At 40.8% G+C, this 72,089-nt stretch overlaps 2 protein-coding genes across 2 annotated transcripts; one reads left to right on the top strand and one right to left on the bottom strand.

The window, feature by feature from the left end:
• Positions 1 to 43,911: 43,911 nt before the first annotated feature.
• Positions 43,912 to 44,799, bottom strand: LOC116997922 (keratin-associated protein 10-5-like). Its single transcript, XM_033063203.1, has one exon. The coding sequence runs from the start codon at positions 44,797 to 44,799 to the stop codon at positions 43,912 to 43,914; it is 888 nt and encodes a 295-aa protein (XP_032919094.1).
• Positions 44,800 to 45,394: 595 nt separating this feature from the next.
• On the top strand, positions 45,395 to 56,779 carry KCNV1 (potassium voltage-gated channel modifier subfamily V member 1). The gene is made up of 3 exons (XM_033081289.1): positions 45,395 to 46,032; positions 47,769 to 48,295; positions 55,924 to 56,779. The coding sequence occupies exons 1-3, from the start codon at positions 45,551 to 45,553 to the stop codon at positions 56,433 to 56,435; spliced, it is 1,521 nt and encodes a 506-aa protein (XP_032937180.1). The 5' UTR covers positions 45,395 to 45,550; the 3' UTR covers positions 56,436 to 56,779.
• The last annotated feature ends 15,310 nt before the right edge of the window (positions 56,780 to 72,089 follow it).

Below are 72,089 nucleotides of genomic sequence, written 5' to 3'. Positions count from 1 at the left end.
TTACAATACAGCTGTAATGACCAGAGTGTCCTGCAGGGCATCCCTGATAAATAAAACCTTTCTGTAACTTAAGCTATGAAAAGTCCAGGTTCCATTGGTGTCAGGAAAATGTAAAGATAGAAAATGCTTTATTTTAGATTTGAGTCAGAAACAGAAACTCACGGTGAAAGAGCCCTATCAAGCATGACGGGGTAAACTCAAAAATTTTAAACTGATAATAAGAAAGCTGGAAAAATTCTCCAGGGGAACCCAATTTATTCTCATAGACGTGACAGATTTAGGCTGAAGAGTTCTTTTAATGAAGGATACTTACTTAGAAAATGGAAATCACTTCATTCCCATGGCAGGGAAGAGTAGAATAAAAACTGCTTTCAGAAATGAAGGGGGACAAGCAAGTACAAGAAAATAGACCAGCCTAGAGTTATTTAAGAACACAGAAGATGTTGCAATACTCTTCAGAAGCTAGCTCTTTCTAAAATTAGAGAGTTTAAGTTTCCTTCTAAATTATTTAAGAAATAAGTGAGTTATCTCACCATGCTGCAAAAACAAGAACTATCGCTGAGAGAAAAACAAAAGCACTCTTAATAAGTTTCAATTTCACAAGAAAATAGTCCTAAAAGCCAGAATGGTTAGCTTTGAAAACTCTTTTCCATTTAACCACCTTACATTCAGGTTTTTCCAACCAGAGGAAAAAAGAGAAGCAATTCCTGTCTTAGTTCAAGAGAATTTATCTTTGATGTTAGGCTCACAATGTTTATCATTCAACTAAGTCCCCATGTTTCAAAGTGGAAGTTGCACTGCAACCACTGGAAATAGAAAGACTGAACAATGAAAACAACTATCACTGCAAAGTGCTTTGAGCTATTCCAGTGCAAGCTGGTTATTATTTGATATTACTTCATTGCCTACAGTAGCACACTCTGTGCACTCAGTTTTCCCAGCTTCCTTATTGCTGCCTAGAGTGCAGAAATGCACACTGGTAATTAGCAGTATATTGATAGCCCTAAGGATACAAAAAAGTATTAAATAGAATACACATGAAATAACATAAATTTGTGCCATTTCCTTAACAAAATGAACCGAATTAAATGTATTCTAAAGCTTACCTCTAACAGTGAATTTTTAAATGTTTTTAAATAGCAGAGAGGTATAAAACACAGGTTCAACTGAGTGATTTTTTTTTTTAATCCAGGTTTTAATACACATGTATTGAGCATTTTGAGGTGTATGTATTTTGTTTCCTATAAGTTTCTTCACTGAACTCTGTATAAAAATATGAGGCCTTGCAACAGACAGCTGCACATAATACAGTGATGCAACAGTCTCTGCCCCCTCCAAGAGGAGGTACCTGGGCATTCCCATCTGCCCCAGCTTTATATAAATCCATTGAACTCTATGTTTTTAGGGAATCCTCACCACCAAGAAGATCAGAAGAAGAGGATCAACAGAACACCATCAGGATCCACAGAGTAGTGATATTTTCTTCTTAATCTGTCTCTCTCCCTCTCTTTGTCCCCTTCCCCCACTTTTCAATTTCTTTCTCTCTCTGTCTCTCATACTTATATTTGCTCTTAAATAAAATCCATACTACTGACTTTGGCGTATGGGCTTGTTTTCACCTTGATTCAGGCAGAGGCTTCTGTCTGATAATTTTAATTTTCATAACACGTCTTTATAGTAATATCAGCAACAAACTTATCTCCCTAAAGCTATTTTCTACTTCTTATCCAAACATTCTAAAGAGTCATTACCTGTGACAGGACTGACAGCCCAGGGTCAGCCTGCTCCTCTGTGCTACAAAATCTCAAACCAGGTTTACCTCTAATGCTGAGTCATCTTGACCTGGTTCTGGAGGAATTTAGTGAAAGAAACCATCCATGCTTTTTTAGCATCAGTGTACTTGGCAGTAATATCAGGTGTTTAAGATTCAAGAAAGATCATATTTTCCTAGCTTTAGGCATTCAGCATGTGCATTAAATAAAATGCAAATATAACTGTGCAATTCATGAGGAACAGAAGATTAGCTCAAGAGTATTTCTATCTTTAAGTCCTTGCTAAAAGGCTAAATTTCAACACCTACAACAAATAATCAAGTGCTTAAAATATTCTCTAGATTCCTTTATGATTTTAAGCAGCAAATCAGTTTCAAGAAAATTCTGAATATTACCAGAATATTTAAAAGGCTGTATATTTTAAAAATGCATGAAGGTGCTTCTCTCAGTTATCTCTTTACCTAAATACTGGGTTAATAAACCATTGAAGGTGAGAACAACGAGGCAATTCTATGTGTTTCCACCAGGTTCTCAGGTTGAGACACAGGGGTATTGGGGTAGTGGATGTTTCTTTGGGAATCCAAGCACATTTCTCACCTTATGGACCACATGTATCCTGGACATCTTCTCTCGTTCTCGTGCTGCTCCACTTTTTGTTGGTCTTCCACACATCTTGTCCTCTAACATCATGTCTCTCCACCCACAGTCTCACAGCTTTTTTTCCTCCAGTCGCTAAAATTAGAGCCTCAGTATCTGTTTGTCTCACAGTCACTGATGTCCCTCTCAATCTATAGCGCTATTGACGATGGTCTTTGTTTAGTACATAGTTTTTGGGCTGTTAATCCATAAACCTGGACAGACACGACTATTATTCCATAAACCCAGATATATCTGCACTTACTATAACCCAAATCCATCTGTCCCTACATCCAATATATTTGTTAAGTTAAAAAATTTATATAGAAGGTTTGCATCACACAATTAAATCTTCTCCCAAAATAATTTCTGTCAAGCGCCAAACAAAACCTTTGCCAACCTTCTCATGGTAAACTCAATGTAAAAAAGAATCATTAAAGTTTTTTAATATCTAAGATAAAGCCATGGTAATAATGAAAGTCTTTAGTTATGACTAATCTTACAGTGGACTTAGAAACCCAAACCATATACTGGAATTTTTTCCTCATTGTTCTACAGAAATACTAATGGGAAAAAATGCAATATGAGTACCTTGCAAGAAGGACAACTCCTCATGATGAATAACCTGCTTAATAACTTCCTCTCATCTCCCCAACACCCAGTCCCAGTACAATAGCATAGAGATGCAGAAAAACCAGGCTCAGCGACATTTCAAGAAATCACTCAAAACCAGGAGCAGACTGATTATTAAGATAACTGCTTCTTTTGTCTCTGGCGATCATAAAAAAGTTACTCATCTTTGTTTTATTAACAAAATCACAGAATCACAGAAGAAGCTGAGCTGGAAGGGATCCATGATGATCCTGAAGTCCAGCTCCTGGCCCTGCACAGGGCCATCCCCAAGAATCCCACCATGTGTTCATGACTATTGTCCAAACACTTCTTGAATTCTGTCAGTCTGGTGCTGTGACCACTTCCCTGGGGAGCTGTTCCAGTGCCCAGCCACCCTCTGGGTGAAGAACCTTTTCCTGATATCCACCCTAAACCTCCCCTGACACAGCTTCAGGCCATTCCTTCGGGTTCTGTCACGACAGAGCAGGGATCAGTGCCTGACCCTCCTCTTCCCCTCATGAAGAAGCTGTAACTGCAGTGATGTCTCTCCTGTTTCCTCTTCTCCAGGCTGAACAGACCAAGTGACCTCAGCCTCTCCTCTAAAAGCTTCCCCTCAAGGCCCTTCAGCATCTTTGTTGCCCTCCTTTAGGTTCTCCCTAATAATTTAACATATTTTTTATATTGTGTCACCCAAAAGTGTCCCCAGCACTCAAGGTGAGGCTTCCCCAGCTCAGAGCAGAGCAGGACAATCCCCTCCCTTGCCTGGCTGGTGCTTGATGCCTCCTCAAGACAGGGTTGGCCCTCCTGGCTGCCAGGGCACTGCTGACTCACATTCAACTGATCATCATCCAGACCCCCAGTCCCTTTCCGTGGCATTGCTTTCCAGTATCACATTCTCCAACCTGTCCAGAGTTGCCTCATCCCAGGTGCAGAATCCAGCACTGTCTCCCTTGTTGAACGTCATATGGCTGGTGATTGCCCAGTACTCTGATTTGTTGAGGTGTCTCTGCTTTATGCATTTAAATATTATCATTTCATTCCTTCAGGATTTCTCTTGCTTAGATTAAACCCCTTCAAATGCTTCAAGATTTATTCACAAGTCTTACTTTAGCTGGTGATTTTATCTTATTTGAAGTATTTCAGCCTGTTGAAATTGTTTCTCAGAAATTAAAGCTTGGTACACAGAAAATAGACACAATAATTCTGTGATATTTTACTGGTTATCCTACCTCTTACACATCAGCTATCCTATCAGGACTTACCAGAAGAGCAACCACAGTAATTTCACGACCATAAGGTGCACCGGACTATAAGGTTTACCCCGCGGGAGTCGGCAAATTTCGCAACTTTGTAGATCATATAAGGTGCACTGGACTATAAGGCGCACTTTTTTTTTGCTGCGAAGATCCACGCCGCGTGCAAAAAAGTAACAAATTAGTAATGGAATCCCACGATTGTGGAGTTTACTGGCAGGTGCTCAATTTGCAAACATTTTTCACAGATTGGCGTAGCCTTTAAACTCAGCCCCAAGTGCCCTCCCCATGCGTGGGGCCCGGCACTCCCGCCCGCCCCCGACTGGCGAGGTGGGGCTCGGGGCGACCGCGGCTTGCAGCTACTGCAGTTTGGGGTGGCCATGGCTCACACCTCAGGGTTGCTGCGGTTCAGGGTGGCCTGGGACCATCTGTGGCTCGGGGCAGTGTGGCGCTGCCCGCTCCCTCTCTCCCTCTGCAGTTGCCGCTGGCCGGGGGCTGGGTGGTCCCTCCCAGCCTGCGCGGTCGCTGGGGGCTGGGACCGGGGGCTGGGCGGTGCCACCCAGCCCACGTGGCCACCGCTGGCCGGGGGCTGCCCGATCTCTCTCTCCCTGTGCAGCCACCGCTGGCCAGGGGCTGGGTGTTCCCTCTCTCCCTGTGTGGCCGCCGCTGGCCAGGCGCTGGCTGCTCCTGCCCCCCTTCGCGGCACAGCTCGCCCTTTTTTTTTACAGGGAGGAGCTGCGCTGAGTGCAACAAAGTAACGAATTATTGGCAGTTTGCGAACAGCTGGAGGTGGAAGATAAAAATTAAGTATGACAGAACATTATATCCAAATATGTATGTCTTCTCTCTGACAGTCTGTGACTACTTGCAATTTTCCTTATGGACCTCACAAGTCCCATGACCATTATCTTCTTCGAGGTTTTATGACGTGTATTAGAGTATGCAGAAGACTAGTTGTGTGGACAGGAATCCCAACATGAGTTAAAAGAATGAAAAAAAGCAAGGAAACAAATCCAAAAAAGTTTGTTTCCCAGTAGCTTCTTGGGGAAAATAAACAGAAGCAGGAGTTCAGCAATGATGAGAAAAGAGCGGTCAGAGCAACAAGCTGGGTGCAGATGTCCAACCACTGCCAATCCTCTTTTAAATATTACTGCTGCTTATCTGAGCTATGAGCTCCGTATTTACAGACTCAACAGAAATAAATAGGATCCTTTTGAATACTTAAGCTGTGTAACACCAGACATAAATGGGACACGCAGGTTTCTCAATAGTGTGTGTAGAATGCAGAGGTTGTTGTCCAAAATTTCAAAACATATGTACATTTCAGAGCACCACTTTACATACAATTAACAGAATGTTTCTGTGCACATAAATAATGAGTAGATGAAGTTCAGTTGTGCATCATGAAGACTTCAGCCAGTTTGCATCTCTATAAACTTGATCCTGTATTGGGGAAGAAAATTTATTATTTTAAACAAAGCTGTGTTTCTCATTGCCAAGGTACTCACTAACTTCAGAAGTTCCTTGAAAGCAAGATCCAAGTACCATGAGATTGATTGTTCATAATTTCTTCTGAGAAACAAATTTTACCTTATGTTACTTTACTATCACTTGGGGTGAAGTTTGCATTTTTACAGAATGACAGGCTTCTCTAACTTCACACAAAAAATACAGAAGTTATCAGTACTCACTGAAATTATTATGAATTCTACAGGAAAAAAGAAAAAGGCTTTGTTAAACCCTGTGCATGAGTGTAATAGGCAAGACACAAGTGGCTTGTGATATGCAGTAAGCCATGCAACCAGCTACCATTTGTTTGACACTCTTTTAGACACCTTAACTTTCATGTTAAGATACTCTAATATACAGCTTTCTCTTTAATCCCATTGAGTATCATCTCACAATTGTGCATACAGAAGAATAAATTAATCTCTTAAATTCCACTGTCATCCACTTGCTATGTAGTTATTATAAATTGCATTAATATAAAATTGCAGAGGTAAAAATTGCAGAGAGGTGAACTATTAAGGGAATAAATGGTGGAATGAAGAGGGAATGAAAGGATAATACCAATTGTATTCTATCAATTCTATATTTCATTCTGAAATTGCTATATTTGGTGAATCATGATAACTTAGAGGCACAGAGTTTTACAGAAAAGTATAGATCAACATTACATTTTTTCTCTTTTATTCCTAAATAGGAATATTTCCTTTCTGAACTGATGAAGAAAGTGCATTCAAAATCAATGTTATCCTGACAAGAACTATAGAGAACATCGATATCTAAAGGTATTTTATCAGTACACATTGAAAACATCAAAAAATATCTTATGAGACTACTTCCCAGACTATTTAATGAAGAACACCACTGTTTAGACCGCTTCATGTAGCCAAAGAAGTTACTTTCCATCCCAAATGGTGTATGCTTGTTTCACTCAAAATGCAAAGATATGTTAGTTATGATCCCTTCAGGCTGCTGCTTTGGCGACTGAATCTGAAATTATTTGTATCATGTTCTTGGTAACAGTTAGGTTTATTGAAAGGAACAGAGTAGCAGGGAGTCTATTTAATTATGGTTAGCATCAAACCAGGCCTAGTCTTTGTTGTTAGGGTAAAAGGTACCCACAAAATAACAACAACGACAATAATATCAACAACAACAACAACAAGATAATAGTACTGAGATTTCCTGGTACATATGCAGTGAATTTTGGCTAAGGAGAAGAAAGACGTGGTTCTGTGCTTTTCACATTCTAGGAATACAGAGACAAAAAGGCATTGTTTGTGATGAAAAGTGCCTCATCAAAACAAAGCAAAGAACTTCCTTCTTTTTTCACCAAAAAGTTATCGTGGATTTGATTCACCCTTACTGAACTCCATTTCTACTTATTGCAGTGTGATTTGCATAAGAACTCCAGTGTATAGGTACACAGAAAATCATCTCATTTGAGTTCATCTGATGTGCTTCCCTCAACACAACAGCTCAGCTCTTTCCCTTTTATAGATTTAACATCCCAGCTGTGCTGAGGTGTGTAGGGACGGGGAATCCAGAAGGCTTTTTCTGATGATCACCCTGCCAAAGCAGGACTGAACCTGGTTTATCTGGAGATCGTGTCTCCTACTGCATCCATGGATCTCAGTGCAGCATACTATGCAATCCACCGATGATAAACAAAAGACAAATGGGCACCTATAAGACATAGGGAACAAAAGACCATGATAATTGTATACAACAGTGAGAATTTCAGTAGAAGAATGAAAGACCCTTCTACAAATCCTCTGGTTCACCCCTCCACTTTGAGGCAGAAGCAGTTGAATGTCTGTAATGCTGAGTGGGCACTTGTCTGATCTATTCTTCAAGTGCATCAGTATGACAATTGTGCAGATAGCTCAAATCTTGGTGTTCCACCAAATGTACTGGTAGAAAATTTGTCTCATGTTGAACCTTATTGCTACAGAGCTGACCAAACCTCCTTATCCCTCCACAGCAGACAAGCACACATGGAAAACATAGTACAGTAATTTCACGAATACAAGCTGCAGCAATTTGACAAAAATTTTGGTGGAAACCCGGAAGTGCGGCTAATAGTCGGGGGTGGCTAATATGTGAATAATTTTCTGACATTTACAACCCCAGATGTGCCAGTCAGGGCGCCGAGCCAAGCACCTGCCAGTAAAAGCCGGCATTTCGCAATTGTTACAGTGTTACCGTGTTGCCCTGGCTCCCTGCAGGCAGCACGGGGGGCGGAAAGAGAGGCAGGAGAGCTCTCTTTCCTCCTCTGCTGCAGCCCAGGGGAGGACGGGGGAGGGCTGCGCCGCCATTGCCGCGGCTCGGGGAGCCGACAGAGGCCCTGCACCGCCATTGCCACGGGTCGGGGGGGGGGGGGGGGGCGCGCCGCCATTGCCGCAGCTCCGGGAGCCGACGGGAGCCCCGTGCAGCCATTGCCGCGGCTCGGGGAGGAGGTGGGGTGCTTTGTCCGCGCCCGCCGCCGGCACCACGGGCGCGGGAAAGCTCCGTCCCCGCCCGCCGCCGCTGCCGTAGGAGTGGGGGAAGCTCCGTCCCTGCCTGCCACCGCGGGACAGCGCCGACCCGGGGTGACCGAGCCCAGGGGCAGCGGCGGGTGGCCCCGAGCGGCAGCACCGGGCTGGGTCACCTGGCCCCGTCGGCAGCCCCTAGCGGGCCGAGCCTGCACAGCCTTAGCTCAGTCAGTAAACCCCGCCCTCCCGCGGTTCTGTTACTAACTGCACGCGGGTCCTCGCTGCGAACGACAGAGCGGCTTATATTCGGGTGCGGCTTATTCATGGACAAAAACTGAAATATTTGCCAACACCCAGAGATGCGGCTTATACTCAGTGCGGCTTGTATTCGTGAATTTACTGTATTCCCATATTCTTTGTCTGTTTCCAAGTTTTTGGCAAAAGCTCTCAACCTTCTCAGGACTAAAAAATTGCAATTCTTCTGAGTCCTTTTTCATTCTGAATGTTTTCTATGAGATCACTTTCCTATAGGTAGGCCTCATAGGTTCACAGATGCACAAGGCCCAAAAATGTTTAAGAATTCCACCTGATGGCTTACCAGTGTTGAGTAGAGAAGTGTTTAATTGCCATCCCTTATAGGATGTACTTTATTTACTTGAGTTTGCTTCATATTTTGATGTTTTGGCAATAGCTTGAAATAATTGATTTGTCATCTTGTGTTTGCTTGCACACAAGCAGTCCATCAAATATCATCCTACAACTGGTTTCTATATTGACACAAAATTTTATTCTTCACATCTTCTAGTTCTCCAGCATAAGAATAAAATAATTTCTTCGTGTTATGTTTAAAACAAGTGATTTTCAGAGGAAATTCACAAGACTTTCACAATGCAGCTTCTATTAAAGACTCAATTTTAATTGGAGCTTTAGACATGGAGAAACTTCTGCAATTTTGGTTTTTTTTTACCAAGGGTGAACTTTACTTAGCGGGTCATTTCCTTAGTTACTCTAGGTATATATTTATATATTTTACCAACATTTTTATCCATATAGCTCTATCTGTAGAGATACTGTATTCTAAATAACTGCCCTAATATGTATGTATATATGTATATGCCCTAATGTATATGTAACTGGATCAATATATCTGTACTTCTTATCAATGACCTTGATCTTTGAAACTAGCATAAAAAATAGGTTTTTACTGAAATAACTGCTACCACATTATCAGTGTTCTAGTTAACTACAGTGTGAGGGTAGAAAGAAATGGATCATGGTACAGACATGGTATGCTTAAGGGCATACTGTTCTGATCATAAGTGGTATGAGTTAAGATATTTCTGCCCCAGCTACTTGCTGCTGCACAATCCTATGCTCCTATCTCCTGAAATTCATAGTACATCTGTGTGTGTGGCTGTTTGTACCTTTCTCTCAAAAATACTGTACTGAGAAAAGGCATATCAAGTAACCAGAAGTTCATCACTTTGTACAACTCCTCCATCCTCATTGACACCTGCTACTGTTCAACCTTGATGTATATTTATGCTGCATAGCAGAACATGGTGCAAGGATTCATCAGCAAGCAATGAATGCCTTGCTTCAAATCAGAAATTCATCAGACATTCTCAGAGTGGTTCTGAGCCCAAGTTAATAACCCTGCTAAGACATGAACAGGAGATTAAGGAGAAGTCAAGTCATGATGACAGACCTCAATGAGCAATACTTTGTGATGGAAAAGCAGCAAGAAGCTGGAGGCAATTATTTCCTAACCTGATTCAACTCTAGAAAGAGCAGTTCATCTGGTACAATTTTCTACACCTTTGGAAAACACTGTAAAACATTTGGTGTATCTAGGAATAAAAAACTCTGTTATTTTCTCAGGACCTTATAATCTCTTTGTTATCTGCCTTAGTTATATCTTACTTGTTCAATAAATTTTGAAAAAGGCAGAAGCATAATGATCTCAATCCATACCAAGAGATGGAAAAATATCTGGCAGTATTTGCCCAGGGAAACAATACTAGATCCTGGTGTTATGAGACACAATTAAATGTAAAATTCCTTTACAATAAAAATACTACTTAATTTATAAACACATAAAATGGACTTGAAGATGATGGATTTTACACATATTCGTAAGAATTTAGTGCTATTCTTATAAAAACAAGTACAAATGGTTTGTTCTCTCAAGGATGTTTTTTTTCTTTCCCTTTCTCCATTAATCGCAGCAAATTTCAAGGTCATATGTAAAGTTACTGCACAGCAATATGCACCAATATAGTAAATGCCCATGAATGAGTACTTACATATCCATTTCTATTTATCTGCAAGGCAGTTATTCAATCTTTGATTGAAATTAATTTTTCAAACAATTGGATAGTGTCCAAGAAATTTTTTAAATTATTAATTTTAATCATGTTACTTTCAAGGCTCTCTATCTTTAAAATAGAGAGTATATCAGTGAAATTTAACCCCATGTGATTTAAAACTAACTTAAACTGTTTCAGTAAACAATATTCACTAGGTAATGAACTGGAGAACTAGTGAATTGCACCACTGAGGTTTTAAAAGATGAGAAATAAAAATATTTTTTTAATTATGTGGCTTAGGAATTGACTAGTGTATCTCAGAATACAGTGGGAAATCACTGTCAAATATTATTTTCCTACATACATTTTCAATTTGATGGATGTAGGCCCAGTGGTCCATGATCTAGAATAAAATTCAAATTTATTTAAGAATTTTCATAGGACATTAAAGATATTTATACTCAGAAGCATGAAATGCCATCAAGAATCAGCCGCTCACATCCTAGAAGCAACCTATCTGGATTCTCATTACTGCTCCTTAAGTAAATGCCTTGCGTGTCTGAAGAGATTTCCAAATTGGGCATAGGGATACTGTGACAGTGGCTGTTTAGCTTCTGATTTTGAAGCATGTAATTTGAGGATGGCTGAGAAATCTTTGTAACACGCTTTACAAGGACAGGAAGTGATAGGAAAAAAGGGAATGGCTTTAAACTGAATAAGGGTAAGTTTAGATTAGATTTCAGGAAGAAATTCTTTGCTCTGAGGGTGGTGAGGCACCAGAAAAGGCTCCCAGAGAAGCTGTGGATGCCCCATCCACTGGCAGTATTCAGTGCCAGGCTGGATGGAGCTCTGGGCAGCCTGGTCTAGTGGAAGGTGTCCCTGCCCATGGCAGATGAGTTGGAACCAGATGATCACTGAGGTCCCTTCCAACCCAAACCATTCTATGACTCTAATGAGGATAAGTATGACTGAGGAACTAAGAGTAGCAAATAATGACTGGTCACACTGTGTGGTCAGAATATCTTTTTGGGGATTGTCCCTTTGAGTTCCTTTGATGCAACAAAGCTCAAAATTATACAAGGAATTACTAAAGAGGAGATACTGAAAAGAGTTGCTAGCTTTAACATCATGTGTACTTTGCAGGGAATAAGTGAGCTAATATGTTTTGGTGTCTTGCAGAAGTAAAAAAAAAAACCTCTAATTGAATCTTTGAATATGAACCCAGGAGTACAACTGATAAAGGGAAGGAGACAAGTTTCATGTTGAGAAAGACTGGCAATCATTTATGAAGCTATAGGACGGTTCTGTTCACCACATTTCATCAATAATAGAGTGGAAAAAAATGAGATAGGTATAAAAATGAAGTCATAATAAAGCAGAAAATGCATTATTTGCATTTAAACCACGTGATTTAGTTTATTTATTCTGTTTTATTTTAGCAAATGAGCAATTTTTAGAAAAAAAATAATTCATTCAAAAAGTTTTTTTGATCCAGTTGAGAAGTTCTTAACTGAAGAACAAGAAATTTGAGTTAAAATTTCCTTTTACATTTACAGGTGAAATAAATGTTTCAGCTCACTATTTTTGGTTCCTGGAAACTGACGACAAGATCCTTTCCAAAAGCTATTCTTCAACTACAAACATGCCATTGGTCTCAAAAATACAGTAAGATAAGAAATTTCTATGTTAGGTGACATATAAAGAAAAAAACTAGAATAACGTTTTCTTCTTTTAAGACGTATTAATGAATGAAAAACTCTTGGTGATTAAGCTAGGAAACATCATAATTGCATTAGAATGCATTCACTTATGCCTTATTCTGATTAATTCCAATACTGTGAGAAAATAACCACTATGAACTCCTAGAGACAGCTGCTGTTCAGGCATACTCCCCAAGATGCTGCTTAGTGTGAGACATTTCTGGCTATTCCTGCCATCCTCACCCAGTGCTGTGGTCTTCAGCACCACCTACACAACCTCTGTGGGCATTTGGAGAATGGGGCAGGGAGCTGCAGCATCTCCTGTGTGTATCCTCTTGATTCCCACAACATTCCAAACATCACAGAAAATGCTTCTTCTAGCTGTTACCAGTTCTTTCATGAGTTTGGAAGCTCATTTTTTGGAAAGGTAGTTTGCAACCAGATGTCCTCCTATTGGAGAATGTCTTTGTCCTTAGGATATATTATGGGCAAAGAGTGAGAAGAGCTTTTCTCTGGGGAGTGGGATGGTGCCACATGTGCTTCCATCCTGGTAATCTGCCAAGAAGGCAAGAAGCAGAATGCTCCTCAGAGCCTGGGCTGCATAAGAAGGGGTGGATAAAAGCAGAGCAAGAGGTGAGGTGCTTAGAGGGAGGGAAAGAAAGCTGAGTTGAGGCACCTGGTTTACAGCTGGAGAGCAGTGCTGAGGGAGGGGCAGTGATGATCACTAAGTAATCTCTCCTTTTCCTGCAGGGGATCCTACATCCTCACTCCCAGTTCCACAGAAAAGAACACAGACTGGAGCAATATTAGGTGCTGGGAACTGGAGGATGGGGGAGTCACAATATAGGAAGGGAAAAGAAAAACTCATCTAAGAAAATTTACAGTGTGTAAGTTATCCAGCAATGAGTCCTTGACATGCTAACTGCCATCACCAACAACGTTTTGGTAAATATATATTAAATTTTATGTATAAATTTATAAAGAGTCATTAGGTTAGCTACCTGCCTCAGCCTGGGTCCACATTAGCTACATACTGTGGCAAAAGACTGGCTGGACATGCATGCTCTTGTAGTATATCCATGAGGTTTCAGAAAAATCCCTCCTGGTAATATAAAGCACTTTTATTTTCATTGTATGCATAAAGCTACCTAAGTGCAGTAAGAAAATCTGTTTGTTACCATCGAGTCCACTCTTAGAGCAGCATGGGAGAATCCAGCAAAATTTTATATGTGATGTGAGAACAGTATAGATCTGTGGTTTTCTTAGAGTTACATGGATGGCCCAATGGAGAAACTGATTACACATCAGCTTCCTACAGAAAAAAAGACCAAGAATTGTGGTTTTAAGTGACTAAAATTGAGTATGTATTAATTATAATCTTCCTATTAAATTACTTCTTTTTTACAAATAACACCTAGAGTATCTGTAGATCTTCTGTTGACTCCTCCAAGATAAATATTCCACATATAAGTGTAATATTAATCTAGACAGTATCTGGGAGATTTCAAGATAGTAGACCATTGCAATAACTTACTCAGTATTGATATTTTAAGTGTTTCCACATTTTAAAATAAGAGTACTTAAAGTTAATATTTTCAATTATCCAATAAAAGTGCAATAAAATACATATCTTTCATATTTTTGGCATTAATTTTGGTATAGGAGTTACTTGAAATGAAATATACTTTTCCAGGCTGTTACTAAGACTGGTGTTGATATATTTCTTATTCTTTTAAATCCTAATATAAAATCCAGTTGGGGAGATTGCAATTTAACATAATACTTTCCCTGTCATCTGAGCATATTTTCCTGTTTCTTGTAACACTTTCCAGTTTCTTTTCATACATTAATTTCCAGTTTCTTTTTCTCTGATGAGAAAACAAGACATTCACACCCTGGAAGTAAAGAAATTTTTGTAGTTAATCCAGTTTTGAAAAAAAAGGTATTTAGGCTATTAAATTATGCTCACCCATTCTGTGGTCCAATACAGGAACCTGGGTTATGCCAACACAGCGCTCCATAGGTCCAACATGCAGCCTAGAGTGAGGAACTGATTTGGCTTTAAAAAGTGGAAAAGTGGTATTCTTCTTTTCCTGACAGATGCCTGTAATTCATACCTGTTTCCCACTGCAGCACCTCAGGGTGTGGTACTGGAGATAGTGCAAGGAAAGGACGGGAAGGAGCAGTGGTTCTGGAGCCTATATCTCTGGCCTACAATGTGTAAAATAACGGCAGCAACGCTTCAACAAATTCCTCTAAGGAAATAAAATTGTGCTGCAGTTCTTTGCTCTGACCTGCATATTATTTGGTCTTGAATTTGGTGTCATCCTTTTTTACTGATGATCTGTAGTTTTAATGTGCATTTATCTTTCCGCTGTGCCTGGTAAAAAGAGACTCTGTCTTCAAGTTATCTTCCTTTTCCTGTTCTAGTCTTCCCCCTCTTCACACTAGCCAGCATTTGCATCTGTGAAGGCATGCAGTTAATCTGTTCAAGCACTGGTCTTCTGAAAAATAAGCAAGTATCATGTTGCATTAGTATTAAATATGTTGTCAGAGAGAGAAAATAAATAGTTGGGGGCATATAGGAAGTAAGAGTAGCCATCTCTTTCCAGTGACTATACTAATTTATGAGCACATCCAAGTGCAGCGTCAGAAACTAATTACAGGTAGTAACTTTCTCTTTCATCTCTGTACAAGAAAAGTCATTTTTTTCCACTCTGTGTTAGTACATCTTTACACCTCAAGGAGTGTTTTACAATGCTTGCTGAACATTGCATGTTTTGCATCTGTCAGCATTTTTTAAATGTTTACAGGAGAGTGAAAGCTATAATGAGCAGGAAAAAGATGGCTGTGAAATATACGGAAGGCAAGCAGAATGGATCTCTTATGGCTCATCTGGCTGACTTCTGGCCTCCAGAATAATTTGTTGTTTGGAACAGACAGTATTTACTTCCAAATAAGTACACATTTATTATTCAATATGTGACACCTGCTGCATTCCCACGGAGTTTTTAAGGCTGCACAAGACACAATTCACTGCTAGCAGAATAAATTGCATATTAGCATCCAGCATAGGTAGGATCTGTCTCTTAGTTCCATGCAGAAAGGGAAGACATCAGTCACATCTGATTTTATAGCAACTCTAAATTTAGTCTAAAAGGTTTTTATTTTTATTTGTCAGTGTTTCTCTGTTCTTGTGCACACAAATATCAGGAGCTTTACATTGAGGATTAGTACAGGTCTTACAGCTCAGCTCTCCCACCTTCCAGAATTTAGTTATAAGGCACAAGTGAACAACTCTTCTCAAAACAATTTTTTTTTCTGTAGCAAATTTCCTTCTTTGACAAATTCCCATTTTGTTGAAATTCTTCAACTTGTACTGGAAAAACCAAAAAAAAAAACCCACCAACAAAAAATCAATCCATGTGAAGCCATCTTCCTCTACTGAAATGGCATGATGTTCTTGTAAGATGTTAATACCCCTGTAAACCATTGATTAGATGGTTTGGTAGTTTTTGACATCCCCTTACGGCATTTGAGGACTAGGCACATAAAACCCTATATTTTAAACCTTCATTCTCCTTCAGCAAAACTCCATCTTCTACAGTGCTGTATGAAAACTGTTCTGTTTGCTTGCTGCCTAGCAAAATATAATCCCTTATCCTGATTGGTGTCTAGGGATGCTAGTCTTGCGCAAAACATAATTAGCAACATTATTAATGCACAATTATGTCAACATCCCCATACCTATTAGAGAAGGTTTTTTTGTCTTGAGCTTTTGTAAACACTACTAAATATAATAGTTAATTAAGGTACTGAAATCACCTAATAACCAATTGTATGTCTATCTGGGGACTTTCAGCGAGAAAGGACGCCAAACTAGAAATACAAAATCAAAATCACAAATATTGTGATAAAACTAGTCATCACCAAAAACTATTAAGAATGTTATATTCCACTACTTTCACCAGTTTCACCTCATAATTGCTTTCAAAATTTCAGAAGAGTATTCTGTAAGTTTCTTAAAGAATTAAGAGTGGCAAACTGGTCCCTTTGACTTCATGAAAAATAACCAAAGGCAGAAGTAACTCCCTAACAAATTGCCAAAGATGGAGGCTGCTCTACCTCTCTGGCAACCTGTTCCGTCGATTTACCTCACAGGGGAAAAGCTTTTAATTCCCAGATGGAGCCTCTCCTGCATAAATACATGTCTACCACATCTCTTCCTCCAATCAGCAACGCTGTGAAGAGCTTGACTGCATCTTCTTCTTGGCTTCCCTCAGGAACTGACCAGCTGGTTTTAAGTTCTCCCCTAGGCACCTCTTCCCTCCCTGAAAAAGCCCATTTCCCTCCAGCCCTGACAGCTTGGTGGGCCTCTGATAAACATGTTCCACTTCATTATTATCTTTCTTCTATTTGGGATGCAGTGCTCTAGATCTAAACAATGCCAACTAGAAGGGGATACAGCCCAGGCTGTTGCTGCCTTTCTTTGCTGCACACAGGTTCCTGTTCAGCTTGCTGCCCCAGCTCTTTCTCTGCAGAACTGTGTCCTGGTCAGGTTTCCCACACTCCCCAGTCTTTGTTGATGCCAGGAACTCCTCTGTCCAAGGTGCAAGACTTTGCATTTGTCACTGTTGATTTTGAAAATGTTTCCTGTTGGCCCCATCCTCCAGCCTGTCCAGGTTGTTCTGGAAGGAAACCTGGACACTGAGCATACTGGTTGATACTTATGTTTCGTATCATCTGCGAACTTGATGAGGGCACATTTCATAATCTCCTCCCAGTCATTGCTACATATTAAATGAGATATGTACCAGACAGATCCCTGCAGTATCCTCGCAAGAACTGTTCCTTATCAGGTAGAGAAAGTCCATCCCATTAACCACCATTCTCTGAGCTTGAATGTCCAATTTGTCTTTTTACAATTTAGTTGTCCACCCATCCACTCTGTAATATCCCTACTTGGATATGAGAATATTTTAGCTGATAACATTGAAAGCCTTGAAAAGGAAAAGGACATCTACTACTGTCTGTAATCTGAAAATTCAAGTATTTTATCATGCAAAGCAGTCAGGCCAGTCAGGGCTGATTCACAAATCATGAATCTCTGCTGACTATGCCCAACCATCTAAGACACCAGACTTTTGTAACAAAAAAGAAAAAAAATCTTTTTAATCACCCCTTTTGTCTGGTGCTATGTTTACCCTTCCAGTGCTTCTTGGAGCATAATATTGTCAGCATTGCTCCCGCAGATTGGAGAAGGGCTGGGGAGAATGTGAATGGTGTAGTAATGGTGAATGTAGTATTCCAGCAGCATGTTGATTCCTTTGTTAGTAGGACAATGACATTCGTGGGAGGCTGAGTCCACATGGAAAGCTAGCTTTTGTTTTCTTTTTACAGCCTACTTCCTTCTTGATGTCTACTATGAAAATTGCACAGTATCATTCTCCAGCCCCAAATGGCACAAAGGTTTTTGTTTTCTACACACTATGTATGTTTGTTAGGTCTGTACCACACACTGTATTTCCAGAGGTTAAGCTCAGATAATAAACGTTTTACCACTAGACAATTACTGAAACAGGGCAATATATGACCCTGCATTGTCAATATAAGGCTTTTCATTAGAAATGGAAAAAAAATCACACTCACTTGGCTCCCAAACACATGACACAAACAATGGAAGAGCAGAAGTGAAGTTCAGTGAGGAACACTTGGAGCACATCCCATGGGATTCCAGGGCACTAGCGTCACCAGCAAGAATGGTGTGCTTCACCCACCCATGCTGCAGCTGCAGACTGATCACACTCCTGACCTCTCACTTCATTTCTCTTTACTAGAAATGAAGCAGGAGGGAAAAAATAATCACTTTCCATGTCTTAGAGTAACAAAAATGTTTGGAAGTTTTGTGACAACATCAGAAATCAGAATCAGTACCCTTTAGAAGAATTTTATTCTGTTCTCATGATAAAAAAATCCTGTTGTCCCAGGACAGGTTCTCTCACTCTGTGTGCAAGAGGCCACTGCACACACAGAGTTGAGGTATTTGATTTATATATAGCTCTGTGCAGAAAGGGGATCTGGATGGCAATTTCACAAAGCCAGCACACTGACTTTGAAAGTTTTTCAGTATTATACATCTCAGCAAACAAAGGCAATAATGCTCATTGGCTACAAATCACATTGTTCTCTTATTAAATAGTATTCTATCTTCTACTCGTTAGATTCTCTTACTTCTCCTGCTAATTAGTCCACATACTAAATCCTCTTCTTTTGAGCTGGTGCCTTTCTTGAGACAGTGGTTTTGATCCCACCCTTTGCCTAGCAGGTTGAGATGGCTTTGTTTTATTCCCCATAATCTGGCATTGCCTTGGTTATCTCTCCAAGTGTCCTTGGTTCACTGGTTCAGTTATGTCTGGGTTCAGCTGATGCATTGAAAGAAGTTTATTTCTCGTATCCTTTTCTCTATAGCTGTTGTATTACTGAGACATGTTCAATGTAATTGATTTCTTTGGGAGCTGTACATCAATATTAAAGTATGTCAAGTTAAGTCTGCTGAAATCAAGTATCACAGACAACTGAAGGCTGTAGTTAATTTCTTCATTGCCTAATAAAAGACAAATCAGGAAACAGCATGAATAAAAGCTTAAGAACCCTGATAACTTTTTCATCAAAAGTGTCAGGGATCTGTACAAACATACAACTAACTAGCCATATTTAGCCATTACACATGCTACCACTACCACAATGTCTGCAGACATTGGCTTCAAACACATCCTTAGGCACCAAAACAGAGAGTAGGCTAGAGAGACTACTGGGATCTTGAAGCTAAAGACTGAATATATATGGCCAACAGTCTAGACCAATACAATACTTGGAATGCCTGATTGGGACCATGGGTGCCTGTAGAAGATTTTTACTGAGTTCTGACAACACAGTCATCTTAGAGGAAGAGACTTTGAGTCATTGGCATCAAACTGTCATGGGCAGAAAGGTCTCCATGTGCCAGAGGAAAGTTGTTTGAACCACCTGAGTGGAGAATAGAGAAAAATCTCAAATTCTTGTCGTGTTTCATACCGAAATTCTTTTTAGGAATGGAATGACTACTATGCACATATTGTCATGTGTCATTGCCTCCAAGAGGAGAAAGAAGGAGTGTCAGGGTGAGAAAAGTGCCCTCGTCATGGAGCCCCCAGCCCCTGAGGAGATTCTGGAGGTCTAGTGACAGACTAAGGTTAATTACTTTGAGGAAGCTCTGGGGATAGATCTACTGTCTTCAGGCCTTTTCCTCATGAAGCTGCCAACAATTATGCCAAAGACAATAACGGCTTTGCAATATGGATAAGTATCTTCCAGCCTCATGACTATGGTTTACACACTTCTTAGCATTGAAAAGGTCATGTAAACACACATGGAAGCAAATAGGCATTTTTAAGGGCATAAGTTTTCTTCATGAAGGGCACTTGTACATCTCTTATGAGGCAGAATAAACTGAAATAGCCACTGTTATTAAAGTAATTCAATTTAGTTTGTATGAGTGAAGTTTCACAGTGACATATGAAAAGCATCGAGCAGAATTTTCCTTCCTAAAATAAAACTGATTTTCCTGACAGATGTCTGTGTTTCACAACAGTAGCCATGATGCAACTATGGAAACTAGATGAAAAAGGCATTGAAGAAATTGTATCCAACCTATAGTGAACACTAAGACAGATAATATATTTTGATTAGTAATTTCCTCACATATTTAATACTATCCTTGGCAAGCAAGAGACAGTATAAAGAGAAAGGAAACAAGTGTGTCTACATGTCTAAACATGAAATTAATTGTTGTAACAAGAAGATTTAAGTTATGCATTTGGGCATTGGATGCTTGAGGAGCGTGCCATGGGTCTCTGAAGGAAAGAATGTTCCTTTTCCGGTGATTTTGGTTACTACATAGAAACTTGTTAAATAAGTCAGAACATTTCTTTCAACTTCAGTCAGAATTACTGACAACTGAGACGGATTAAATGGTAAAACAAAGATTAAACATTTAATCAATCACAAAGTAATTTTCTGTCAAGTAAGGAGAACGTGGGAGAGGTGGTTACCTTCTGTAACTATGATGTATTTGTGTGCTTTTATAACACCCTTCAGTCAATGATTTTACAGAACTTCCTGGCAACTTCCAGAAAGCTTTTAGAATACAAAAGAAGCAGTGAAGTCAAAGAAAAATAATCCTTTTCTTTCCTCTTCATCCTCTAATATAATACTTGTCATCTTCTAATCCAGACACATCAGAGACAGCGCAAATGAATTATTTGGTAGAAATGAAATTCAGTTTTTACTGAAATGAGGCAAAAATCTTCAGGAAAGAATAATCGTCTTGGAATACATGTCACAGACTGCTGCTAGCAAAATAAAATTCATGTCAGTGTCACTGGTGAAGAAATAACAATTGAATTTCTTAAGAAGTCAGTAAAAAATGAGATCTCACCAACCTACAGTCTGTTTAGATTTGGATTTATATGTGCAAAATCCACTTATTGTTTGAAGCAGCAGACTAGTCTACCTACTTGCCAGGGGAATTTTTCTTTACATACTTACCTTACTAAGCCTTCTTCTTACCCTGAAATACCTTGAGACTATCTGCATGCACCACCCAGTGTTCATAGAGAGACCTTCTCTGCTAAGATAAGAACATTCATCACCACCCAGACTTGGGGCGAAAAGCACAGACTTCATTTACATTCCTGGAAATACCCAAAAGTTTACATCTGTCTGGACTACCACTAATTTCATTTAATATACTGGTGATATTTGCCTTTGATGTAACCATTTTTTGGTTAGGAAATTTATTCACAAGAAAGTTCATTTAGTCAGTTTTTAGTGGACAAATGCTCAAAAGACACAGGTCAGCTGGAAGCTGACTTGAGCTTACAGTAATTTCACGAATACAAGCCGCACCAATTTGACTAAGATTTTGCTCCTAAACCAGAAATGCGGCTAATACTCAGGAGTGGCTAATATGTGAATAATTTTCTGACATTTACAACCTCAGAAGTGCCAGCCAGAGTGCCGAGCCAAGCAGCTGCAAAGTCGGCATTTTGCGATTGTTACAAATTGCTACTCTGCTGTACCGCAGGTGGAGCCTGGCTCCCTGCAGGCAGCACGGGGGGGCGGGGAGAGAGGAGGGAGAGCTCCCTCCTTCCCTCCTCTACCACAGCCAGGGGGAGAGATGGGGGGGGCCCCGCGCCGCCATTGCCGCGGCTCGGGGAGGAGAGGGGGGACCCGGGCCGCCCCTGCCACGGCTCGGGGAGGCAGCGGGGGGCTCCGTCCCTGCCTGCCACCACAGGGCAGCGCCGGGCCGTGGTGACCGAGCCCAGTGGCAGCGGCGGCCGGCCCCCAGTGGCCCCGCCGAGCGGCAGCGCCGGGCTGGGCTACCTGGCCCCGTCAGCAGCCCCTAGCGGGCCGAGCCTGCACTGCCTTAGCCAAGCCAGTAAACCCCGCCCTGCCGCCATTCTGTTACTATTTGGCAACTTTGTTGCACGCGGGTCCTCGCTGCGAACGACAGAGCGGCTTATATTCAGGTGTGGCTTATTTATGGACAAAGAACGAAATATTTGCCAACACCCAGAGATGCAGCTTATACTCAGTGCGGCTTGTATTCGTGAATTTACTGTACCATAAATCATTGTCCAGTCCTGACTTAGTTATTACATTTCAGGGAGAAAAAATATGAGCTGGGCAGCCTGACCACCTGAACCTGGAGAATTTCATTAGTTTGTAGATTATTGTGCAAAGATCAGAAAACCACATCCTGCCTTTTCCATTCTAAGGAGAAAAGAAAGTATACTGTATCACAAACAGTTGGAGGCATTTGACATTAAGTATTGGTTCCCTATACTCTCAATGGATGTAGCAGAAACATGTTTTAAGTAGATTGGATTATTTTATGGAGCCAATCACGTTTCTCCGTAGTCAATTAATAGAAAGAAATGGAGAGAAAAAAAGCATCGGAACACCTAAATTAATCTCATATTCCCTTCAGTCCATTCCCCCAGATATCTTCACTTAAAGACAATCACAGAATCATGCCATCATAGAGTGGTTTGGGTTGGAAGGAATCCTTAAAGCTCATCCAGTCCAACCCCCCTTCACTTAGCAGGGACATTTTAAACTAGATCATGTTACTCAGAGCCATCTTCAATCTGACCTTGAATGTTTCCACACATGGGACATCCACAACCTCTCTGGGCAACCTGCTCCACTGTTTCACCACACTACACGTAAAAAATTTCTTCCTTATATCTAAATCCACCCTCTTTTAACTCAAAGCCATTACCCCTTGCCCTATCACAACAGGGCCTGCTAAAATCTCTGTCTCTCAGTTTTCTTATAAGCCCCCTTTAATTACTGAAAAGCTCCTTTAGGGTCTCCCTGGAGCCTTCTCCATGCTGAACAGTCGCAGCTCTCAGCTTTTCCTCACAGAAGAGGTGCTCCAGCCCTTAACCATCTTCACGGCCCTCCTCTAGGCTTACTCCAATGTCATTCCTTTGCTGAGGACACCAGAACTGGACACAGTACTCCAAAAAGAGTCTCACAGGAGAGAAGTAGAGGAGCAGAATCATCTCCCTTGACCTGCTGGTCACACCACTTGATGCAACCCAGGACACGTTGGGCTTTCTCAACTGCAAGCACATATTGCCAGCTCATGTCCAGCTTTTAATCTGCCAGCAGCCCCAAGGCTTTCTTGGCAGGGCTGCTCTCAATTGCTTCCTCCCCCAGCCTGCGCTGATGCCTGGACTTGAATGCTCTGTGCTATCATGACAGTACATGTCCAGTTTTGTTTGACATATTCATCCAAATGACTTTGTCTTCTGTAGGGGAAGATGGAAATATAATCCATACTATTCTACAGCTTTGTTTATCCCCTTTTGCTGTGACCACCTTCCTACACAGTAATCATTCAAAATGTGTCAATTATCTTAGTGGAAGCCATCCTCATCACACTATATGGACACTGAAAGGTTGTGCCAGTAAGCTCACCTGAGGAGGAAGGAAGGGAAACTGGAGAGAAGGAGGCATAAAAGCAGTGGCTTATATGTAAGCAAACTGTGGCAGCACCTTTTCTTTCTATGCTGTGATGAGTTGATGGGAAAACCTACAGAACTTCAACCCAGACCAGCCAGGTAAGGGCTGGAGGATGGAGAAATGGGGCCCAGGCCCTCGGCAGGCTAGACATGATGGGGACAGATCTCTGGTGTTTGAGCAGCCCATGGATGTGTGTGTTGTGGTGGACAAAGAGGGTGCAGCTTTGCAGGGAGGATGTCTGCCTGCAAACCTCTGCCCTGGTGGTCTCAGGAGAAGGAGGAGCACTTGCAGACAGTGGTGGTGGTGTCTGACTGAGTGCTGCTGGTGTTAGTGTGGGTGCCAGGGACAACACTGCTTTCTGTACTGATCTCTGCAGCCAGATGTGTGTGATGTGTGTGAGTGTATCTGCAGGGGACAGGAGAACTCCCCTGACACCAAACATTCACTAGATGTGGCTTCCTTTATCATCTCCACTAATGGGGTTCCTGCAATTTCCTTGATTGTAACTGAAGAGCTCTGGTCCCTTTTAAGAACACTGGCAGTCCACCACTGTCAAATGTTTATTGTAAATATGTTACACTGGCATATATCAAGATTTCCACCTGGACACAGAAAATTACATCTTGCTTAAGTTTCATTTTATTAGGTAACCAATTTTAACCTCATTAATATGTTTACACCAATGGGAAAATTGCCTGGAACAGTGCTTGTCTGTGAAGAATCAGTCACTTAAATTACTGAAAGATATAATTTGTTTGTCTTATCATCTCTGGCCACATTTCACATTCTCTGTGGTATGTGGTTTTGACAAAGAGCTGCAGAAAGGGTGCATGATGTGAATATATACTTCCATCAGACCATTGTAGTACTCTGGAAACCATTTTAATTGTCTTTGTTGGTTTTATTTTAATGTATCATTCATATCATGCATTAAATATCTGGTACGGTTTAACTAAGATGATTTTTAAGTTTCTCACTCTTCCGTGATTTGACTAAGATCAGTTTGAATTATTGTCTTGGGGGGTCTTTTTTATAATGCATATGAGTGTTTAGCAAAGAAGGAATTTCAAAAATTCCTTTTCAAAAGACTTTTCATACTGATAAACAAATTACTATTGGTAAGATATTTGTCAACAAAATCCCAGAAATAGAAGAATGCAGACGTTAAATGGTAAGACAATAGCTATTTTTGTTTGAAAGCACAAATGGTGAAAAGGAAGGAAATCAGCCAATTTGTACATGGAGCAGGCCACAGTTGAGGAAAAAAATCTCAGGGAAGCTTACAGTAATTTCACGAATACAAGCCACACGGACTATAAGCCGCATCTTTGGGTGTTGACAAACATTTCGTTCTTTGTCCATACACAAGCTGCACCCTAGTATAAGCCGCTCTGTCATTCGCAGCGAGGACCCGTGTGCAACAAAGTTGCCAATTAGTAACAGAACCGCGGCAGGGCGGGGTTTACTGGCTCAGCTAAGGCTGTGCAAGCTCAGCCCGCTCGGGGCTGCTGACGGGGCCAGGTGGCCCAGCCCGGCGCTGCCGCTCGGCGGGGGCGTTTGGGGCCGGCCGCCACTGCCACTGGGCTCGATCACCCCGGCCCGGCGCTGCCCTGCAGTGGCAGGCAGGTATGGAGCCCCCCCCCGCTCCCACGGCAGGGGCGGCGGGCGGGCACGGAGCCTGCCTGCTCCTGCCACGGCAGGCAGGGGCAGGAGCCCCCCGCTTACCCCCTGGGCCGTGGGGATGGCAGCAGGTAGCCCCTCCGTCTCTCCCCCGGGCTGCAGCAGAGGAGAGAAGGAGAGAGCTCTCCCTCCTCTCTCCCTGCCCGCCGTGCTGCCTGCAGGGATCCAGGCTCCACCCGCGGCGCAACAGAGTAACAATTTGTAACAATCGCGAAATGCTGGCTTTTACTGGCAAATTGCTCGACTCGACACCCCGGTTTTCACTTCTGGGGGTGGTAATGTCAGAAAATTATTCACATATTAGCCGCATATTAGCTCCTGAGTATTAGCCGCATTTCCGGTTTGGGAGTACAATTTTAGTCAAAATAATGCGGCTTGTATTCGTGAAACTACTGTAACACATGAAGTTCTCTGAAGTTTCCTTAATGTGTATCATTGATCCCTTAATTATTGCTGGAGCTATTTGACTGGTCATGCATTAAGAAAACACGCTACTGACCATAAGTATGGTTTTAATAACAGCAGATTTGGTTATGACTACAAAAATTTTCTTAGGTAATGAAAGAAAATTGCTTTCCAACATTTTTAATTTAAAGGTAATCTAGACAAGTGTGTGAAAATGGAGATAAGGGCTAATAGCATATTCAGAAATACTTCTCATATTAAAAAATCTCTTTATTGGCACATGTTATTATTGCAGAGATTTTGCCATTCCAAGATGTACAGAGGACAGACAGATGATGTTGTTCTAGCAACAGAGAAGTAGTTTATAAAAAAATACTTAGAGTCAAAGCAGACAAATGAATTTGCCACATTGGCTCATAACACAGTATATCTGTCACAGGCAGTAATATCACTACAGTATCACTGCCTAACCAAGAAAGCACCAGATGCATTGCTGTGACATGCTGAGATAGGCTTAAACAGTTGCAAATCTAGGAGGTAGGATATGTGGGATTGCTCAAGTATATAATTGTGAGATGTAATTTCACAGACAATTCTGAGACCATATTTTTGGATGCTGCAAATATAGCATCTAGGCTGAGAAGACCGCCAAAGACAAGTAATACGGTTCCCCACAAATTCTAAAGTAAATCAGCTCATGCCACATGTAACCATGCAGCCATGCAGTTAAAACTGTCTCATTATCAAGCACAGAAAGTAGTAAACATGATGAAAATTTTTAAAAATTACTCTGGTAACTCCAGTGAATTAAATCTGAAATTGTACCAAGCAAATTATTAGCAAATTATAAACCATAGTATTAAAAAGTTGATACTTGGATAAAAATGTGGTAGAATCAACATAGCTTTGTAAAGAGAAGCCATACTTCACAAATAAATGGTAGAAAAATCTAACTGGTATAATCCCCCAGGATCCTCAGAAAGCACTCAGCAGGGTTGTCCACCAAATCCAGTAACAGGCAGTAAGCTGTTGTGAAGTAAGAGAGAAGTCCCCACAGGGATAAAGATCTCCCTTAAAGCTATAAAACTAAAGTAAAGCAAAAGTAAAAATGAGTTAACTTCTTTTTCCTCAGTGAAAGAAGGGAAACAACAGGATCTTCTAGATGTGTGAAGCTTTCTACTTCAACATGCTCAAGAATGATCTGGAAAATGAAAATGCTTAAGTGATTTGGTTTTCTAATGTCTCTTAAGTTATTCAGGGCTCTAAATGCAACAGTCTAGTGGGTGGAGTTGGGGAAATAGCAGAAGAAACTCATGAATGTGAGAAATAACAAATGAAAATCAGTACAGATAAAATAAACTCATGCACAAAGTATAAAACAATCTTATCTTTACATTTTCATAACTGGATTCAGAAATACATACCACTACTTAAGAAAAAGACCCTGGTGTTTTCTTGCAAAAAACCTGATCTCAACAGAGGGCAAAGCGTATACAAAAAAAAAAAAATTAAAAAAAAAGAAAATTAAAAAAGGAACAGCTCATTATAAATCCAAGGTGCATCCACAGTATAGATATATTGTGCTGTTTTAGTGTCTCTCCTCTTTTCTATTCATAATGGGTAGAACATATTTAGAGAAGGTTGAAAAGAGCGTTGAAGGATGGAGAATGAGATGTTCAACTGCTGCTGCAGGGGCTTTAATCCAAACTCTATCTTTCTTTTCAAAGAATTTTGCTTTATAGAGATGCCTATGTTCCACATACACCTGAGTTTATCCTGGCATCCTGAGTACCAGCAGATCTGCTCCTGGTCCATCCAGAGCTGCTGTATGAAGCAAGTCACGGTATGAAGGCTCCCGAGCTCCACATGAGCTGCAGTCAGTCTTCTGCAGACTTTGCACACATTGTCAAATGCTGTGGGCACTCAGAGAGCACATGCACCAAGCTGAGGTCCTGAATCAGGTGAGAAGGTGTACCTACCACTAATTCTCCCCATACTCCTCCTTCTACAGGCCATGAAGAACAAATGTTCATCAGTCATCTCTCAGAGGAATGAGTTTGTGTGGGTCCCTCCCAATCAAGTTACTCCATTGTCTCAAATTAGCTAAATATAAAAAAGAATAATTTTAACATAGCACCAACTACAGCCTGAAGCTGCCAGCTCAGCACAAAGCTACCAGGTCATCACCATCACTCCTAAACTTTCCTGTGTGTCTTTTGAGAGACGGAATGAGTGTCTAAATGACTCAAAAAATTCTTTTCAAATTGCATAACGTAACAGCAGGTGGCACTGTCACATCAAAACTTGGACAATCATTTCCTGTTCAAGTTAAATCAGATTTTACTCCTAGATAATGGAAAATGAAAAGATAGTGACAATCAAATTTGCATATTATAATTAAATATCATTTCCTAAATATTCTTCTTCATTTCTGATCAGCCATTTGAGTCTTGCAATGTTTTAATCCTTTGATTTGAGATACTACATTTGCCAATGCACTTGCAATGATCCCCTTTGTTCTGTTTAGCCATCCTTGCAGTTCTGCATTCCCAGAAGAAACAAGTTGAAGCATACATAAGTATTTCTTCCAAAACTGATTAGCTAATAAGACACAAAACTGAAATTTCCTCTCTTTTCACATACAGTACAATGCATAGAAGCTGTAATGACAAAGAAAAATCAGATTTGACTTTTTCCTGAAAATAAAAGCTCTTTACTGAAAGATTTACCAAATGGTTGGAAGTACAGTAATTTCACGATTATAAGCCGCACCATTTTGACTAAAATTTTGGTCCGAACCCACAGTGCGGCTTATAATCAGGTGCGGCTTATATATGGACAAAAAACAAAAAGTTGCTGTTTTAGTTTGGAGGACAGGTGTCTGCTGAGAAAGGCAGGAACTGCTCTTTGAAATGGAGAATGTAAACCCCCTCCCTCCAAATTATTATAATTTGGAAATCAAGGGGCTTTCAGGCAAAAATATGGAAATTAGGAATAACAGTTCTTTTCTAGGGAAATCAAAATAGAAATACAGTACTACAAAGAAACAAACTCCAAACCCCGACAAAGTCAGAGTACAACCTGACACCCCGTCAGGCAGGGTGTTGGCAGCAGTCCCATTCCATGGTGGCTGCATCCTCCTGCAGTGACAGATGTGATTCAGTTGGAGCAGTGCTCCTGTACAATGTGCAGTTTCCCTCTGGAGGTCCAGTGGTGATGTGGAGAAATCCGGTTTTCCTCTGGAGTCCAGTGGAGAAGGGGCTACCTTAGTGTTCCAAAGCCTCTGTTTTTATCTTGGTAAGAAATGTTGGGCTCTTCCCCCTGGCTGGAGCAACTCCCAATGGGATGCAGTAATTTTATCAGTCCCGCAGTGGAACTCAATGGGCCATTAGCAGACAATGACTCCCTGGAGGAAGGATGGGGTGTGAAAAGATAAAGAACAATGCCCTGCCTGGTTTCAATGGATGGCCCGTTAGCAGATTATCTACCATTGAGATAAGGATCACTGTCCCCACCCTCAACAGATGGTGATAGAACAGATACCTTTTATCACACTCTGTATTGTAACATGCGGCTTATAATCAGGTGCGGCTTATATATGGACAAAAAAACAAAAAGTTGCTGAAACCCAGAAGTGCGGCTTATACTCAGTGCGGCTTATAATCGTGAAATTACTGTACTCAAACCCTTCCTGAAGGCGGAGCAGCAGCAGTCTGGCTACTCTGAAACACCAGTATCTGCAGCAATAACAGTTGTATGTAGAAGTATAATCTGTAACAACCTCTGAAAACGCCCCAAACTGCATGGCCCATGTTTGATACATACAAGATATAGTTTACTTTGTATTGCAATTTAAAAAATTAGATTATTGACTAATATAATGGAAATTATGGAGCCAAGACAGAAAACAGAAAAATAATACCAGATTTTAGAAAGAAACATACTACTTGAAGTAGGGATTTGTAATATATGGGTAATTATCCATAATAGAATTAGAGAGAATTTCATCTTCGACGAAAATTTGATATACAAACATTATTTTTGACCTGCACTGAAAAATAGAGATTATTAAAAATAAAATCCAAAATTTTAAACATTGTAAGAGTCTTATAGAAATATTTTAATCTGCTAATATTAAAATGTATTTGAGTTGTAAGTGAAAAGCCAAGTTTGTGGCATTTTGGCTTTTTTGGTATAATATCTTAGTTATATCACAGGCACCACATTACAAAAGAGAAAGCCCGATCCACTCCCAGCCTTGATCTGAATCCCTGCGCAGCAGCACAGGCTTTGTGCCTCAGGGTACCAAAATAGGGGACAGCACACACACTGAGGGGAAGGTAGAAACTCTCATTTAAATAAAATGTGTGACATTCTTCCACCATTGCTAGATGTCTCCAAAATAGATCTAGGTTTCTTCAGCATCATCTGTGTGTTCATTATCCTGTTTCTGCTGGCATCCAGAACATGGAATGAAGTGCAACAAACAGAAGCTGAGCAGGCGGGTTGGACCACATGACTTCCAGAGGTGTCTTCCAACTTCAATCACTGTGATTCTGTCATCCCAAGTATTTTCTAGTCAAGCTTTGCTAAATGAAATTACCAAATAATAGTGGCCTCCATATAACAGTAGGAAAAATTTTGTGCACTTTTTGAGGGGTTCAATTAGGTTATTTTCCCCAGGCTCTCTCTGTTGTTAATGTGTTATCCCTGCCCCCACATACTGTAAGAAATCTACGGAGATGCTATTCAAGGCAGCTGTGAGGGTGTGAGGATGTGAAATTCTTGTTTGTTGCTTCACTTCTGGGCTATTCAGCATTTCATATGAATATGCTGCCCATGGAAAAAGCCATACAGGCTCTCTTTTTGTGGCATGTGAACTATACATGCCATTAGCAGCGCACGCACCATTGTGCAAGTGATGCACAAGCAGATCCTCATTGGTTCTCCCTGGGGAAGGCCAAATCTCACCAACACTGCTGAGACCTGTTCTTCAAATTCTTTTAGTGAGGGTCAGCTCCCTTACTAGTGCTTTCAAAATTTGTTTTTTGTACCAAAACTCCTCTCAGAAGCAGGAAGTTAAGGACTACATAGAAAACTCAAGAAAGCAAGCAACCCAAATGCTTCAATCTGTAAAGCTAGGTCCCTTAAAAGCCAGTGCAGTTTCATGAGTTTGATGTTCTAAGCTATTCTGCTGCCATACAAGATTGAATCAAAGTAAAAAAGAAATCAATTGTACAATTTAAATTTAAGCCAAATTAAATTCAAGCCCATGCTGTTTTAAATTCATCAAAGGGCTTATAAACTGTTTGGGTGTAACAGCAGAAGCAAGTACTTGCTATCAGCAAGACCTTTCCTTCCTGTATTAGCAAGCCAACTTCCCAAATGCATAAAACTACTACCTCAAAATGAAGAAGTTTATCCTACTTTACTACATCTGTTCCAGTTTATTCCAACCAATAATCTGGGCCAGTACCTTTAAATCCGCTCATACAACTTTGTGTCCCAATTATATTTCAGTGCTGATTACAGCAGAGCTACCCAGTTAGGTAGCATATTTAATACACTAGCACATTTTTCTCTTTGACAACTTTGGAAAGTACAGGAATGTTCTTTCTCTCTTCTGTGCTCCAAAGCTTGTACTGTTGTGGTGCTAGAATCCCACCGCAACGCTGAAACTGCTGATCTTGTAACATATGACAGAGAGTCTTTGGGATTTTATTTCCACCAGTATATTTCACATACTTCTTTAGTGCAATCAAGAATCACTGAAATCTCTACGATGACAAACAGAAGATACAAGTCAGGAAAAAAATGAGTGTTTTCTGGTGTAATGTATTTTAAGAATTCATTTATCATCTGCTAGGTTAAGTTGACAACTTAAAAACAAACAAAGACTGAAAAAAAGCTGGAAAGGAATTGCTTCAGTCAAAGTAATAGGTACTTTTATTACAAGAAAATCCTTTGGGTAGGGTAAAATTAATAATTAGCTTTAGACGAGATTTTTTTTTAAGCTTGACCTCCTATATATGAAATTTTACTCATTCACTATAAAGTATTTAATTTTTTTAACAAAGATTTTTTCGTCTTAACTCACATTTTTAAATGCAAGTGCCTTTTGGTATACGTGCTTAGAACTAGCAGATGTGAGGCCAAACATGTAAAATATCCATGCTTCCCCAAGGAAACAAGTGGAGGCCCAGCAGAAGCCTGTCTGTACATGTTGGGTAGTTTGAGATGCACACAGGCAAGTAACATTATGGTAAGATGCAGTTGAGCTGAATATGTATACTGCAGGAAAACAACAGGGAAAAATAATTTTAGAATGATCCTTCTCTTATCTATCCAAACCATAAAAATTCATCTCAACCATTTCAAAGCTGATTTAGAAAACAGGAAGAGAGGCACTTTTAAAAAGTAATATAAATTATCATAGCCAAAGCCAGAGACAAAATTTGCTATATATCACATTTTAGAAATATTAATTGTCTTAGATTTAGTTAAAGGCATCCAGTCTAGACACTCCAGCCTAGTAGATAGGACTTAGCCATAGAACTTAGCTGGAACCAAGAAAAGGGAATTGTTGTGAAGCCAACAAGAGGCAGAGATTTCCCTCACACAGAGAGAAGCATAAAGGGGCTGACAATCATGTTGTGTTGCTGAAGTAGTTCAAAGCAGTCAGTTTGGATAAACGAATTGAACCCTAAGTCACTGGAATTACTCTGGAAGTCATTAAAAGAGCAGCAAGAAGGAGTCAATATAGTTGCTAAACCTGATGATCTCAGGATAAAAATTTAGGAAGGGTGGTATCTGCTTAGTCTGGAAAAGACAGAGCGGATCTCATCAATACATATAAATGTCTCAAAGGCAGGTGTCAAGAGGGCGGCATCAGACTCTTCTATGGTGCCCAGTGATAGAATGAGGAGTAATAGCCATAAAAGAAAACACAAGAATTTTCAGCTCAACAAGAGTAAGAACTTCTTTACACTGAAGGTGGCAGAGCCATGGAAGAGGCTGTCCAGAGGGAGCTCGCAGATTCTTCCTCTGTGGAGACACTCCAAACCCACCTGGATATGTTCTGTGTAACCTGCTCTAGGTCAGCCTACCTTGGCAGGGGAGTGGGACTGGATGATCTCCAGAGGTCTCTTCAAACCTTAGCAATTCTGTGATTCTGTGAAAGAAAAGTAAGGCAAGGCACGGCAAGGCAAGTCTAGGAAAGAAGATGAAACCTGAAACTGGGAAGGGGACACAAAACTGACATACCACGCAGCCACTGACTGGTTTTAAATTTTCATGCAGAGATGAATTCAAGTGAAAATAAAAACTAAGCCTGAAAGACATTAGTTGTTCCAAAAATCAGAGGTATCTATTTAAAATTGATGAATTAGATTAGAACAACTTTTTAGTTTTATAAGTAGAATTTAAAGCAAACAAAATTTAGTCAAGATTACTGAAGTTGTTCTGTGGCAAGCAAGCAATGATAATGTAGAGAATGACAATTCATAGTATCTGTGAATTCATAGCTTAGTAGCCTTAGCTAAATATTTCTGCCATTTACCTTTAAAACATTTCACTCATTTGGGAAAAATTATTCTTCATATAAATCAAGTAAAACACTAACAAAGGCACTATGCTTTCAAAGACAAATAAAAATGGATTTTTTTCAAAATCACGTCAAATATTTAATAAATCTCTTTTATTAGGATTATAGATGTTAAATTAAAGAAAAACATACATCTGTGCTTGACTTCATGGGTTTTTCCTGAAATAAGTCAGTTTACTTGCATGTTAAAGTTACACATTTTCTTCTTGATGACAAGTTTTACAACACTCTTAGACGACAGTGCTTTTGTCAGGAATTATTCCATTGAGTCAGAAGTTGAGAACCATCAAGCACAGCAGCATGATTAAGGCCAATGGAAATCAAACTAGAGTGCAAAGGAAAGAAAAGGAGATTTGGATTATTACAATAGAATATCCTCATTCTTCTGGATTCTACTTCCTTTTCATTTATCAATATGACTGTGATATTTTATGCTTACTCAAGGTTATTTGTGGCTTTATTGACACTTCAGGTTATTACTGCTATAATACACGTTATTAATATTGGTTTGATGCACAGTAGTGTCTAGAGGGAATTGAACTGTGCTTGCTTCCAGGCAAGCTGAGAACAAGATCGTACTCTAAATACAAGCCTTAGTTCAAGACACAGAAGTAAAAGACCAAGGGAAGTAGAGAGGATTTTCTCTCTAAAATAGAGAAGAAGTAGTGTTGGAGAATTATTTCAGAAACTGTCTGTGGAACACAAAACCTGAGTATTGAGCTACTTAGAATTATGAATTTGTGAGTTCATTATTAGCACTACCTAAGGAGACTTACTGCAGTCTGATAGATTATGAATTATTTCATATTTGTGAACATTACATATTTGATCCAAGCTATACAAAGTCTCACACAGTCTGAAAAAAGAATGAAATCTATCAGCACACCCATCATCACCCCTAGGAAAATCTGTCTGACAACAATGGAAGGTTTACAAAACTCAGTGGCATTAAACAGATTTTTGATAGGCTCGTACCCATAAACATACACCTACTGACATCTATAAAAACACTGCCTGTTGCAGTTTTATTAAGTGAATAACAAAGATATTTACACTAAACAACAGTAATTGGAATATCACAAGTGAGGGGAATTAACTATCATACCTAGTTTTATGATATCTAGTTGTATGCATGCTTGAGGTGATTACTTTCACATGTTTGCTTATACTTCATTGTTTCTCTTCTTAAACACACACAACAAAATCAACAAAAAGGTTCAAATGATGCGTGGGAATTGCCTGTCAGATGATTTATCTTCACAGTAAAGCCTACAATAAAGATGGTGGGTTTAAACTATTTAACAGAAATTTTAATTATTATTTATTATTGTGCAGATCTAACAAGAAGTTACTGGATTGTTTAGAATCCAGTCTTCTCCTCAAAAAAAAAAAAATCATTATTGTGCTGGCTTTGGCTGGGGTGGAGTTAATTTTCTCCACTGATGCTGGTGTGGGGCTGTGTCTTGGATTTGTGTTGAACACAGAGTGATAATATATAGATGCTTTTGTTATTGTTGAGCAGGGTTACAGAGAGCCAAGGCCTTTTCTGTTTTTTGTACTAGCAAACTGGTGAGGAAGTTGCAGGTGCATGGGAGGCTGGGAGGAGACACAGCCAGGACAGGTGACTCCGACTGACCAAAGGGATATTTCAGACATGCTCAGTATATAAAGCTGGGAGAAGAAGGAGTAAGGGGAAAATATTTGGAGCGATGGGAGTTGCTTTCTCAAATCACCGTTACCATGATGGAGTCCTGCTCTCCTGGAGATGGCTGAACAGCTGCCTGCCCTGGGAAGGAGTGAATTAATTCCTTCTTTTGCTTTGCTTATGTGAGTGGCTTTTGCTTTCCCCATTAAACTGTCTTTATCTCAATCCCTGAGTTTTCCAGCTTTTACTCTTCCAATTATCTCCCTGATCCTCCTGGTGGGGGAGTGAGCTGCTGGCTGGAGTTAAATCACAATAGTTACAAAACATCATTAGTTCCTACACCCACAGTGAGGTGGGCATAAGAACTGTCCCAGAGAATGTTCAGATCACATTGTTGGAGTAGTTGAAAAGCCGGGGAAATTTAGTTTGACTAATTAATGAGATACTATTTATGCAACGTGACAGGCTGAAATTGAGGAATAAGAATTGTTTCTATCCATGAAAATTTTCTCCAAATTGCATTCCAAAAGTTCTCCAGAGGACACAGAGTCCTTGTACAGCACCAATAAACTCCAGTGCATGAGCTGAGAAGTCAACAAACACACTTACCCTTTCATGCACCCAGAAGCAGTAAGGAATGTTCCCCCCCACAAAGTTCAGCACTTTTTCATGCAGTCCTGTAGGACCCAAATCCCTCTAAATGTTTGGTCACCTGGAAACATGAAGTGTTCTTCATGGAAGTACAGCTTAATGGCACATGGCAGCTATTCATCGTAATTAATTATAACAGTACTTACCTATTTCACAGTAATGTTGTGAGGACTAACCAAATACTGCATTTCTAAAATTATCTGTGGCATGCAGAACAAATAATGTTATTTCAAAAATACAAAGCATTTCCATAGCTATTTAAACCCGTGTATGATACTTGTTAATAAAATAGATAATTATAAATAAAACAATATAGTAAATGCTTGTGTTGTAAGAACTAATAACTATACTTATATAAGTAGTAGAGCATTTAATTTTTTCACAAAAATAAAAAAAAAATAGTAAAAAAATCTAAGTTCAGATTCATCTGACAAAGCATAGTGTTTAACCTACAGTGTTTATACTTTATCTGAACTGTTGTCTAGCCTTCCCTTTCCATTAGGGGAGACAAATGGACATCTGTGAGTTGTGATCCATCCCATCCTAAAGTAGATGTGTGTACAACAAATAACAAATTGCTTCTTTGAATCTTCTGTTTCCCTTCTTTGGCAGAAGAGGCTAGAGGAGACTGACAGAGCAAAGAAATCTCTGCTTCTCATACATAGACAAAGTTGGTCAATTATGCAGTCAGTCACAGAGGAAGTCAATTCACACATAATCACCACTTAAGAACCACAATTCCTCTCACAAAATTAATTAATCTAGCTAAAGGATATATGTGAGGTTAGCCAATTTACCAAAATTAATTTTGTAAATGTAAAGGCTCTTAAGATAATTTGGATGACTGAAAAGATGGTGAACAGTCATCTTACACACTAGGCCAAGTATGACCAAGTAAACTGAAGGACTGTGGAGCAAAGAAACACCAGTAAAACTCAGCAGAGATTAAGTTGCCTGAACATGTTTCTCTTTTGCACTGAATGAAGTTATCTAAGGTTATTTCCATGATGATGTTTCCCTCTATATGAAGACATGCCTGTACTCATTTTTCTGTTTGTTTTCAGATGCTCACCTATGCTGCCTGTTCAGTGGTGCAAATTAAATTGTTAATTACATAGACAGATGTATTGGATGCTTTTCCATTAGCACAGATATGTAAGTTATTACAAAAAAAAAAATTATGAATGACTCAATATTTTAAAGTTGCCTGAGGTTGGTAACTTGATTTTGTTACACAAATTAATAAATAATGCTTTTGCCTAAAACCAATTGCTTGGAGATTGCGACTAATTAATAAGTGTCACAGGTAGGAGTGGGAGCTTCAGACAAAGTTTATTAGAGAAGCCCTTCATGAGGTGCAGAAATGACCCCCGGCTTTATAAACTCCTTCTGAGTCTTAGCCTCAGACTAAGTAACTTTGTCCTGTAGGATTAAGGATGGCAAACTAGATTTATTTTAATAAAATTAATTATCTATTATGCCATATGACAAGGCAAAAATCTTAATCAGAATTACTTGCTATACAGTCTAAAAGCCAAAGCTAATAGTTGTGCATGGTATTGGATATGACAGTGCACTATATCAGAGCAATTATATTAAAGCAACTATATTAAAGCTAGCAAAAAGAAACAATTATTAAGTAGAGATTGATGTAATTCACCATACCAGTGCTCATGGGCAGATCTCTTTCACTTAGCCTTGAGTAGCCTTGGGAGACAATCTGTAACCAAGGGAGGAATCCCCATACACTCCAAGGAGGAATATGTTACCTAACCATATGAGAGGGGACTGGACTCACAAAGTCTCAAGCAGTTGACTGCCAGCCACATATCTCTGGTTGCACCACTATCAGAATGTTAATTTTGGGGTTGGTGAGCAGATTGGTTTTAGCATAATTCAACACCAAAATCAGCACATGATGGCCCCTCTAATCTGAGAGCCCTTCAAACAGGGCGTTGTCCAAGTAGCTTCACATTCCAGAGCAGAGCATCCTGCTACAGTAAGAAATACTTTTATAGGTTCTTTTACCACTCTTAAAGAAGATATCCTTGCTGTTTGCTCTTATACTTTCTATACTTTTATAAGCAGGAAAAATAAAGCTGTTATCCAGTGTACTACTGGAAGATCATGATGCAGTACATAACACAATAAATATTCACAGATTTAGAAATTGTGTCTTTGAAGGGTAGAGACCTTATTGCCTGAGGGAAGTTTAAATTTTAAAAGATCATTGTCTTCCATTTCAGCTAAAGTGACAATGAGAAAGTACAGTAATTTCACGAATACAAGCTGCACCATTTTCACCAAAATTTTGGTGGAAACCCAGAAGTGCGGCTAGTACTCCGGGGCGGCTAACATATTAACAATATTCTAAAAGCTGCCAACACGGAAGTGAGAGCCTGCAGCAGCCCCAAGCTAAGCTGGAGCCCAGCCAGCCCTGGCAGAGGTGGGAAAGCCTGGCAGAGGCAGGGCCAGCGGTGCAGGGGGAGGGTGGCAGAGCCCGGGCCAGCAGCGTGAGGTGGGGGGGCAACAGAGCCCGAGCCAGCAGTGCAGGGGAGCCCAGCAGAACTGGGGCCAGTAGTGCAGGGGAGCCCAGCAGAACCAGGGCTAGCAGTGCAGGGGAACCCAGCAGAACCGGGGCTAGCAGTGCAGGGGAGCTCAGCAGAACCATGGCTAGCAGTGCAGGGGAGCCCAACAGCACCGGGGCCAGCAGCGGGGGGGAGCCCGGTGGCACAGGGGCCTGCAGTGCCGGCCAGGGCGAGCAAACGCGGCAGCGGTGCAGAAGGGAGGGGGCGGTGAGCGAGCCTGGCGGCAGCAGTGGCAGCACCCCCTGGCCAGCCCGAGTGGCCCGCCGAGCCATGGCGCCAAGCTGGGCCACCCGGCCCCATCGGCAACCATGAGCGGGCCGAGCCTTCCTGGCCCCGCCCCGAGCCAGTAAAGCCCGCTATGCCGCGATCCTGTTACTAATTGGCAAATTTGTGAAAGTTGCGCACGGATCCTCGCTACGAACGAAAGTGCGGCTAATATTCGGGTGTGGCTTTTTTATTGACAAAGACATCAGCGTTGTCGACGCACCGGAAGTGCGGTTTATACTCCGTGTGGCTTGTATTCATGAAATTACTGTAATTAATAACAGAAATTCCTCCAAAATTCTTCACTTTTGAGAATCCTCAAAATAATTCCACTTAAAAATGGATGTGTGGATGTTTTGTTAACATTAGCAACCCCAAGCTATACATGGGAATGTAGCAAGTGTCTATGAGGAAGAGCAGTAAGAACTGATGTTTGTTTGAAATTCCCAGAAGATGGCCCAGCCAGGTTCTCGCACTGATGATGGGAGCCCAGCAGTCTAGACTGTGGTGAGGTAAGCACTTGCAACTCAGTATAAAAATAACCCAGGTAATAAGGTGTGAGTACTCTTGAAGGAAAGCAAGTCTGTGCAGTAAATTAGCACAGGAGAAACTAATGAAGAAACACGAACAGTAAAATGCAATCATTGAAACAGACCACAGGAAAGAATGAATACAAAATTGATTTAAGAGCTGCACAGTTTACCTGAACTGCTAGCAGAAGGGAACTGATATTTACCAAATTGAAACATTTCAGCTATAAGGTTAAGTAATTACAAGCTTACTTAAGGAGAAAACCAAAAGCTTTGCTAGTTGGCTGATAGAGTAGTGAGTTTAGCTGCTCAATAAAACAAGTAATTCTGGATAGGGACAGTATCAAGAACAATACATAGATTTTTGCATTCATTTAATGTTTATTCTGTTTCTGATAATATCAACTTAAATCTCAAATTGATTGATTAAAATTTCATCCTGTGTTGAATGACTTCACTCTCCTTGATCTATTTTAAAATTTAGTTTGAATAAGACTTTATTTTGCATAGTAAATCATTGGAACTTTTTTTACAGAGTAAAAGCATGGGCCTGTTTAAAGGGAAGTATTTTTCCTCCTGATACAGATATGTAATCTTCCTTGGCATTGCTGGGATATGCCTGTTCAGTGATAAAAGGATGGAGCAATAGCTTCTAAAAAATGCATTAGGTAGGTCAACAGTCAGATCTAATTTCATATCTTTTACTCATCTCACATGACTTTGGGGATTTGGAATAATGCAGCTAAAATTAAAATTTGAAAAATTTTATTAATCTCCTCCACCAGTCTAGTAAGAGTGGAAGTAACATCCAGCCTAGCATTAGATATAGTGTTTACCAAACTCAGTTTTATGTAATAATGCCCATTTCCATTACAGTTTCATTAGAAAATATCAGCAACTTTCTTTCTTATGTAGTTGGTGGATGTAAAACTAGCCCTTACTTCAAAAAAAAGAACTGCTCATATGTGTAAGTTGCTCTACAGAACTACCTCCCCAGTTATGCTTTTTTTACTTCCTACCAAATCGTAAAAGGCAAGAAAATAAATAGGGTCTGAAAGTGGGTAGTGTTCAGATATACCAAAAACAGCTTTCTTAACATAGCCCTGATTCCATACTCTCTTAAACTGTTTTCACACAATGTGAACCAAACAGTGTGTCTTCTGATCTGTCTGTTCTGTGCAGCAAGCTCAAAGGAAGTGAGATCTGGCAGGTTTCATCTGGACCATTTCCACAAGAAAAGCAGAATATCCCTGGGGGGAATAAAGCTGTGTTAATACATTCTTATTTCACTTGCCAAAGGAAACAGCAGAGAGTGGTCTACAGAATTTCTAGGTTTAATCTTTTCTCACCTATTATTGCAAGAGTGACATAACAGCAGCTCATATGAAAGAAAGACAGGCTTCAGACACCTAGCTTGTAAAAGAACCACAACTGGTCCTGAAGAGCACTGCTTCACACTGACCAAAGGGAAATATTCAACAGAGGATCTGGGCAGTAACACTGTCATTTGCAGGAGTGACTCTTGATCTCCATGAAAAAAATGATACAGATTATGTCTTGTGCTAAATGCAGTCAAATTCGGGGCTCAAAACTTGCATCTTGTACAAAATTTGTCACGGACAAGCAGTGATACTGCTAACATTCATTTATTTTAACTCTTGTTTAATTTAATTTTTAATTTATTACTCAAAAAACTTGGATCCATAAAAAAATTAAATTTATATTATTGCAACTTACCACTTCCCCAGAGACTATAATATGGCAGATGTCAGCAAAATCATGAATGGTGGCAACATGAGCAGGACAGCATTATTCAGCAATCAGAACACCAGAACAGAGGACAGTCAAACACAATTCAGAAATATCTTTCACCCTGTGAACAGTTAAATTGCAGAGAACCTTGAACAAAACATTATCAACATTGAAACAGAAATTAATTCAAACAAGAATTTACAGCAACATGAAAAGTTATTAAACCTTTTAGGCTCCATGTAGCCTATTGTTTATCAAATTCCTGTGCCACTGAAAACTATGAAGGTGTTCCTGGAGGGAGTTTGCCTAGAAATACCCTACCTATCATACATTTTTCTAATGCTTTCTCTCTGTTCTACTACATAAGGTCCAGGGGAGACATTTAGATTTTAAGTTCCAAAACAGACTAATATACGAGATCAAAATATTAAAAAAATTTAGAAACATAATATGTCAGAAATTGCAGACATTAAGAATCAGTTGGTTGTGAAGCACTACTTCTGAAGAAGATAATCAAGCCTATTTGAAAAGATAATGACAGCTGTCAGGACCTGCACATCCTGGATTTTTTGTGTATATCACAATAGACCATCTGAAAAAAGTGACTACACAATTGCCATAAAATCATAGCTTTCAACACAAGTAGAGAAAAACAGGAAAACATATCATAAAAGAGGTTTTTGTAACAGCTGGTTCTTTTGCTGAAGTAAATTTTTCAACTCCCACAACTCATATTTCAGCATTCCATGTTTTTGGTTTGTTTTTTTTTTTCTTTTTTGTTTTTGTTTTTTTTTTAACTGTCTTGAAATAATGAAATCTGTTTTGATACCCCTGATACCACATCGGGGAAATATCAACAGGAGCATTGGTAAAGACAATAGTTCAGACAGATGTTGTTAGCATTCCCTTGCTTCAGATATTCTGACACAACAAAGCAGCACAGCGCCTTAGGTCTGAAACACAGATCTGAACCAGGCAGACATGGTTCTGTCCAACACTGCTAATTCCATGACCCAAACACCAGAAATGTCTGTGGTTCACTTCAGCTTCAGCATTTCACTGGCAGAGTGGTTAAGACCAAATGATTCCTTGTCCTCTTACAGCAGCTTTTGCTACTAATCTAGGGGTATATGAATATGGTTGCTTGAGAGGGTTTGCCAAGGGAATGACAAAATTACGAAAGTTGTTACTTTGGTTTCTCATGTACAAATGAGCAGGAATGACAAACAGCAGATCCTGTTCCCCCAAAAATGAAATATGCACTGGTACTGCCTGTTTCTTCTGTCTCTAGTAGTAGAAAAATAAATCCTCTCCTTTTGAACCTTCTACTCATAAAATATTTTTCTCATTTCTTTGAAATGCTCCAGCTTTATGTTATTGTTACATTTGAAAATAATTTTCAGAATAGTTTCCTAAAAGTCCTTTTAAAAAAAATAATCTAAATTTACAACTAGCAGAGAAACAGCACTCAGAAGTAAGACGCTATATCATACACATATCTCCTGTCTAATTGTGATTATGTGATTTCACAGTATGGAAGTTGAGGACACTACAGAATTTTGTTGGTGATATCACTTTCCTGCAGTGAGAAGTGTGCAGAAGAATTTACAAAACTAAGGGAAAGCATATCCTTAACATATGGCTTTCCTCTAGTGTTTTGAAGAAAACACTGTGGTTTGAACAGTTGATAATCAGGAAAAAAAATGTTTGAAGTGAAACAAATATACCTGTATACAGCTATTATTCCATAAAGGACGTAAGTAAACAGACAAATGAACCTGGTCTCTCAAGGTACATGTCATACATATGCTGAAAATGATCTATCAGAGTATTTTAAGAACAAATGATCTACAGTTTTAATGAGGTTGGGCACTTGATATTCACTTTGACTAGACAAAGTCAAAACTGGTAGCCAGGTTCTTAGAAACAACAGTGAATCTGAAGTAAGGCCTTGAATCATCATGATGGGAGGGGAGTATTTTCAGTTCTCCTTTCTAATGGAGAAAATATTCCTGAAAAAGTCTGGCTGATGAAAAGAATGACTACTAAAAAGAGGTTGAGTGAGCAGTTTAATGACTGAACAATTAGGGGTCTATTACAGTCAGTAAGGAACCCTGCTCTTCTGAGGTACTTCTCATTGATGCTGTTAAATTGATCTTACTGATGGTTTTAATAATTTTTTTTATTTATTGTTTTTAATTAAGTGCTGGCTTAAGTGCTGTCTGTCAGAGGGACCACACTCCTGAGTGGCAATCCTGGATTAAAAATGAACAGTTCCTGAAAGCGTGCTGCATAACAACAGCTGTTGATAGTTTGAAAGGAAAATGAATACACAGGTCTGTGTTCATTAATATAAATTATATTTGATTGGTTTAAACAATAAAAAGGGAAATGTCTATGAAAATAAGTATTTTTCTTTCTGACACACTTCGAATACAGCATTATAGAGCGGGAGGGGTATCATGAGTTCATCTAACCCTTCCAGACTACCTCACGAAAAGCAGCACAACACATCTGCTCTTCCTGACAGATCCCCGTCCAGCCAGCTCATCGGTGACCTGCAACAGACACAAATGTACTTCTTCCACAGCTTCACCAAAGCCTTCCTAATGCCTACCCTAAATATCCTTCCTGATGTTCAACTCCATTACTTCTACACATGTCCAATTCATCCAAGGAGAACAGAGTATATCATCTTTATCTTTGTGAGCAGCCTTTTACATGTCTGAAGACTACAATGCTCACTCCCATCCACTGCAGCTATCACAGTTTCCGTCCTGGGTCACGACTTCCAAGCCCCACCCTTGCTATTCTCCACTGGATTCCCTCTGATCAGTGTATTTTTTGCCAGCAGTTGCTTAAGCAGATTTCTATGCCAGCAAGTGCTGAGTAGAGAGGTTGCTGTGGGTGTTGCAATTCTGCAATATGGGAAATGTTCAGCTCAGCTTCATTTGAAATATGGATTACCAGTATCCAAAAGATGAAACTCTACGAGACATCTCTGAAATAAAGGTTAGAAGTATGCATAACTGGACACAGCTGTATGCAGCAAACAATGTGGGATGAAAAACTGGTGGGACGTCACATGATGCTGACGGCACGATACATTTTACATGCTCCACAATTTCCCCTCCTGGGAGGCTACACTGCCATATCGGCAGCTGCCCACCCTCGCAAGGAGTCAGAGGCAGCAGAAAACACGAATTTCCAAAGCAAGTATTTGTTAGAAATAACTGTTTCATAGGAGAAAAGGAAATATAGTGAGGGTGAACTAAATTTTTGCATTGTTGAACTGAGGACCTACAAGTCAGCACAGGACGGTAACAAAGGTACTCCAGAGTATTTTTGAAAACAGGCTGAGTTCAGCTCGGTTAAAACAGGCTCGCTCACGCCCATCGATTGGCCTTTACAGCGACTTCTTTACGCAAGTGACTTCAGACTTGAGCCATGGGAGCAGCCTAAGTGAGGACACGTTCTCTGCTCAGCGACACGTTAGGGGTTACACACAGAGCGGAGGGCCGGCTGAGAACCGCCCTGCGGAGCGGCTCGGGGAAGTTCGCAGCGCCGGTGTGTGCGGGAGGCAGCTCCGGACAGGGCACACGGCAGTCCCGGGCAGAGCACACGGCAGCTCCGGGCAGAGCACACGGCAGCTCCGGGCAGGGCACACGGCACTCCCGGGCAGAGCACACGGCAGCTCCGGGCAGAGCACACGGCAGCTCCGGGCAGAGCACACGGCAGCTCCGGGCGGAGCACACGGCAGTCCCGGGCGGGGCACACGGCAGCTCCGGGCAGGGCACACGGCACTCCCGGGCAGGGCACACGGCAGCTCCGGACAGGGCACACGGCAGCTCCGGGCAGGGCACACGGCAGTCCCGAGCGGGGCACACGGCAGCTCCGGGCAGGGCACACGGCAGTCCCGGGAGGGGCACACGGCAGCTCCGGGAGGGGCACACGGCAGCCCCGGGCAGGGCACACGGCAGTCCCGGGCAGAGCACACGGCAGCTCCGGGCAGGGCACACGGCAGTCCCGGGAGGGGCACACGGCAGCTCCGGGCAGGGCACACGGCAGCTCCGGGCGGGGCACACGGCAGTCCCGGGCAGAGCACACGGCAGCTCCGGGAGGGGCACACGGCAGTCCCGAGCAGGGCACACGGCAGCTCCGGACAGAGCACACGGCAGCTCCGGGAGGGGCACACGGCAGTCCCGAGCAGGGCACACGGCAGTCCCGGGCAGAGCACAAGGCAGCCCCGGGCAGGGCACACGGCAGCTCCGGGCAGGGCACACGGCAGTCCCGCCGCACCGGCCGCTCCAGAGCGGCCCGGGACGGGGCGGAGGGGCGCGGCCCATCCCAGCCCAGCCCGGCCCAGCCCAGCCCAGCCTAGCCCGGCCCAGCCCAGCCCAGCCCGCGCCCCCCGCTGCCGCCTGCCCCCCGCAGCACATGACCAGCCATGGAGAGGCGCTGGCGCTGCCCGCGGGCTCGGAGCCGGGGGAGCGAGCGGCGGCAGCCGGCCGGGGGCGGCGGCCGGGGGCGGCACAGGCGGGCGGCGGGCAGGTGAGGCGGGCCGGGGGCGGCAGCGCCGGGCGGGCCGGGGCGGCAGCCCTGCCCCGGCAGCCCTACCCCGGCACCCGGTTGGCGGCGGCTGCCCCGGCGGAGGGCGAGCGCGGGGCGGGAGCGACGAGCCGGCCAGCGAAGGGGCCCCTGGGGCTACTGTCGGGGCGCTGCCCGGAGCGGCCGCTGCAGCCGGTGTTCCGTGTTGTGCCGTCCCGGTGGGTTTCCCGTACCCCGACGCAGCGGCTGGAGATGGGTGCTGAAGCGGAGGGGCCGTCGCGGGCGGACGGAGCCGGCGCGGACAGCACGAGGTGACGCCGCCGCAGGTACCGCGGCTCCTCCAGCATCCCGCCGGGTGCGGGCGGCGCTGGGCTGTGCAGCCCCCGCCTGGCCCGCCCGGCCGCAGGCACCGCCCGGGGCAGCGGGACGGGGCGCTGTCCCTGGGACGGCACCCGGAGGCGACATTCCGAGCCTGGTCCGGTTGTCTTATCTGCAGCCGTGCTGTGATTGTGATCCTGGAGAGTGTGGGCTGCTGCTGGCAGCTACAGGATGAAGTCGCCTCCCTGCTGCATGTCTCTTTCTTCCCAAGCATCCTTGGAGGAACCAGGGAGTAGCACATCCCTGGGTTCGCTGGAGTCCAGTGTTTTCTCCAGTGAGGAAGAGCAGGGGCCCCTGCTCCAGAAGGTCATTCCCTCCCTGGACTGCTTTACTATCAATGTAGGAGGCAGCCGCTTTGTGATGTCCCAGCAAACTTTGTCTTGCTACCCTGACACCCGTCTTGGCAAACTGGCAGTAGTGGTCTCTGCTGCACGGGATGTGGCTTCTGGCCTCCTTGAGCTCTGTGATGATGCCAACCTTGTGGAGAATGAGTATTTCTTTGACCGGAGCTCCCAGGCGTTTCACTACATCCTGAATTACTACCAGACAGGGAGGCTGCATGTGATGGAGCAGCTTTGTGCACTCTCTTTCCTGCAAGAGATCCAGTACTGGGGTTTGGATGAGCTCAGCATTGATTCCTGCTGCAGAGACCGGTGAGTTGTGGGAAGATGAGGCTTCCTCATCTTGTGGATTGTGGGCTAGATGAGTTCTGCATTGACTTGCATTCAGGGACACTCAGGTGAGAGATCCAGCAGTGGTGATAGGTGAGGTAGCAGGAAAAGTTGTGTGAGTTGAGCCCCGAGTGTTGCTCTAGCAGTTGATGGGTATCAGAAAGGGAAGGAGATGTGTTGGATGAGGTCACAGTTAGCATTTGCTGTGGGAAAGGTTGCTGGTGAGCTCAAGACAGTGAGACAGTAACAGAAACAGGGTTTGGGATGTCCTATAGTAGCTTCAAACTGGCCCTGGAAGCTCAAAATGTTTAAAAGGACAATGCCAGAGATGAAAAGGGCTGTGAAAGAAGAGATCATTCAGTTTGAAGTTATCATAGAGGGATTAGATGTGGAGTCAGGCACAATGCTGGGAGGGTTTGGATCCTGCCCACCTGCACTTTAATTTTGAAGGATTTCCAAATCCAAGCTGGCGAGGCAGAAGGGGAGTTGGTCACCTGCCAGGCTGAGTGTGGGTGGCATGGCTCCAGGAGGAGCCATGAAAGGAAGCATTGCACGTGGATGTAGCAGCTTACAGGGAGGGGGCAGCAACAGCGGGAACATGGCTCGCTGGAGACAAATTATAACAGGCAGTTCAGGGACAAGGTGGGTTTTGAGTGAACCACCCCCAGGATGTTTCTGTTAATTCTATTTGCAGTCAATTTTTCCCACCATATTCAATGTTACTGGCTTGGGTTTTACAGTTTTGAAGAAATGAATTTTATAAAGAGTGTAACTGCTATTTAGCTATAGCTATTTCAAAATTATTAGAAAGAAAGAAGTACTACCATCCCAAAAGCATATTAGAGTTATCCTACCCTAGTGTGGTTCAGTTCTTCAGCTGAGAGAAATTGGAGCTTGGTTTTCATCCCTTTCTTCCTTCTGTGGTAGGTGTAACTGAATGCTCCTACTACTTTAGTGATATATGGAGCCACAGACCTCTTTGACATGTAACTGACATAACTGTGTTGAAGGCAAGATTGTACAACAGCTTTGTCTAAGCCTTGAGCTTTGCAGAGTCAAAAAGAAAGATATGAAAGAAAAAAATTTTTTGTGTACTTTGAGTATGTTTATGTTTCACAAAATTCCACTTTAAATATACTCTTAATCTGATAAAACACAGTTTGCAGTCTGTAAGGTTTACTCAGTACAAATGCTTGTTCACTTTGTGTGAGAGCCCACATATCTAAAGAAAGATACCTTGTCATCTTAGTGTATATTGATCAGAAGTTCATCCATTAACTGCATGGCTTTTATAATGCCTTCAGATTTACTACTGCAAATATGGACCAATGTGATAAAAATGCCCTACAATTAAACAATTTGAGAACTGTTTGAAAATAGAGGCTCTGGTTGTGCCAGGATTGCTTCTGAGAATTCATGTTAGTCGTGCAGCAAATCATACTGTGGTCAACACGATCCATATAAATAAATTGTTATCAGTAACATTACTCTGTATCTAGAATGTGTCACTGATGTGAAATGAGGTAGTAGAAGTATATCAGTCAGTGGAAACATGCTGCAGGGGCTCAATTAATAAAAGCCATATGCCTGATACTAAGGTTTTCTGAGTTCACATAAAGTAAATTTTAATGTGTATTCTTGTGTTTGCAAGGTAAATGATAAGACAAGCATCTGCCTATTGGTATTCAAAATCTCTTGTGGGGGGTGTTCCTGGGCAGGTACTTCAGGAGGAAGGAGCTGAGTGAAGCCTTAGACATCAAGAAAGATGCAGAAGAACTGGACGCCCAAGATGAAGAGGAGGATTTTTCTGGTAGCCTCTGTCCCAATGTCAGACAGAAACTTTGGGAAGTTTTGGAAAAGCCTGGCTCCTCTACAGCAGCCAGGACTTTTGGCACCTTGTCCATGGTTTTTGTTGTTGTGTCAATTGCCAACATGGCCTTGATTTCAGTAGAGCTCAGCTGGCTGGCCCCACCGCTGCTGGATGCCCTGGAGTACCTGTGCATTGCGTGGTTCACAGCAGAGTTTGTTCTGAGGCTCCTGTGTGCACGAGACCGGTGTCGCTTCCTGAGGAGTGTGGCAAACATCATAGACCTCCTTGCTATTTTGCCTTTCTACATCACCCTGCTGGTGGAGAGCCTGTGTGGTGGTGAGAGCTCCCAAGAACTGGAGAATGTGGGGCGCATTGTCCAAGTGCTGAGGCTTCTCAGAGCCCTGCGGATGCTGAAGCTGGGAAGACATTCAACAGGTATATTTGCCCATGGCTATGATACTTCTCAGTTTCACTGCCTGCAACAGTTGTCCCTGGGTGCACTCCTCCATTTTGTGTGCATTTCTGCCAAAGCTTTTTTACACAATCTGTTACCAGTAATGGCTTTTGAAAATCTTAGTTTTGAACGTTATAACTGAGTGACAAGAGCCTTCTCTGAAAGGCTTTAGCTCTTCATAAAGCCTTGCATATTGTTTGGATTGAATATTTACAAAACCAGACCTCAACGTTGCATGCTGTAGATCATCCACCAGTCAGTCATAGTGTGCTAAATTTTAAAACATGTATATGAGTTTATTTCATTAGGGAAGAAGCAGAGATCATCAGCCAGATTTTTTGTATTATCCAAGGCAAAGAATTGTATCGTGATTTTGTCCATGTCATAGATCCTGGAAACAACCACAGTGGAGAATGTTTCAAGGAGACTGTTTAAAACCTTTGCAGGTGATGGGCTGAGAGGCTTTCTGGCCCAACTGAACCACCAGTATTCCAGTGGTGAGTGGAGCCCGTCGGGGGCTGCTTCAGCAGTGGGATATAGGTGCAGGGCAGAGCAGCAGTGTCAGCTTCAGCCAGCATTCACCAACTGGTGTGGGACCCTTAGTGCCCAGGCACTCCTGACAAACGAATGAACAGCAAGCAGGAGTGGGGTGGAAGGCAAAATGCATTTTTGTGAATCATCTTGTTCACGCACTCTGGTGAAAGGAAGGCATAAAAGTTAACATTTTCCAGTGGGAATTTGTCAGAGACAGCTGGAAATGATTGGAGAGTGTTGAATTTCCTCTTGAATTTCCCCTGATTTTATTACTACTTCATGCCTGGCTATATGAAGGAATAAAAGCTGTCTTGGCATTTTCAAAATGATTTGACTATGTTCCCACTTAAATCAATGGAGAATATGGTGCTGAATTTGATGGGAGAAATGTTCAGCCAACACTCGTAGCTTTGAAAAATTAAATCCTAATAGTAAATCATGATCTCTGTCCTGCAGTATTAGCTGTTCTGAAGACAGTGATGATCGTCCTTAAAATGCACCCAATGTGCCCTGTTAGGATTTCCAGCCATGAAGCTGGAAAGGTTTGATGCCTGTTCATATTTTTGGAGAGCCCTCTGTATGAACTGGCTCAAATTCAGCAGGAGTTACAGTGTTCTCACAGCAGCAGAATGTGTCTTATTTTTGTTATCACTGAAGGGTAGCAAAGCTGCCTGCCAGTGGCAAGGAGTAGCTTTGATACTACTCGTAATCATAATCGTAGTGATTTGGGAAGTATCTTAATCTTATGCTCTAGCCTAGATTATGCCTATACTGATGTAATCAGTCCCTTAGAAAGCAGTTGAGAGGAAGCTTATAGTGATTTAGTCTGGCAGTGTGTCAGTTTTGCTTCATTACAAGTTTTGCAGGGTTTGGTAGAGGTTTTTTGCAAGGCTTTTACCCACTTTTGATGGTAGTTGTAATGTGAATGCTATCTTCTCTAACTGTGTTTTGAAAATGAGAAAAAAAATTTATCTCATCAGGACACTTCTAACAAAATGGTCTTCCAAAAGTATGTTGATTCAAGTTAAGTTTCCAGTTTATTGCATTTTGCTCTTATGGAGTGAATGTGCTCATTCTGTCACTCAGTTTTGTGGCTCTTTCTATTGACTTGAAATCAGATGTTTCAGATATTCGTATAACTGCTAAATTCAGGTATACATACTTTCAAGGATAGTCTAAACATTTAGGTCTAGTTATCCTTAAATTAATTATTCAGTATTTACTGCAGTTTATGTCACAATATTGAATGATGTTGAATTTAATAATATCATGTTAGGTGAAAGTGAATTAATTACATAAAAATGTAATATCCTACTCTGGAGGTGGGCTGTCTTCTTTTTACAGGAGTGACAATGCCAGTTCCAAGGTACAAGCAGCAATACGTGTATCAATTTAAGCCACTCAGAGCAGTGTTACCCTTACTGTGTTGCTTCTTTGGTAGGTCAATTGCTGCCTACTTAGGTCCAGAATGCTAAATCAAATCTGTGTAATTTAAATATAGAAACCTACTGTTCTGATCTCCTGTCTGAAGAAGTTTATTCATGTGCTTCCAAATACATTCTTTACCACAGCTCCTAATACAAGATGAGCCCCATATGTATCATGCACAGAGAGCATCCTCCTTGCACATACCTAGGCAGTCCTGATAAATCTCAGTGTTCAGGGGTGGCTCTTGAAACTCTTCTGCTCTCTTGCCTTGGATCTGACAGCTGCCTTCCAGTGAGGCTTCAGAAGATCTGTGTCTGCAGGCAGCAGCTTCTCTTTCACCAAGTGGGGGTGTTCACAGCCACAAGGAGAACATCTCTGTGGTACTTTTGTAGAGACATAGCAAGGCTGGGATCACAACAGCAGCCTGGCCCTGCTGTCAGGGGCAGGAATGAGTGAGTTTTTTTCCTTCACTTTCAAGAAATTGCAATTTAACCCTTTCTATGGGATAGGAACAGGAATTAAAATAAGAAATTTTAAAAGTAATTTCTGCCCCTTTGGAAACTGAAGCCAGCTCACTGGAGGGATGTGATGCTTAAAAATACTGTGTCTAGACTGGTGTGAGTGTATAGTTACTTGTGCAAACTGCTATACTTCATCAAGGAGCCACTGAGAAATCAGCAGTACCTCTGTCCATAAAATGTGTAGCTAGAGGGCAAGACTACTCCGATATAGCAAAATTATGTATTTTAGTAACTTCAAGAATAGATGAGAACTGAAGCTGCATTTGTCATGTTCTCAGACGCTCCTTGGCTGTTTCCTTCCTCCTGGGGCCGTATTTTCAGTGACGCCTTGCTGGTCTCCTCTGGGAAGCACATACAGAAGGAATTCTTGAGGAGAAGTAGGGTATGAGCCTCTTACTTGCAAAGGCAATGGGCATGTATTTGAGAGAAGACCATAGCATTTTTAAGGCTGTCATGCCTCTAGAGTTGTGAAAAGTTGAAATTTCAGCACTTTTTGTGTCAAAACTTAAGGGTTATTTAAACGCTCTGTAAATTGAAGCTCCTGAATATCAGCTTGTATGGCCAAGTCACTTTGGACAAAAGAGAGCTAGAACTTGACCTGCATGGCAGAAATTGTTCCCCTTCCTCATACCAGGGCTGCGGCTGCTTGCCAGCCTCACACCAACTCTGTTACAGCACCTTAGCACCTTCCAAGCATGAGTAACCAAGCTGTCACAGCTCCTGGCAAGGAGTTCTCATGAGAAGCTGTAAGACTGGCTGAGGTGTCTGCTGGAGCAGCCCTAGTTTGGCCGTGTGCCAGGGCCTAGAGACATTTTTAAAAGGTACAAAGTAATACAGTAATATACTTTATACATGTGATTACACCAACAGATTCCCCTTAGAATGAGCTCTAAGTCCAGTAACTTCTCTGATTCATAGATTTGCCTAGAAATGTCTCCTGACTTCATCTAAAGACATGAAGAATTATATCTTAATTTTAGATTAGTATAACAGAACTAAGAATAATTAAAAAAAATCAGACCCTGAACAGTTAGAATAATTAACCATAAGAAAAACGAGAATGTTATTATAGTGGTAAAAGAGTTAACAGTTAAAGTTTTGTTTCTCCTTATTTTAATCTATTTTATGTGAAAGCTATTTTTTATTTTAGCTATGATACTTTCAAGATTCATCATAAGGTACAAACCTCAGCCTTTATAGTATTCATTTATTCTTTGAAAAGAAGTGCTACAAGAATAATTTTAAATTGCACCTTCTTCATAGCTCACCTGAAAGGACTTACTCTTCTGCCTTGTTCAGCAAGAAGTTTTACAGGGCAAGGGTTCATAGTAGCTTCCTAGGAAGATGGGAATTTGATCTGAGTCCTTGCAGTCATCTCACAGAGCTTTTGCACTGCTGATATTAATGTTTTCAAGATATGAAGGCAGTCATATTGACAGAGAAAAGATTGCACTGATATATCTTATTCCCCTTGTGTTAAAGATTTAATCTATATCATTGTAACAAATATTCTACAGATCATAGTTATAGTAATATAAGACCTCAATATGGGTAAGTTCTTTACTGGAGTTGGTAGTAGATAGCATTGGAAAAACCCCAACATTGCCTCCAAACTCTGCTGTGTACTTCCAGTCTTTTCTGTGCATAAACAAAACTTTTAAAACCCATTAGACCTGCGGGGGAAAAGAAAGAGCCAAAAGCAAGAAATGTTAACATCTTGTAGTTTGAGGCTGTGGAAAAGCTGAATTGCTTATAACACTAACGAGCATATGATGAAGTCTGCAAGCAGAGGCAGAACTTCAGTAAGCTGTTTTGCAAACACTTGTTTAGTGAGAAGTATGCCCATGAAGGGTAATTCATAAGCATTATGTTTTTCTCATTTATTAGAGAAAACATCTCACATTTTTAAAGAACAGTATTGAAAACTAATCCAAAATGATTCAAAAGATAATTTCAGTTTCCTGTGTGTCTCAGCTGAATTGTTACCTTGTTATTATTCTTTTTTTATGAGTGCAATATTTATCCGTTGTACTTTTTTTGGATTTACTTTCCTGCTTACTTTTGTGGGGCAGTCTAGCCCTGAAGCAGTAGCTGTAATAGGAATATAGGGGGTTGTAGAGAGTGGTCCCCAGCTCCCTGTGCAGCTCATGGGCAAAAGGACTGATGCACTACATAGTCAATAACAGGATTCCATGCTTGGCATTGAGAGGCTGTGCTACCTTGAGTTTGACACAAGTGCAGCCGTTACTGGAAAACTGTATTTGTTTAGATGTCTAGGGATACAAGATAATGATAGGGCTTTCGGGGGGAGGGTGGGAAAGAAGGGTCAAAGAGAGTCTGTGACAACTATAAAGGGATTGAAAACAGTCCTTAAAGAAAAAGTTATTGAGTGAACTGAACTGGGGTCTAAGCACTCACATAGCAACACGAATTTGGTAACTAAGGGCTCCTTGGTCCAAGGGAAAAATAGGACAGTGGCTGGAAAACAGAGGCTTGGCACATTCAGTCTCCAGGTATAAAGCAGGTGCTTTTAGTGTGTTTTTAAGCAGTTCAGAGTGGTGATAGATCTTCTCTTAGAGCCAATTAATAAATCAAGATAATTTAGTTTGTCTAAATTGTATGTGTAGATAGTTGAGATGATAAGTAATGAGGAGAATTCCTATGTTCTGTGTTAGGAAAATAGAGATGATGTCAGATGTTCAGTCTGACACTGTGATCTATTTCTGTAAATCACTTTTTCACAGCTTCTGTTTAGAGCAGCACATCTTTTATCCTACCAGGGTCAATGCCTCATGAGACCAGCAGAAGTGCTGATGGGGTGGTCAGAGGCCATCATGAGCATGGTCACCATGAAATGAGAGAGTTTTCAATTCATGGTGAAGTGAGGAAAGAGGTTAACAAAACCTCTCACATGGATTTCCAGAGGGCAGGATTTGGCCTGTTCAAGACACTGGTTCAGAGAGTCCCTTGGGAAACAGCCCTTAAAAACAGAATGGCTGGACATAGTTTTAGAAAGAAATCTTAAAGGCTCAGTAGCAGGCTGTACCTATGTGCCTAAAGAGAAGGCAGGGAGGAAGGAGAACAGCCTGGATGAACAGGGACCTTCTGCCAGAATTCAGAGAAGAAAAGAGGGTTTATGACCTTTGGAAGAAGGAGAGGAACACAGGAAGAGTATGAGGATTTCATTAGGTCATGTAGAGAGAAAATCAGAAAAGCAAAAGCTCAGCTAGAACTCAATCTGGCCACCATTGTGAAAGGTAATAAAAAGTATATAAATACATTACCAAAGAAAGGAGGGTCAAGGAAAATCTCTGTCCTTTACTGAATGGGGTGGGGGAACATTATCACCAAGGATGAGGAGAAGGCTGGGGTACTTGGTATCTTCCTTGCCTCATTGTTTAACAGAGAGTAGATATCCTCATGGCAACCCTGAGCTGGTAGACAGGGATGGGAAGCAGAACAGGGATGGGAAGCAGAACAGACATCCTGCAATGAGAGCATATAGTTAGTCATCTGCTCTGCCACTCAGACAGTCACAGCTCTATGGGGCCACATGGGATTCATCCTAGGGTGGTGAGGGAGCTGTCAGGAAAGCTTGTCAAGCTACTTGCCATCACTTATAATCAGCCTTTGCTAACCAGGGACGTCCCAGGTAACTGGAAGGTAGCAAATGTGATGCCCATCTACAGAAGAGTCAGAAGGAGAATCCAGGGAACTACAGCCCTCATCTTGGTGCTGGGGATGATTATGGAACAGATGATCTTGAGTGTGATCATATGGCATGTACAGAACAACCAGGGGCTCAGACCCAGCCACTGCGGATTTAGGAAAGGACAGTTCAGCCAAGGCTTGATGATCCTGATCTTTTCTGACCTGCTTGGTGGATGAAGGAAAGGTTATGAATGTTGTGTACCTGGACTGCAGTAAGGTCTTTGACACTGTCTCCCACAGCATTCTCCTGGAGAAACTGGAGGCCCATGGGCTGAACAGATGCACTCTTAGCTGGGGTAAAAATGGGCTTGAGGACTGGCCCTGGGCAGTGTTAGTGAGTGGTGCCACATCCAGCTGGTGATTAGTGGGGTCCCCCAAGGCTCAGTATTGGGGCTAGTCCTGTTTAATATCTTTATTGATTATCTGAATGAGGGAATTGGGTTGTACCTTCAGTCAGTTTGTAGACAACACTAAGTTGGGTGGAAGAGTTGATCTGCTGGACAGTATAGGAGGGTTCTGCAAAAGGATCTGGACAGGCTGGATAGGTGGGCTGAGGCCAACAGTATGAGGTTCATTAAAGCCAAGTGCTGGGTTTTCCTCCTGTGTCACACCAACCCCTGTTGCAGTGCAACAGGCTGAGGGAAGAGTGGCTGGAAAGCTGCCCAGTGGAAAAGGATCTGGGTGTGATGAGCCAGCTGTGGTGTCCAAGTGTCCACGAAGGCCAGTGACATCATGGCCTGGATAGTGTGGTCAAATGGACCAGGGAAACTATTTATCACCCTGTACTCAGCACTAGGAGGCTGCACCTCAAATCCTGTGTTCAGTTCTTGACCCCTCACTACAAGAAAGACATTGAAGTGCTGGAGCATGTCCAGAGAAGAGCAAAAAGCTGGTGGAGGACCAAGAGTAAATCCTATGAGGAGGAGCTGAGGGAGCTGGTGTGGTTCAGCCTGGAGAAAAGGAGGCTCATTGCTCTGTACAACTACCTGAAAGGAGGGTGTAGCCAGGTAGGGTCAGCCTCTCCTCCCTGGCATCAAGCAACAGGAAAAGAGCAAACAGCTGCAGGATGTGACGGGGAGGTTCAGGTTGGACATCAAGAAGAATTTCTTCATGGAAAGGGTGGTTAAGCATTGAAATGGGCTGCCCAGGGAGGTGGTAGAGTCACAATCCTGGAAATATTTGTGAAACAACTGGATGTGTCAGTGCTATGGTTCAGTTGACAAGCTGGTGTTCAGTTAAAAGTTGGACTCTATAACCTTGGAGGTCTTTTCCATTCTTACTGAATCTGTGATTCTCAAGACGTGTTCACCAGCATTTAAAGAAAACTTAAAGTAGTCAGGCTTTAAGAGATGTTTTGCAAAGATATGATGACAGCTATGTGAATCAACCTACTGACAACATTTCTTGTCTTTCAGGCTTGCGATCTCTTGGGATGACTATTGCTCAGTGCTATGAGGAGGTTGGCCTTCTGCTTCTTTTCCTCTCTGTAGGAATCTCTATATTTTCCACTGTGGAGTACTTTGTTGAGCAAGGTGTGCCAGGCACAACTTTTACAAGTGTACCTGGTGCTTGGTGGTGGGCAACAACTTCCATGACAACAGTTGGTTATGGTGACATTAGACCAGACACTACCATTGGTAAGGTAGTAGCCTTTATATGTATACTGTCAGGAATACTGGTTTTGGCTTTGCCAATAGCTATAATAAATGACCGTTTTTCTGCCTGTTATTTTACGCTGAAGATAAAAGAAGCTGCCCTTCGGCAGCGTGAAGCTTTAAAGAAACTCATGAAGAACTCATCCAGCGATTCAAATATCAATGTTAACTTACGAGACGTATACGCACGCAGCGTCATGGACATGTTGCGGTTTAAAAGCAGAGAGAGAGCAAGTACAAGGAGCAGTGGTGCAGATGATTTTTGGTTTTGACTTTGGGTGTGATGGTTTTTGGTTTTGGTTTCAAAGTTATTTAACCTTGTGTAGCACATTCAGAAATTTAGTATCAAGTATCTCTTTTTTTATTATTTGCTACACAGTGTATTTTCTTTTCTAGGTGGAGTTTTACTTACTTGGACAGACTGAAAATATCTATTGTATACAAAAGGTAGAATTCATAACATGGAATCTCTCAAGGAACTCTAAAACCTGCTTTCAGAACTGATTGTAGTAGATGAGACGGTAAATAATGGATCCATGAAAGTAAAACAATGATGCAAGCTCTTGTCTAATCTAAATCCCTAATAATGTATCGTAATAAAGTCTTGGTGAAAATTTCCAAAGTGTTTTGAATTTAAATATCTAGTTTTTGTATTTGCACCTGAAGAACAAAAGTCAAAGTCTTTAAGTAAAACTGAAAAGGGAAGTCTAAGAAAGTGAAATAGTGAATAAATTTAGGATGACATTCCTATAACAAGCCTAATCTTGATCCCATTTCTTATCCCCATCTTCTACCCTATTTGCATGAAAAAAAAATTTTGTATGGTAGCATAAGGGTTGAGGGGAGGCAGAGGGGTGGGTTTGGAATTTCCTCATTTGCAGGGAAGCAAAGGGCTACCAGATATTTAATAGGTACTAAGAGATAGGTGGATGTATCAAGGAGATGCAAGACCTATAGCAAAGTACAAAACAGTCATTTAATAAGTGGCATAATATAGAGCATCCTCTGTAGTTGCTTCAGAAGTTGCAGGAATTAATACAGACTTTGCAATACAGGAGTAATTTACAAACTTAGTTTGAACTATGCCTTCTCTATGTGTTTGGATTCCCATGACTTATTTGTGTAGTTAAGCAGTTTTTGTGCTCAAGTAGTCACCACTGGATAGCAGGAGGAACAGAAATTATAAAAGATAACAAGCTATTGATTCCTCTGTCTCCCATTAAAATTGTAGGTATTCCTAGTGAACAAGATTTTTAAAATTATCTTCACTGATTCATTATTAGAAAAATGCTTCATCAAAATATTTAATTTCAAAGGAAAAATGAACACTTGTTGGACTGAATGCTTACTTTATGTAGTCATCAAAGTAAAAAACTAAAATAATCAAAAATATTTTTGGTCCAATTTCCCACCACCCACCTCTCCAGTGGACCAATACCATTCTTAGCAAATAAAGCTTTAATATAATTTCATTAATCTATGACATTGCCATAGAATGCATATAACTCAGCCAGTAGGTTAAATTTAAAAATTCACAAACATCTCACATTTCATATTTCTTTTGGGCAATATAAACACTAACATCTATTAACTGTGGATTATTAAACTTTATGTATTTATGTACATAGAAGGCTTAAACTGCATTTGAGCATATATGAATGGGTGAAATAACCTGCTTAGAATAAACATTGAATAATACTTGTTTTGAAACAAGGGTGTGTTTTTCTGTCTGTAAATAATGGTGTAAACATCATACAGCAACCAGGATTTTCAAGGCATCTTGATGCAAACTGGGAAGCATTTTGCGTGATACTTCTGATTTGTCAGCTGACATCAGCATTTTGATTTGGGACCAATGCAACATACACAGCTGTCACCAGGGTCAGAAGGAAGTTAAATGCTGGACACCAGCATTGCCTAGGTGTGAAAATTTATAGGTCATCCTCCTGGTCTGTTGTAAAAAGAGAGCAACTGTGTTATCATAGCATTCCCCTCTCCCCAGGTACTCTATGAATCCACCACAAAACTCCCAGTAATGTCCAAGAGACAAAATTAATTCTGCAGAAGAAGGTCTGGTGCAGCCCACTCTAGGTTATTATTTCATAGCTCTTTGGAGCAGGAAGTCTCTCAGGCTGCACAAATTGTACAGGCTGTTTCTCATTCAAAAGTCATTCTAATTATAGAGAATTAAGAAGAAGCTTTCATTGTGGGAAGGCTGTTTTGTAATGTCTTTTGTGCTGTCTTGTACAGCATCTGATCTGTGTTTGAGAAAGGAAATGCAGTTAGATAGCTGATTGATTCTCTTTAGGGAAAGGCTGCTTTATTGCATCCTGTGCTTTTTATGACGGACTCAAAAGAATGGGGGAAATATTCTGGGATGTATTAGTTGATTCACTCCTTCTACCATCTTTGGAGATGCTTTCCTAGAAATGCCCATGGGGAAACATGGCTCAGGCTTTATCAAGTAGTTGCTTTGGCCTCTGTTTTCAGATCTCTTGATTTTAAGTTGTCTCCCAAGCAGTGATTGTCAGTCATGTTGATTATACAGAACGGTTATCTATTGTGTTATGGGCTGAGACTAGCAAATCATTTTACAGAGGAAGGCCAGTTCTGCTTTCAGCTCTTACAGACAGAAGGACCAGAGCATTCATACTGAGAGACACACAGTACAGGACATCACAACTCTAAAAAAATTAAGCTACACCATGTACGTGCTACCACAGATTTGGGAAATAGCTCAGCCACCACTAAGGCACCAAATTAAGAATCAAACTTTGCTATCTTTAGAATGTCACACTAAAGAAGCTACCTTTTGTCCTCACTTCTGTTCTGTGATCCTGCAGCAGACTTGGCAGACATGATCAGTAGCATTGGCTGAAAATTGAGTATTTTAGCTCTAAACACCAAGTATATTCACAAACTGACATCAAGGGTTGTAGCTGCAGCACATAGAAAGAAACCCGGCAATTATTTTGATTCCTTAGTACAAGAATCAGTAATAGTGAAAATTATAGAAACACATAGAACAGTTTGAATAGAAAAGGATCTCAAAGATCATCTAGCTCCAACCCCCTTGGCATAGGCAGGGACACCTTCCACTTGACCAGGTTGCTAAAAGTCCCATCCAGTCTGGCCCTGAGCACTTCCAGGGGTGGGACATGCACAGCTTCTCTGGCTGTGTGTGTCAACACAAGCAGGCAGGTGGGACAACCACAAAGTCACTGTTGGAATGCAAAGAGTCGGTTTATTCCTGTTCCCCTGCTCTTGGGGGGACCCTGAAAGCAGCACTGGTGTAAAGGTACATAAAGAAAATGCAGGCACCTTTAAACTTGGTCCATGCTACAGAATCACTGGCCTGCTGTTCACTCAAGCTGCAAGGTCACTTGATTGGTTTACAGACCTCCTTGACAGTTTAGTCCATACCTTCCAACACTGGGCAACCTTACCACCCTCATAGTGAAGAATTTCTTCCTAACATTTAATCTAAACCAACTTCTTTCAGTTTAAAGCCATTCCCCCTAGTCCTGTCACTACATTCTCTTGGAAAAAGTTCCTCTTCAGCCTTCTTGTAGGGGCACAAACTACAATGCAGACAGTCTGAAAAATCTTTCATGTTTGTTTATAGATGCTTAGGGACAGCTTTTCCTTTAGACCAGTGCTGTCCAAACTCACCAAATTTTTTTAAACATCACTAAAATTTTTTCATTTTTACTTTGAAGAAAGGTAGCAGCCTCCTGGGTCACATTAGGCAGAGCATTGCCAGGAGGTCAAGGTCCTGCTCCTCAGCCTGATGAGACAGATCTGGGTGATGTGTCCAGTGCTGGGCACTCCAGCACAAAAAAACAGGGACAGGTTACTGGGGATGATCCAGCAAAATAGTGCAGGGCCAGATTGCAGAGACCAGAACATTGGGAAACAGTGGTGTCCAGGAGGGGCAGGTATGCTGGTAGCTGGGGGAAGGGATTTGTCAATTCTGGGGTGTTTTAGACAGGTATGTAGAAATTCATGTTTGCTAGTATTTTACGTTACTTCTTGCAATGATTTAGGTCTTGAATGCATACTTCAATGATCACTTTAATTATGTGTTGTTAGTAAGTTAATAAACCACTTCAAACTTGATTTGACTATGTAAAATGAGCAATTTTTCCTTCAGGGGAGAGTTTTGCTGGTCAAATCTGAGCTTATGGTATTGCACATAGCAAATATGGTTGAGAACAAAAAGGAGCAGAAGGGAAAGGAGAAAGTTAAGAGGTCTTTTGTAAAAGAATTTATGTTTTCTGACATAAAGTGAAGTATTTTCATGTTGTTATGATTGATGAGTGACATGTTTTTCTCATTTGCTGCAGCATTGTCCTCTCAAAGTGCCATTGAAGTATCCAGGCATAAACACAGCTTTAGCAGGACACAGTTTTAATGAGTCCTGTAATTATTAGAGTTTTTCCTTTTACATAAACACAAATACTAGAAGTGACATACATCTCCAGACAAAAGCACATCTGCCACAGACTCTGTTTGTAGCAGCTTGGATGCATTTAAATTTGGTGTATAGTGAGCTTGACCTAATGATCAGTCAGTAACTGAAGTAATTCCTTTATAAAATGGATTTTAATTAAATACTAAGCTGCACAATTTAGTTATAATTACTTTGTTGTTGTTTGTTATATATGAAATAGAATATTTTCTGAAAAAAACATGATCCCAATGTATTGGGCTGGTACTTCTGCTAGAGAACAGCACTGTCAACAGGAGGATCACAGTCCATTTTGCCTCTCACTTCACGTTGAAAAGCCTGAGCAGGCACATCCCTTCCCACAGAAATGTGGGAGGGAAATTTTGTGCAGGTGGGTTTTTTTCCTGCAGCCCTATTACAGGATTTCTACATGAAACAAAAAAAAAGAAACAAAGAACAAAGCCTATTTAAAGGTATTTGGGGTACTATTCCATATTTTATTTATGTTACGTTTCTGCTTTGCAGACATCAGGACCCCCTTTAGCTGGGGTGAGGATAAGGAAGGAATCCCACCTAATATCATAAAAACAGGCCCAACACTAGTCAGTGTAAACCTCAGTTGTTCCCAGTCTTTCTCAGACCCCCAAGAAACAGCTGAATAGATGAATTGACACCATACAAAAGAACCTGGAACAGCCTGAAGTTAGGTTGGGTCTTATAAGAAGTCTACAGTTGTGTTCATCTAACTAAGATTATGTGAAATGGCCATTATCATGTAAAAAAAAAAAAAAAACTAGGCCTTTGTAACAGCTTCTGCAAATTATATCCTCTTCCTTGTCAAGAAAGACCATGCAGATGTAGGATTTTCTCTAATCATCCTCAATTCTGTACAGCTTTCAATAAAATGAAAAGTGCTTGTAAGTCACATAGTATTTCTGTGTGGTCCTGCAAGCGATGACAGACATTCCATTTCCTATGTCTTAATCACAAAGGCAGTTCTATTTGCAACTCTTTGCAGCAGGGATAGATCCTGGGAAATGGCTGAAGTGTGCATGACTCTACCTAATGCATGAACGACTTTCTCAGCAGAACTTGAAAAGCTTCAGACCAGCCTTTTGCAATTGCCATAAAAACAAGCACAGTGAATTGACTTGTCCTAAACACATTTTTCAACACAATAAAAAAAGGCAACTGGCTTGGACATAGTTGAAAGATAACCAATGAATTCATTCTTTTCAGCTGGTCCTATGTTACAGATTTCTGAATTGTAACTCTCAGCCTGAGGTATGAAATATATTATACAATTCAGACATCAAATTGTGGAAGAGCATTCCAAGCTGAACATGTCCTAGTTTAAGAACATGGAGCTTGTAACATGTCCAAAGTTTGCAGTGAAACAACATCCATAATGTCTTCGCTTTTTTATCCTAAACCAGGAACATCATTGCAGACTTTGGAAACTGCCAGAGTTACAAGCTCCATGCAATCACTCCATAGGGTTTCTGATATGTGTTAGATGCTGCAGTGATTACTACTGAAACACTGAACAGACAGATTAAGCATTCAATTAATACTGAATATACAAGAAGAAAAATAATGAAGGTAGAACAGGAAAGAGAAAATTAATTTAAATTTTAATTAATTTTAATTTCAAATGAAAAATTGACATTCTTCAGCTGAGATTTACCAGTGTCTTTTTGTGACTGACCTTGTGTGTTTTAGTCCTCATATCTTCTCATAAAAATTGAAGATCATATGGTTTACTGCAGAGGAAGAATTTCTTTTCAGCATATTAACTGTCATACATCATAGATCCACAAATACCACAAATTAGATCACATACTAATAATTCATACCTGATCCTACCATTTAGCCATGGATGTCATACACACCTCTGCCCATGTGGAAGCACAGGCCTTCATACATGCATTGTTCTTCTGTAGATCAACATAAAACAACACCATATTTTTGTAAGAAGTAAACACCAAGTTAGAATAAAATCAGATTTAATCTATTTACAGTTGCTGCTATTTTTTATTTCTGCTATCACTTCTCGTTTAACTTTCCTCATCTCTTTCTGGCAGGAATTGCCAAAAAACAGGTGGAAGAATTTCCAATCACAGCCTTTCACTGTCAAAACGCAGATAAACCTACCCCACAGACCTGCGTTCTGTTTTCCTATACTAGAAACAAAATCCAAGTCAAAAGAAGTGAGTATGGCATTTCTTCCCCAGGTAAAAGGATGGCCTTGATCAGGAATCAAGAGAACCACGGTTTTCCAAATTACTGGAAGCAGTGTGCTTATAGCTGGTCAAAACTGATCTCTCATTAACACAGCTATTTATATCACTAGGAAACTAAAGTAGCACAGTAGCAAATAAAGAAGGAATACATCCTGAGAAAATACCCCAATTGAGACAGTTCGTAGAATTGGTACCATGAACCCAAACAAGAGGCCTGATCTCATCTCTTTGCACTAAGTCAGAACACAGCCTTTTCCTAAAGACCCTTCCACCCAAATGTGTTGCACAAAAACAAACCCTGTGTTCAAACTGAGAGTGTAAAGGAGAAATGCTTGTCCAAAAAGCCTTCATAGGGATCATTTGTAGGAACAATGTGACTTGTTCCCCTTGGCAAGTGTCCTGATGTCATGGAATTACAAGAAGATGAATTTGGCCCTCTTGCCAGCCAACACTCTCATAAGAGGCTTTGTTGTGTGAAAGTGGCATATGTGGTTCAGCCACAAAAGGGACCAAAACCAACATCCAAGTTATGGCCTCTGTTATGCAGACTCTCTCTTTCAATATGGAGATTAATCCAGTTTGCTTCTGCCAAGCATCACAATGGAATTACTGGCAGGCTGAGCTAACAAAATGCCACTGGCCAGCACTACAACACAGAGGGTGCATTATGCTGCAAATGCTCCCATCAGCTGTCCAGCAGATGTGACAATACACAAGCCAAAATTTTTTAAAAGGGAAAGGAAAAGCTCTTGTGCTCACCTATAACCAGGATTTCAGTCTGGTTCAGATCTAGTGCATTTCACTATCAATTATTTAATGTACTTAGAATTCAAAACTAGAGTAAGCAAAATATTCAATGCAAAATTGATGAGTGTAATTTATACAGTATCTTTCTGTACTAAGAATATCACTTTCCAATGACACTTCAGTATTTCAGAACCATTGCTTACATTTCCTATCACAAACATCATCACAAAATGCAACCTTTTCCCAGCTGGTGGGTAGAGACAGGTTTACTTGTTCATGGTAGGCTTCCATTCCTATTATCTTTTCTGTTTCTGAAGATCAAATGTGCTTTTCTCACCTGCATTTTCACATCTCAGATCAGAGCTAGGGAGATCATGTCCAGGGAGACATGTTCCTTCAGAGAACCACACTAGAAGGTGTTGTCTATGCTGCAGCAATACAAGTAATAAGCAGGAGAACACAGTGCAGGTGTAACAACAGGAAAGTCACACACCTGCCTGTTTCAGGAGCAGAAGATGCTCTAGAGAGAGCAGAGAGCCTCAGCTTCTGACATGGCATCCTGCAATCCAAATCCAGTCTGTGAAAAGAAACCAAGCAGTCGTTTAATGAGACCAGTGAAATGCAGCCCCACAGGTCATGCAGGCAGAAGGAGCTGCTCTGCACATCAGAGCTTTGTCTGCAGCTTGCCTATTCCTCATTTTTCCCAGCCAGCCCCACAAAACTATGGAAGAGGCCCCACTAGGCTACCTTTAGCTGAGAGGACCTATTCAATGCCACTGAACTAGCCCAGGGAACAAACATGCTAGAATTTGAATGTGTTAAGTGATAAAGCATTATTTGTAAATTCAATTCTAGACAGTGCAATGTACTTTCTTTTTCCAGACAGTTTCATTTCCTCACCTTCCCATGTAGAGGTACCCAATTAGCAAGGTAAAATATAATCTGCTAATTAAAGGGAAGATTTTAGCAAAGACATTTAAGAATCTCAGTAAGGCAGCCAAGATGAAAATGCATTATAGTTGGGTAACGGTAAAAATAATTGAAAGAAAAAATAAAATCTTAAAAGACTGAAGTGTAGTTTGAGACTAGGCTAAGGGAGATAAAAATGTCAGAAACTAAAGAAAAGATAAGACAAGTCCAGAATATGAAATCCAGGTTCAGGTACTAAATGTTTCCATTTATCCAGGATACAACTCCCATGCAAGCTACTAAAGTTTTGAGTTTCACTTCATCCTGTATCCTGGGTAAGCCTTAGACATTTAATCATGTCAGATTCTAGTTTACCACATTAGGTGTGTAAACACAAACACTTGAAAATTATGATACATCTGGACAAGATCTGGCTTTGAATGAGAAAAATAGCAATGTAGCTGAGTGTATGCTTACCTTTTGACAACTGAGTAGTTAATAATCCTTCACACTTTAAAAAATGTTTCTCTTTCTTGAATAAGAAGATCTGAAGCATTTGTTTAAAACACAAAACAACTGAACACTCATAGCCCTGCAGAAACATGTTAAACCTCTGCCAGGTTCACCTCCTCCATTCCCACTTCAGTGCACATAGAACAGGCACTGAAAGGCTCCTGAAAAACATTGTAAAAAGAATATTTTTTTGCTTTGGGACAAATTTTACACCAGGGAAAAAGACAGAAAGGACAGGGACACCAAAAGAGTGGCAATTAGCTTTATTTATCGGTTCCATTTCCCAACACTAGAAACCAATTTAAGGCCAGGGATCGCAGCATGGAAATGCATCTCCCATGCTTATTCAAGTATATAAAAATGACAGGCATAGCCTGACTTTCCCAGGAGGAGGCTAGCAATGGACAGCATTGGTGTTCAAAATGGTTTTGGAGGATCAGCAATATGAAACTGCTCAAGGGACTTCAATGCGTGGATTACACTGCAGCAAGGTTTATATCCCTTCTAGTTGCTGCAGAGAGATTTCAGAGCTACCACCCAGATCTGAGAAACTGATAGGATACTGGGAAGGTACCGTTGCTGCTGGACCTCAGTTTCTGATTCAGTGTGTTGACACTTCTTGATGTTTTTAGAGTCACACCAAACCATGGCAGATCTGCAATTTGTAGGGAGCCCTCTCATGCAGCATCTCAGGGCTGCTCTGGTGCCTGGCAGTGGAGAGACAGCTCCAGTTCCCACCTGTGCAGCTGTGGGTGGGTTGCAGAGAGGCCGGTGACCACCTGACTGAGTTGATGTTTCCCTTCCCTTCCCTTCCCTTCCCTTCCCTTCCCTTCCCTTCCCTTCCCTTCCCTTCCCTTCCCTTCCCTTCCCTTCCCTTCCCTTCCCTTCCCTTCCCTTCCCTTCCCTTCCCTTCCCTTCCCTTCCCTTCCCTTCCCTTCCCTTCCCTTCCCTTCCCTTCCCTTCCCTTCCCTTCCCTTCCCTTCCCTTCCCTTCCCTTCCCTTCCCTTCCCTTCCCTTCCCTTCCCTTTCTCTAATTTGGAATCAGTTTCTCTCCTTTACACAGAAAGGCAATGCTGGAGACTTTCTGTAAGTCTATTGCTATTTTGTTGGGCTGTGTGCTCAGAAAACTATGGGGTATTTTGTAAACAACCAGCTAGAGGCTGCTTGAAAACCACTTCTGCTGCTGGAAGGATTCAGACCCCATCGAAGTATTCATGTGATGCCATCACCACAGCAACCAAGCCTGTAAACAATGCTGGTGATCATGGATAGCACACCAGTACTTGGTTTCATGATTAGAAACAAAAGCTTTGTCAGACTGTATTCCTTTCCTGACATTGCAGCTCCCTGATTTAAATGCTATTTGGATGTTTTGCTCTGGAGTGTAAGTACATTAGTCTTTGACATAAGATGTGAGGAAGAGGTTAAACTGCAGTGCTCCACCAGGTCATGTGGTTAGAAATTAATGTTACTTCTGCATCAACAGTGCATACCTGCCAGCATAATGACATTTATTAACACACATTTATTAACACCCTGTTCCTTCTGAAATAAGACAAAACTAACATTTAATTATGATATCTACAGAGTGGGATCAGTCTTTCAAGTTCTTTATTAAAGACATCTAGGGAATTCTGCAAAACCAATAGCACATAATGCCCTTCAGAAATATTTCATTCATCTGCAACCTGAAAACTGCATAAATCTGAAAACATGATCTTTGTAGAGCAGAGTAAGATGTAACATGTAGAGTAAGATGACTATATATTACTTGGGAATAATATCCCCTATCTGTTCTTAATAACTTAGAACAGAGGGTTCTTTTGGCATTAACTCCTGCAGGGCATTGATATGCATGAGGCAGCTATATAGTACTGACAAAAACACCTGAAAAAGGTGAGAGTCGAATCTACTGCCTCAAAACTCAGATCAGAACTCTCAGTATGGGTGAGCAGTATTATAGCCAGGGGTGAGAGTCTAACCTAACCCCAGCCTTAGATAAGCACAATGTAGAAAACCTTACACTGGAACAGCTCATCTTAATGACTATTTGCAGTGATTTCATCTAAAATGTTTGAAATGTTTGAAATGTTTAGGATGTTTGAAATTGAGTTCATTTAGACACATCTTAGAACTCAAAGTCGTGGAGAAACGAAACATTCCTTTGCAGCCGTTTTTGGCACCAACAAGTTTATTGTCTAACCATTCAACACACAGATTTAAGACAAACTTCACTGAAGCCAGTTAGAACTGCTTTGAATCGATCTATTCAGGCTGCAGCTGCAGAGCTGTGCTCCTTTCTGGGAAGACGATGATGGTCCTTTCTGGGAAGATTTATTGAATTGGAAATAATATTTAATTTGTTTTCTTTTTTTGCTCACTGAATTAAAAATTCTTCTTCAGCTCTCTGAGTCCTTCCTCAGCACAAGTAATTCCAAGTATTAAATGCATAATTTTTGGTGGAATTAATCTGAGCATAATTTTTTTGGATGTCTTTCAGAACGTCTTTTTTAACTCCAGTTGCGTGTAGCTGGTATCCTCCAGATGGAGACATTAATGGGATAAACCAGATGAAAATCTGCAAGGTTTAAGCAATGAGGAGAATTCACCAATGCTGATTTTAAGACTATCCAGAGCAAAACATGTCTGGATTTTTTTGGGACAAATGGTTAAATATTTATGATCTTATTTCTCCAGACTCACTGGTTTCTTATGATATATCAGGGCATCACATAATTTTAAAAAGTTTACAAAACTTGATATTTTCATACATTTTACTTCTATTTCTTCCATCAGTTCAGAAAGCAAATGATGTGTTCCTCATTTTCTGTCTTGCTTTACAGATGGGAATTAATGCCAGGTGCTTTGAGTGATTAGCTACAAAACATGAATCACAATTACTGAATCATTGAAGTGAGCATTTCACAAACAGCCTTCAGTGAGCATTTCACAAACAGCCTTCAGTGAGCATTTCACAAACAGCCTGAAGTTTATTTATGCAAAACTACTCCACAACTTCTTGTAAATAACAAATAGTCAAGAAGGAGAAAAAAATAGTTTTTATTTGCACATCAAACCCAGGTCCGTTTTAAAAGAGAACAGTAATTTTAATAACAAATTTGAGCAAGTACTTGATCTACTAAGGGCTCTCTTCCTTCAATAAAAAATTTATTCTTAAATTTTAACTGGATTTTTCCTAATTTTTATGTTAAGTATGTTATTTTAAATACCTGTAAAAGACTGATCATGCGTACCTGATGTTCATTTTAGTTGTAAGACTATATAATCTAGCTAGGTTAAGCAGCATCTGCTACAATTAAGTCTTAGTAAAGACCATCAACTTAATGGGAGAGACTAATTTTAAATTATATTTCACATTTCATGTATATCTTCCACAGACATTACTACTCTTTCTGATCTGAACAGCAAGCAAATGTGACATTCCCACAATGACTACTATGATTAACCAAACAGGAGACATGAACAGAAAAAGGAAGCATTGCACTATAGAAATGCAGGAAATAGTTAATTTGTATTTTTTAGAGACTGCTAACATAATTCCATTCCAGATGGCAGTGAGAGTGCAAATCTGTTCTGTTCTGTGAGGATATGGGTGTTATAATAGGCTCCAATGGATCAGATTTATTTTCAATGTTTTTTCCACAGAATATTTTAACCATTTCAGATAACAGCTGTTTTGTTTTGTATGCTCAGTATGAAGTATTCATATAAGATACTGTGTGTCATTACTCTTCACAAAATGCCATACTATGGAAATGATTCCTCTCCAGGTGCATTTCTTCTTAGAAGCTGATAAATTGATCAGTCTGTTCCATGTAGGATCCTCCCTTAAAGCCAGTTAAGGAAACAGACTCTCTTTCCACAGTTTTTTCCCTCCTTCGACTCCTTCACTGATGTACCACCTTCAAAGGATTTTTTTCCTGTGTAAGTATTCCAGTGTCTTCACACTTCTTAAAGCAAGAAAGCTTAAGGATTACTGCTCCTTCCCTCTGTGATGCTCCTCAGTCTCCTTGGATGCTGGGATCTCTGTAGCTTTACAAGAATGCTGGTCCGGTAGTCTTCATTTCATTCCTGAATATCAGAGTCCTAGGGAAAACATGAGGTTATTAGCATGATTAGATTGGTGTCCTTCATTCCTTTTCAGCCAGTTCACTCATGTTTCAATGCAAAATGAAAATAAAGATTGTGAAACCTTGATATTTTAAATTTAGGAGGCATACTGATTTCACTGCACAAGCCCCAGCATGCTGCACTATCTGTTCACAGCTGCACAGTCCCAGACCTATCCCTCAGCATCCCTATCCCTCACTGTTCTGCTTTCTGAGGCCCACTGGTCAGGAGTTTTCTCTCAAACCTTCCTCTATTCCCTGTTCTAAATGATGGCACTCTTAGGAAAATTGCTTTCAATACAGAACATGTTTTTTTCTGGCATCAGGAGCTTAATGAAGCATCACACCACGGAAAACATTTGGTAAAGTCTCTGGACTACCTAGTTCCTGGTAAGAGCCAAGAATCTGGCAAATATCATGTATATGTGTTGAGAGACAAAGAAATGAGAACAAATTTCACTCCTTCCAGTTAGCTGCACCTCACCACTCAAAAACAATGGTTGTTGTTTCAAAATCCCTTCTATATTTTCTATCCTGCTTGGCTGTATTGAGGATTTTTATTTGTGTTACAAGCCAGTTGTGCAACATGTGCTTTAGAATTGCCTTCAAAAGACTTCTTTGATGAGGCAAAGAACTGTGGTCTGCATGAGCATCTGTTGTGCTTTTAAATTGCACATTAGAGAGACATAATTCTTTATTCCACTATAAGGTAACCTGAAGAGTCTTCAAGAAAACTAATTTACCTATTTCATTTCAAGGTGCTAATGTTTGACGGAAGACCCTAATGTTTGACAGAAGACCAATGATACTGATTAGAATATCTATACAAACCAAAATCAAAATAAAACTAGTTTTCTTTAAGGTAACATTTGTCCTCATACAAGGTAAATGTTGGTACTAAGAGATTAATAAATGGTTCAGTAAGCACTGCAACTTGCAGTCATGGTATGTGTAAAAACCAGAAAACTTGGGAGTAGAAGACTGAGCTTTCATGATCTGGACCTGCTCAGTAAAATTAAGAGGTAACTGTCATACACTTATATTTGGGTTTATTTTGTTAATTTGCATTTTTTCATGACTTTTTAAAATTTGCAATATTTCTTAAGCACGTACAGATTTTTACTCAGAAATTAAGCTGGCCTTAGTGACCAGAATATTAAAGGATTAAAGTATATTGTTTTCACTTTACTGAAGCTTGGACAAGGAGATCAACTGTCAAACCAGTGAAAAATCTTTGTTCACCCTAAAATAAGTTGAAAGAAGGAAAGCACAAAAGCACAGTCCCCAGCTTCACTTTTATGACTGTATAAGTATTCTGGCAATTTTCACTCTAAAACTTAAAGCAAGTTTATATATATTAATTATATATATTAATACTCCTTATATTAATCAGATATTAATAATAGTTTTATTAAAATTTAAAAGAAAAACAAATAAAGTGAGTTGATTGTACTGCAAATGTACATATCTCGCATAGTTTATGCCATACTATTAAGGATTTATTTCTTCTTCCTTTAATGGATTCTCTCAGTTGACTTGGAGTGAATTAAATCTTGTAAGTAATCTTAAGGACATGTCTATGACATAGCAGTTGCTTGCACACTGAATATTCTTATGTGTATATGTCTGTACCTGGAATTCTGTTCCTGATTCAGATATTGATTTGAGTACTACTTGTTCCTTTATGAAGCTGAATTAAGGTGGTAAATCTGACTATGCAGGTGATGAAGTATTTGACATTGATTTTAAGAACAGGACTATACGAAGTAGATAGAAAGAAAAGTAGAGACATTTCTCTCAAACACTTGTTGAAATTTCTAGAATATTTAAGTACAAACAGACCTGAGATATGTATACAACATAGAAATAATATATTTGTCTAGTTTAATAATGGAAATTGAAGGGCAGTGTATTGTAACTAACCAACCAATTATTCTGTTGCTCTGCAACTTTGCATTTTGTTACACTTCAGAAAGCACATTTGTGCTTTAGTATCTGTTCATCCATTTCATCACTAGGATGCTCAGATGCCTCCTAAAATACCATTCATTGTTTACAGAAATAAAAATTATGTGTTCTGATGGTTGCCAAGTGGATAATTAACAACACAAGTATACCCCAATTTTGTTTTTTTCAAGGGTTTGTTTGCATGTTTTTAGTAATTCATACCAAAGTAATTACTTCTTAAACACTAATTTGAAAAAATAAATTTCACTGTGGAGAAAAATGTTCTCAATATACATTGAAAAATGTAAATGTAGTGCCCTTTCTCTGGGTTTTTGAACACTGCAGAAAGGTATCTCATGGATGAATGTGTTATGTTGTGATCAGACAGGACTCCAGAAAATGGTAATTATGAAGAGTAAAATACTAAAGTAAATATATCAGTAAAAGGAAACCAGAGATGTTACAGAACACTGATACATGAAGGGAACCATTTGGCTCAGGGACACTAAACCACACCACACTGAACAATGAGCCAGGGTACAGCAATTTATATGGTTGCAACATCATTTCCTGGTGAACAGCATGTTAGAGATGGCACTGATTAACTCATACAACAGACATGATGAGTAGATGGATCTCACTTTCTGCTTTACTATAGAATGTAATTTTAAACATGCATGTAAAGTGAGTTGGGATTTCTTGGCAATGGCTTTAAATTATGTTCAAAGTTTTTAAAATGGGAAAGAGGATTTATCTAATTAACATGTTTCTCAGCAAGACATTCTTAAAATTATAACAGTTTTATGGAAAAAGGAAAATTCTTTTTTACTTGCCTACACCGCTGAACCCTTATGTTATTTTCTTTAATTGAGAATGCAGCTTTTATTCTCACATCACAAGCAGACAACTGCAATCAGGGCGAACAGTAAAGATTAGAGAACATGTATACATAGAGGCTATGGAAAAATCTTGCTATTCCACTTTTTG

The sequence above is a fragment of the Catharus ustulatus genome, chromosome 1 (assembly GCF_009819885.2).
Source record: "Catharus ustulatus isolate bCatUst1 chromosome 1, bCatUst1.pri.v2, whole genome shotgun sequence".
Classification (NCBI taxonomy): Eukaryota; Metazoa; Chordata; class Aves; order Passeriformes; family Turdidae; genus Catharus; species Catharus ustulatus.
The sequence above is the reverse complement of the archived record's forward strand: the minus strand, read 5'-3'. Positions and strand labels throughout refer to the sequence as shown.

Bases quoted from the DNA above. Each gene is read 5' to 3' on its own strand.
- LOC116997922 (XM_033063203.1), bottom strand. From the start codon at position 44,799: ATGGGCCGCGCCCCTCCGCCCCGTCCCGGGCCGCTCTGGAGCGGCCGG.
- KCNV1 (XM_033081289.1), top strand. From the start codon at position 45,551: ATGAAGTCGCCTCCCTGCTGCATGTCTCTTTCTTCCCAAGCATCCTTG. The intron at 46,033-47,768 runs GTGAGTTGTGGG...GTTCCTGGGCAG, and splicing joins GATTCCTGCTGCAGAGACCG to GTACTTCAGGAGGAAGGAGC. The intron at 48,296-55,923 runs GTATATTTGCCC...CTTGTCTTTCAG, and splicing joins GCTGGGAAGACATTCAACAG to GCTTGCGATCTCTTGGGATG.